Genomic DNA, 72,089 nt, shown 5'->3' with positions numbered 1-72,089 from the left:
TAAGCACCGGCCGCTTTCCATCCATTCCTATAGAGCGAGGGGTTAAGCACGGGCCGCTTCCATTCATTCCTATAGAGTGAGGGGTTAAGCACCGCCGCTTCCATCCATTCCTATAGAGCGAGGGGTTAAGCACGGGCCGCTTCCATTCATGCCTATAGAGCGAGGGGTTAAGCACCGCCGCTTCCATTCATTCCTATAGAGCGAGGGGTTAAGCACCGGGCCGCTTTCATTCATTCCTATAGAGCGAGGGGTTAAGCACCGGCCGCTTCCATTCATTCCTATAGAGCGAGGGGTTAAGCACCGGCCGCTTCCATTCATTCCTATAGAGCCAGGGGTTAAGCATGGGCTGCTTCCATTCATTCCTATAGAGCGAGGGGTTAAGCTTCCATTCATTTCCTATAGAGCGAGGGGTTAAGCACGGGCCGCTTCCATTCATTCCTATAGAGCGAGGGGTTAAGCACCGGCCGCTTCCATTCATTCCTATAGAGCGAGGGGTTAAGCACGGGCCGCTTCCATTCATTCCTATAGAGCGAGGGGTTAAGCACCGGCCGCTTCCATTCATTTCCTATAGAGCGAGGGGGTTAAGCACGGGCCGCTTCCATTCATGCCTATAGAGCGAGGGGTTAAGCACCGGCCGCTTCCATTCATTCCTATAGAGCGAGGGGTTAAGCACCGGGCCGCTTCCATTCATTCCTATAGAGCGAGGGGTTAAGCACCGGCCGCTTCCATTCATTCCTATAGAGCGAGGGGTTAAGCACGGGCCGCTTCCATTCATTCCTATAGAGCGAGGGGTTAAGCACGGGCCGCTTCCATTCATTCCTATAGAGCGAGGGGTTAAGCAACGGGCCGCTTCCATTCATTCCTATAGAGCGAGGGGTTAAGCACCGGCCGCTTCCATTCATTCCTATAGAGCGAGGGGTTAAGCACGGGCCGCTTCCATTCATTTCCTATAGAGCGAGGGGGTTAAGCACCGGCCGCTTTCCATTCATTCCTATAGAGCGAGGGGTTAAGCACCGGCCGCTTCCATTCATTTCCTATAGAGCGAGGGGTTAAGCACGGGCCGCTTCCATTCATTCCTATAGAGCGAGGGGTTAAGCACCGGCCGCTTCCATTCATTCCTATAGAGCGAGGGGTTTAAGCACCGGCCGCTTCCATTCATTCCTATAGAGCGAGGGGTTAAGCACCGGCCGCTTCCATTCATTTCCTATAGAGCGAGGGGTTAAGCACGGGCCGCTTCCATTCATTCCTATAGAGCGAGGGGTTAAGCACCGGCCGCTTCCATTCATTCCTATAGAGCGAGGGGTTAAGCACGGGCCGCTTCCATTCATTCCTATAGAGCGAGGGGTTAAGCACGGGCCGCTTCCATTCATTCCCTATAGAGCGAGGGGTTAAGCACCGGCCGCTTCCATTCATTCCTATAGAGCGAGGGGTTAAGCACCGGCCGCTTCCATTCATTCCTATAGAGCGAGGGGTTAAGCACCGGCCGCTTCCATTCATTCCTATAGAGCGAGGGGTTAAGCACTGGGCCGCTTCCATTCATTCCTATAGAGCGAGGGGTTAAGCACCGGCCGCTTCCATTCATTCCTATAGAGCGAGGGGTTAAGCACCGGCCGCTTCCATTCATTCCTATAGAGCGAGGGGTTAAGCACCGGCCGCTTCCATTCATTCCTATAGAGCGAGGGGTTAAGCACCGGCCGCTTTCCATTCATTCCTATAGAGCGAGGGGTTAAGCACCGGCCGCTTCCATTTCATTCCTATAGAGCGAGGGGTTAAGCACCGGCCGCTTCCATTCATTCCTATAGAGCGAGGGGTTAAGCACCGGCCCGCTTCCATTCATTCCTATAGAGCGAGGGGTTAAGCACCGGCCCGCTTCCATTCATTCCTATAGAGCGAGGGGTTAAGCACGGGCCCGCTTCCATTCATTCCTATAGAGCGAGGGGTTAAGCACGGCCGCTTCCATTCATTCCTATAGAGCGAGGGGTTAAGCACCGGCCGCTTCCATTCATTCCTATAGAGCGAGGGGTTAAGCACCGGCCGCTTCCATTCATTCCTATAGAGCGAGGGGTTAAGCACGGGCCGCTTCCATTCATTCCTATAGAGCGAGGGGTTAAGCACGGGCCGCTTCCATTCATTCCTATAGAGCGAGGGGTTAAGCACGGGCCGCTTCCATTCATTCCTATAGAGCGAGGGGTTAAGCACGGGGCCGCTTCCATTCATTCCTATAGAGCGAGGGGTTAAGCACCGGCCGCTTCCATTCATTCCTATAGAGCGAGGGGTTAAGCACGGGCCGCTTCCATTCATTCCTATAGAGCGAGGGGTTAAGCACCGGCCGCTTCCATTCATTCCTATAGAGCGAGGGGTTAAGCACGGGCCGCTTCCATTCATTCCTATAGAGCGAGGGGTTAAGCACGGGCCGCTTCCATTCATTCCTATAGAGAGAGGGGTTAAGCACGGGCCGCTTCCATTCATTCCTATAGAGCGAGGGGTTAAGCACCGGCCGCTTCCATTCATTCCTATAGAGCGAGGGGTTAAGCACGGGCCGCTTCCATTCATTCCTATAGAGCGAGGGGTTAAGCACCGGCCGCTTCCATTCATTCCTATAGAGCGAGGGGTTAAGCACGGGCCGCTTCCATTCATTCCTATAGAGCGAGGGGTTAAGCACGGGCCGCTTCCATTCATTCCTATAGAGCGAAGGTATTTCGATATTAGATATTCAATTACTATTCGCTCATCTCTATTAGTTTCATTAAATGTCAAGCCAAAGCGAAGAACGGCTCTTACTGAAGCAGATGCCCTTAAGGTGGACGTTGCGTTTCTGCAGGAGGACTTATTTTGTTCCTTTAATTCTTTCCCTTCCTGACTGTTTATTCCACCGCGTGCTCAGCCGCTATCTTCGTCTCCTCGTGCTGCCGCCATATTGGATAGAAGACCTATCACACCATGTAATGTCCATGCCCCAACTCCTCACAACCTGATCTCCTCACTCGGGTCCTCACTACGGTGATTGAACTCCCAGCTCTGACTGTAAAAAATAGTCGCCAATTTTAGTTTGTTCTACTCAGATAAGACGGACGAACCCCTCCGGAGCCCCCTCTGTCACTGGCGGCTCAGGTAGGGCCTTCTCCAGAGAGCGTCCCATACGTGAATATCTCCTCCGCTCCCATCTTAAGGAGGGATCATTCTCCTTTGGCGACAATACCTTGGAAAGTCCATGAAGCCATGATGCGTGGCCATTGTATGGCATTGAGGACACGGCCTGCACTCGCTTGCTGGACCTTCACCCTCAAATTACAATGTGATGATCAGCTCGCGTCTGTCCAGCCAACAAGGACCATTCATTGACTTAAGGGCCCAAATCAGGGACATTTTACTACAAAAGCTAGAGGAATGACTACTGTCCTCTATACGATGATATTATCACCAGCAGCCGCATAGTGACCTGGAGGGGACATCATAGACCCTCAGGAGCACTGATGGTGCGGCCATTGATGGTCCTGCTGAGAGCGCCCACATGACTATTACTCCAGGCTGACCGATCCAGGGGACAGCGCCCCACTGAGAGGGGATCATGTCTTGTTTGATGTCGGGGTCTCCGGTGTCTATGTCCCCCGCAGTCACTGTGTCTTCTCTTCTGCAGATGATCGCTCCATCGCTCCTCTCCAGGAGGCCTTCTCCATCCAGCTCATCTCGCCGGTCAGCTGGGAGGACCATTCCTAATTACCAGGTAGTCCTTTGTACCCTCGAGGGGCCCCGGTCCCTGTCCTCAGCCTCATGTAGTTGTACAGTTATTGTGTCCTCACCGGTGTCCCCCGCTCTGCGTTGCAGGATCGGTCTGGAGGAGTGGGAGCATGTCACCTGTGTGAAGACGGTCAATCTGAAGAGCGAGGAGAGTGTCAGGACTGAAGGGCTACATCGCGGTGGGGACGAGTCTGATGTAGGGGGAGGAGGTGACCTGCCGAGGTCGGGTGAGTGACACCGGCCCTGTCCTCTGGCTCATCGGCCACACTACATGCCGGTAGCAAGGAGACGCCTGTGGAGTCATGGGCCTTGGCTCTCTGCACTGCAAACAAAACAATTTTCATACATTCCCCCGATGAAGAGAAGAAATGCAACAGCCCAGACGTGGTAAAAAGTGGTGTTCGCCCTTATGGTGGCGATGGAGGCCGGAGAGCTGCCTCTGTAGGAAGACACGATGGCAGGTGCAGGGATATAAGTCTCCTTGGCTGAAACAGTGTAACAAAATCTCTCCGGCGCTCTGCTGCTTTTATTATGTATTCAGAATCTTGACAAGATGGAAGCAGTGAACAGGCAGAAGAGCAAATAACCTACGCGTTTCAGGGAACACTCCCCTTAGGGTAAGTTCATGGGCAACACGGTGGTTAGCACTGCAGCCTTGCAGCACTGGAGTCCTGGGTTCGAATCCTGCCAAGGAGTTTGTATGTTCTCCTTATGTTGGCGTGGGTTTCCTCCCAGACTGATAGGGGCTGCAGATTGTGAGCTGTATATGGGACAGTGAGGGGCAATGTCTGTACAGCGCTGCGGAATAGGACGGCGATATATGAGGAAGCAGAATAATAATAATAACCTTGATGACAAGCTTTGCTGATTAGTGATGGCAGAGATGAATATGCCGCGTAGCATTCAGTGACGTTTCGGCCTCTTCCTCAGACGCTACAAATAACTCGATACAAGAATAACTTACACGCAGGCTCTCCAGTACAAAGTGTCAGGACGTGCGGAGTTATGAGGCCATCTCTATATATCCTAATTATACATTGTATTCACAGCCGACGCCCCGGCTGCAGAGCGCAACTTCCTCCTGACATTGTCACCGCGCCCGAATGGCGGAGTTTCCTTACTCTAATTTGCATGTGTGACTATTGGAATATTGAAAAAACTTTATAATATTTCCTATAGGATTGCAGAGACTGGAATATCTCACATTACACTGGAAGGACCAGCGCGGCCTCGATTCTTACTTGTACTGATTTACTTGTAACGTCTGAGGAAGGGGCCGAAAACGTGACTGAATGCTAAGTACAATGATGAAGTTACCTGTATTCTGCTGAGAGTCTCCCAGGGACAATGATGGGGTTACCTGTATTCTGCTGAGAGTCTCCCAGTACAATGATGGGGTTACCTGTATTCTGCTGAGAGTCTCCCAGGACAATGATGGGGTTACCTGTATTCTGCTGAGAGTCTCCCAGTACAATGATGGGGTTACCTGTATTCTGCTGAGAGTCTCCCAGGACAATGATGGGGTTACCTGTATTCTGCTGAGAGTCTCCCAGTACAATGATGGGGTTACCTGTATTCTGCTGAGAGTCTCCCAGTACAATGATGGGGTGATCTGTATTCTGCTGAGAGTCCTCCCATTACAATGATGGGGTTACCTGTATTCTGCTGAGAGTCTCCCAGTACAATGATGGGGTGACCTGTATTCTGCTGAGAGTCTCCCAGGACAATGATGGGGTGACCTGTATTCTGCTGAGAGTCTCCCAGTACAATGATGGGGTGACCTGTATTCTGCTGAGAGTCTCCCAGTACAATGATGGGGAGACCTGTATTCTGCTGAGAGTCTCCCAGTACAATGATGGGGGAGACCTGTATTCTGCTGAGAGTCTCCCAGTACAATGATGGGGTGACCTGTATTCTGCTGAGAGTCTCCCAGTACAATGATGGGGTGACCTGTATTCTGCTGAGAGTCTCCCAGGACAATGATGGGGTGACCTGTATTTCTGCTGAGAGTCTCCCAGTACAATGATGGGGTGACCTGTATTCTGCTGAGAGTCTCCCAGGACAATGATGGGGTTACCTGTATTCTGCTGAGAGTCTCCCAGTACAATGATGGGGTGACCTGTATTCTGCTGAGAGTCTCCCAGTACAATGATGGGGTGACCTGTATTCTGCTGAGAGTCTCCCAGGACAATGATGGGGTGACCTGTATTCTGCTGAGAGTCTCCCAGTACAATGATGGGGTGACCTGTATTCTGCTGAGAGTCTCCCAGTACAATGATGGGGTGACCTGTATTCTGCTGAGAGTCTCCCAGGACAATGATGGGGTTACCTGTATTCTGCTGAGAGTCTCCTAGTACAATGATGGGGTGACCTGTATTCTGCTGAGAGTCTCCCAGTACAATGATGGGGTGACCTGTATTCTGCTGAGAGTCTCCCAGTACAATGATGGGGAGACCTGTATTCTGCTGAGAGTCTCCCAGTACAATGATGGGGAGACCTGTATTCTGCTGAGAGTCTCCAAGTACAATGATAGGGGTTACCTGTATTCTGCTGAGAGACCCCCAGTACAATGATGGGGTGACCTGTATTCTGCTGAGAGTCTCCCAGTACAATAATGGGGAGACCTTTATTCTGCTGAGAGTCTCCCAGTACAATGATGGGGTGACCTGTATTCTGCTGAGAGTCTCCCGGTACAATGATGGGGTGACCTGTATTCTGCTGAGAGTCTCCCGGTACAATGATGGGGTGACCTGTATTCTGCTGAGAGTCTCCCAGTACAATGATGGGGAGACCTGTATTCTGCTGAGAGTCTCCAAGTACAATGATAGGGGTTACCTGTATTCTGCTGAGAGACCCCCAGTACAATGATGGGGTGACCTGTATTCTGCTGAGAGACCCCCAGTACAATGATGGGGTTACCTGTATTCTGCTGAGAGTCTCCCAGTACATTGATGGGGTGATCTGTATTCTGCTGAGAGTCTCCTAGTTCAATGATGGGGTGACCTGTATTCTGCTGAGAGTCTCCCAGTACAATGATGGGGTTACCTGTATTCTGCTGAGAGTCTCCCAGTACAATGATGGGGTGACCTGTATTCTGCTGAGAGTCTCCCAGTACAATGATGGGGTGAACTGTATTCTGCTGAGAGTCTCCCAGTACAATAATGGGGAGACCTGTATTCTGCTGAGAGTCTCCCAGTACAATGATGGGGTGACCTGTATTCTGCTGAGAGTCTCCAAGTACAATGATGGGGAAACCTGTATTCTGCTGAGAGTCTCCCAGTACAATGATGGGGAGACCTGTATTCTGCTGAGAGTCTCCCAGTACAATGATGGGGAGACCTGTATTCTGCTGAGAGTCTCCAAGTACAATGATAGGGGTTACCTGTATTCTGCTGAGAGACCCCCAGTACAATGATGGGGTTACCTGTATTCTGCTGAGAGTCTCCCAGTACAATGATGGGGTGACCTGTATTCTGCTGAGTCTCCCAGTACAATGATGGGGTGACCTGTATTCTGCTGAGAGTCTCCCAGTACAATGATGGGGGTGACTTGTATTCTGCTGATAGTCTCCCAGTACAATGATGGGGTTACCTGTATTCTGCTGAGAGTCTCCCAGTACAATGATGGGGTGACCTGTATTCTGCTGAGAGTCTCCCACGACAATGATGGGGTTACCTGTATTCTGCTGAGAGTCTCCCAGTACATTGATGGGGTGATCTGTATTCTGCTGAGAGTCTCCTAGTTCAATGATGGGGTGACCTGTATTCTGCTGAGAGTCTCCCAGTACAATGATGGGGTTACCTGTATTCTGCTGAGAGTCTCCCAGTACAATGATGGGGTGACCTGTATTCTGCTGAGAGTCTCCCAGTACAATGATGGGGTGACCTGTATTCTGCTGAGAGTCTCCCAGTACAATAATGGGGAGACCTGTATTCTGCTGAGAGTCTCCCAGTACAATGATGGGGTTATCTCTATTCTGCTGAGAGTCTCCCAGGACAATGATGGGGTGACCTGTATTCTGCTGAGAGTCTCCCAGTACAATGATGGGGTGACCTGTATTCTGCTGAGAGTCTCCCAATACAATGATGGAGAGACCTGTATTCTGCTGAGAGTCTCCCAGTACAATGATGGGGAGACCTGTATTCTGCTGAGAGTCTCCCAGTACAATGATGGGGTGACCTGTATTCTGCTGAGAGTCTCCCAGTACAATGATGGGGTGACCTGTATTCTGCTGAGAGTCTCCCAGTACAATGATGGGGTTACCTGTATTCTGCTGAGAGTCTCCCAGTACAATGATGGGGTGACCTGTATTCTGCTGAGAGTCTCCCAGTACAATGATGGGGTGACCTGTATTCTGCTGAGAGTCTCCCAGGACAATGATGGGGTTACCTGTATTCTGCTGAGAGTCTCCCAGTACAATGATGGGGTGACCTGTATTCTGCTGAGAGTCTCCTAGTACAATGATGGGGTGACCTGTATTCTGCTGAGAGTCTCCCATTACAATGATGGGGTTACCTGTATTCTGCTGAGGGTCTCCCAGTACGATGATGGGGTTACCTGTATTCTGCTGAGAGTTTCCCAGGACAATGATGGGGTTACCTGTATTCTGCTGAGAGTCTCCCAGTACAATGATGGGGTGATCTGTATTCTGCTGAGAGTCTCCTAGTACAATGATGGGGTGACCTGTATTCTGCTGAGAGTCTCCCAGTACAATGATGGGGTGACCTGTATTCTGCTGAGAGTCTCCTAGTACAATGATGGGGTTACCTGTATTCTGCTGAGAGTCTCCCAGTACAATGATGGCATTACCTGTATTCTGCTGAGAGTCTCCCAGTACAATGATGGGGTTACCTGTATTCTGCTGAGAGTCTCCCAGTACAATGATGGGGTGACCTGTATTCTGCTGAGAGTCTCCCAGTACAATGATGGGGAGACCTGTATTCTGCTGAGAGTCTCCAAGTACAATGATAGGGGTTACCTGTATTCTGCTGAGAGTCTCCCAGTACAATGATGGGGTGACCTGTATTCTGCTGAGAGTCTCCCAGTACAATGATGGGGTGACCTGTATTCTGCTGAGAGACCCCCAGTACAATGATGGGGTGACCTGTATTCTGCTGAGAGACCCCCAGTACAATGATGGGGTTACCTGTATTCTGCTGAGAGTCTCCCAGTACAATGATGGGGTGACCTGTATTCTGCTGAGAGTCTCCAAGTACAATGATGGGGTGACCTGTATTCTGCTGAGAGTCTCCCAGTACAATGATGGGGGTGACCTGTATTCTGCTGAGAGTCTCCCAGTACAATGATGGGGTGATCTGTATTCTGCTGAGAGTCTCCCATTACAATGATGGGGGTGACCTGTATTCTGCTGAGAGTCTCCCAGTACAATGATGGGGTGACCTGTATTCTGCTGAGACTCTCCCACGACAATGATGGGGTTACCTGTATTCTGCTGAGAGTCTCCCAGTACATTGATGGGGTGATCTGTATTCTGCTGAGAGTATCCAAGTACAATGATAGGGGTTACCTGTATTCTGCTGAGAGACCCCCAGTACAATGATGGGGTGACCTGTATTCTGCTGAGAGACCCCCAGTACAATGATGGGGTTACCTGTATTCTGCTGAGAGTCTCCCAGTACAATGATGGGGTGACCTGTATTCTGCTGAGAGTCTCCAAGTACAATGATGGGGTGACCTGTATTCTGCTGAGAGTCTCCCAGTACAATGATGGGGGTGACCTGTATTCTGCTGAGAGTCTCCCAGTACAATGATGGGGTGATCTGTATTCTGCTGAGAGTCTCCCATTACAATGATGGGGGTGACCTGTATTCTGCTGAGAGTCTCCCAGTACAATGTTGGGGTGACCTGTATTCTGCTGAGACTCTCCCACGACAATGATGGGGTTACCTGTATTCTGCTGAGAGTCTCCCAGTACAATGATGGGGTTACCTGTATTCTGCTGAGAGTCTCCCAGTACAATGATGGGGTTACCTGTATTCTGCTGAGAGTCTCCCAGTACAATGATGGGGTGACCTGTATTCTGCTGAGAGTCTCCCAGTACAATGATGGGGTTACCTGTATTCTGCTGAGAGTCTCCCAGTACAATGATGGGGTGACCTGTATTCTGCTGAGAGTCTCCCAGTACAATGATGGGGTGACCTGTATTCTGCTGAGAGTCTCCCAGTACAATAATGGGGAGACCTGTATTCTGCTGAGAGTCTCCCAGTACAATGATGGGGTGACCTGTATTCTGCTGAGAGTCTCCCAGTACAATGATGGGGAGACCTGTATTCTGCTGAGAGTCTCCCAGTACAATGATGGGGAGACCTGCATTCTGCTGAGAGTCTCCCAGTACAATGATGGGGAGACCTGTATTCTGCTGAGAGTCTCCAAGTACAATGATAGGGGTTACCTGTATTCTGCTGAGAGACCCCCAGTACAATGATGGGGTGACCTGTATTCTGCTGAGAGTCTCCCAGTACAATGATGGGGTGACCTGTATTCTGCTGAGAGTCTCCCAGTACAATGATGGGGTGACCTGTATTCTGCTGAGAGTCTCCCGGTACAATGATGGGGTGACCTGTATTCTGCTGAGAGTCTCCCAGTACAATGATGGGGAGACCTGTATTCTGCTGAGAGTCTCCAAGTACAATGATAGGGGTTACCTGTATTCTGCTGAGAGACCCCCAGTACAATGATGGGGTGACCTGTATTCTGCTGAGAGACCCCCCGTACAATGATGGGGTTACCTGTATTCTGCTGAGAGTCTCCCAGTACAATGATGGGGTGACCTGTATTCTGCTGAGAGTCTCAAAGTACAATGATGGGGTGACCTGTATTCTGCTGAGAGTCTCCCCGTACAATGATGGGGGTGACCTGTATTCTGCTGAGAGTCTCCCAGTACAATGATGGGGTGATCTGTATTCTGCTGAGAGTCTCCCATTACAATGATGGGGGTGACCTGTATTCTGCTGAGAGTCTCCCAGTACAATGATGGGGAGACCTGTATTCTGCTGAGAGTCTCCAAGTACAATGATAGGGGTTACCTGTATTCTGCTGAGAGACCCCCAGTACAATGATGGGGTGACCTGTATTCTGCTGAGAGTCTCCCAGTACAATGATCGGGTGACCTGTATTCTGCTGAGAGTCTCCCAGTACAATGATGGGGTGACCTGTATTCTGCTGAGAGTCTCAAAGTACAATGATGGGGTGACCTGTATTCTGCTGAGAGTCTCCCAGTACAATGATGGGGGTGACCTGTATTCTGCTGAGAGTCTCCCAGTACAATGATGGGGTGATCTGTATTCTGCTGAGAGTCTCCCATTACAATGATGGGGGTGACCTGTATTCTGCTGAGAGTCTCCCAGTACAATGATGGGGTGACCTGTATTCTGCTGAGACTCTCCCACGACAATGATGGGGTTACCTGTATTCTGCTGAGAGTCTCCCAGTACATTGATGGGGTGATCTGTATTCTGCTGAGAGTCTCCTAGTTCAATGATGGGGTGACCTGTATTCTGCTGAGAGTCTCCCAGTACAATGATGGGGCTACCTGTATTCTGCTGAGAGTCTCCCAGTACAATGATGGGGTGACCTGTATTCTGCTGAGAGTCTCCCAGTACAATGATGGGGTGACCTGTATTCTGCTGAGAGTCTCCCAGTACAATAATGGGGAGACCTGTATTCTGCTGAGAGTCTCCCAGTACAATGATGGGGTGACCTGTATTCTGCTGAGAGTCTCCCAGTACAATGATGGGGAGACCTGTATTCTGCTGAGAGTCTCCCAGTACAATGATGGGGAGACCTGTATTCTGCTGAGAGTCTCCCAGTACAATGATGGGGAGACCTGTATTCTGCTGAGAGTCTCCAAGTACAATGATAGGGGTTACCTGTATTCTGCTGAGAGACCCCCAGTACAATGATGGGGTGACCTGTATTCTGCTGAGAGTCTCCCAGTACAATGATGGGGTGACCTGTATTCTGCTGAGAGTCTCCCAGTACAATGATGGGGTGACCTGTATTCTGCTGAGAGTCTCCCGATACAATGATGGGGTGACCTGTATTCTGCTGAGAGTCTCCCAGTACAATGATGGGGAGACCTGTATTCTGCTGAGAGTCTCCAAGTACAATGATAGGGGTTACCTGTATTCTGCTGAGAGACCCCCAGTACAATGATGGGGTGACCTGTGTTCTGCTGAGAGACCCCCAGTACAATGATGGGGTTACCTGTATTCTGCTGAGAGTCTCCCAGTACAATGATGGGGTGACCTGTATTCTGCTGAGAGTCTCCCAGTACAATGATGGGGTGACCTGTATTCTGCTGAGAGTCTCCCAGTACAATGATGGGGGTGACCTGTATTCTGCTGATAGTCTCCCAGTACAATGATGGGGTTACCTGTATTCTGCTGAGAGTCTCCCAGTACAATGATGGGGGTGACCTGTATTCTGCTGAGAGTCTCCCAGTACAATGATGGGGTGACCTGTATTCTGCTGAGAGTCTCCCAGTACATTGATGGGGTGATCTGTATTCTGCTGAGAGTCTCCTAGTTCAATCATGGGGTGACCTGTATTCTGCTGAGAGTCTCCCAGTACAATGATGGGGTTACCTGTATTCTGCTGAGAGTCTCCCAGTACAATGATGGGGTGACCTGTATTCTGCTGAGAGTCTCCCAGTACAATGATGGGGTGACCTGTATTCTGCTGAGAGTCTCCCAGTACAATAATGGGGAGACCTGTATTCTGCTGAGAGTCTCCCAGTACAATGATGGGGTTATCTGTATTCTGCTGAGAGTCTCCCAGGACAATGATGGGGTGACCTGTATTCTGCTGAGAGTCTCCCAGTACAATGATGGGGTGACCTGTATTCTGCTGAGAGTCTCCAAGTACAATGATGGGGTGACCTGTATTCTGCTGAGAGTCTCCCAGTACAATGATGGGGGTGACCTGTATTCTGCTGAGAGTCTCCCAGTACAATGATGGGGTGATCTGTATTCTGCTGAGAGTTTCCCATTACAATGATGGGGGTGACCTGTATTCTGCTGAGAGTCTCCCAGTACAATGATGGGGTGACCTGTATTCTGCTGAGACTCTCCCACGACAATGATGGGGTTACCTGTATTCTGCTGAGAGTCTCCCAGTACATTGATGGGGTGATCTGTATTCTGCTGAGAGTCTCCTAGTTCAATGATGGGGTGACCTGTATTCTGCTGAGAGTCTCCCAGTACAATGATGGGGTTACCTGTATTCTGCTGAGAGTCTCCCAGTACAATGATGGGGTTACCTGTATTCTGCTGAGAGTCTCCCAGTACAATGATGGGGTGACCTGTATTCTGCTGAGAGTCTCCCAGTACAATGATGGGGAGACCTGTATTCTGCTGAGAGTCTCCAAGTACAATGATAGGGGTTACCTGTATTCTGCTGAGAGACCCCCAGTACAATGATGGGGTGACCTGTATTCTGCTGAGAGTCTCCCAGTACAATGATCGGGTGACCTGTATTCTGCTGAGAGTCTCCCAGTACAATGATCGGGTGACCTGTATTCTGCTGAGAGTCTCCCAGTACAATGATGGGGTGACCTGTATTCTGCTGAGAGTCTCAAAGTACAATGATGGGGTGACCTGTATTCTGCTGAGAGTCTCCCAGTACAATGATGGGGGTGACCTGTATTCTGCTGAGAGTCTCCCAGTACAATGATGGGGTGATCTGTATTCTGCTGAGAGTCTCCCATTACAATGATGGGGGTGACCTGTATTCTGCTGAGAGTCTCCCAGTACAATGATGGGGTGACCTGTATTCTGCTGAGACTCTCCCACGACAATGATGGGGTTACCTGTATTCTGCTGAGAGTCTCCCAGTACATTGATGGGGTGATCTGTATTCTGCTGAGAGTCTCCTAGTTCAATGATGGGGTGACCTGTATTCTGCTGAGAGTCTCCCAGTACAATGATGGGGCTACCTGTATTCTGCTGAGAGTCTCCCAGTACAATGATGGGGTGACCTGTATTCTGCTGAGAGTCTCCCAGTACAATGATGGGGTGACCTGTATTCTGCTGAGAGTCTCCCAGTACAATAATGGGGAGACCTGTATTCTGCTGAGAGTCTCCCAGTACAATGATGGGGTGACCTGTATTCTGCTGAGAGTCTCCCAGTACAATGATGGGGAGACCTGTATTCTGCTGAGAGTCTCCCAGTACAATGATGGGGAGACCTGTATTCTGCTGAGAGTCTCCCAGTACAATGATGGGGAGACCTGTATTCTGCTGAGAGTCTCCAAGTACAATGATAGGGGTTACCTGTATTCTGCTGAGAGACCCCCAGTACAATGATGGGGTGACCTGTATTCTGCTGAGAGTCTCCCAGTACAATGATGGGGTGACCTGTATTCTGCTGAGAGTCTCCCAGTACAATGATGGGGTGACCTGTATTCTGCTGAGAGTCTCCCGATACAATGATGGGGTGACCTGTATTCTGCTGAGAGTCTCCCAGTACAATGATGGGGAGACCTGTATTCTGCTGAGAGTCTCCAAGTACAATGATAGGGGTTACCTGTATTCTGCTGAGAGACCCCCAGTACAATGATGGGGTGACCTGTGTTCTGCTGAGAGACCCCCAGTACAATGATGGGGTTACCTGTATTCTGCTGAGAGTCTCCCAGTACAATGATGGGGTGACCTGTATTCTGCTGAGAGTCTCCCAGTACAATGATGGGGTGACCTGTATTCTGCTGAGAGTCTCCCAGTACAATGATGGGGGTGACCTGTATTCTGCTGATAGTCTCCCAGTACAATGATGGGGTTACCTGTATTCTGCTGAGAGTCTCCCAGTACAATGATGGGGGTGACCTGTATTCTGCTGAGAGTCTCCCAGTACAATGATGGGGTGACCTGTATTCTGCTGAGAGTCTCCCAGTACATTGATGGGGTGATCTGTATTCTGCTGAGAGTCTCCTAGTTCAATCATGGGGTGACCTGTATTCTGCTGAGAGTCTCCCAGTACAATGATGGGGTTACCTGTATTCTGCTGAGAGTCTCCCAGTACAATGATGGGGTGACCTGTATTCTGCTGAGAGTCTCCCAGTACAATGATGGGGTGACCTGTATTCTGCTGAGAGTCTCCCAGTACAATAATGGGGAGACCTGTATTCTGCTGAGAGTCTCCCAGTACAATGATGGGGTTATCTGTATTCTGCTGAGAGTCTCCCAGGACAATGATGGGGTGACCTGTATTCTGCTGAGAGTCTCCCAGTACAATGATGGGGTGACCTGTATTCTGCTGAGAGTCTCCAAGTACAATGATGGGGTGACCTGTATTCTGCTGAGAGTCTCCCAGTACAATGATGGTTGTGACCTGTATTCTGCTGAGAGTCTCCCAGTACAATGATGGGGTGATCTGTATTCTGCTGAGAGTTTCCCATTACAATGATGGGGGTGACCTGTATTCTGCTGAGAGTCTCCCAGTACAATGATGGGGTGACCTGTATTCTGCTGAGACTCTCCCACGACAATGATGGGGTTACCTGTATTCTGCTGAGAGTCTCCCAGTACATTGATGGGGTGATCTGTATTCTGCTGAGAGTCTCCTAGTTCAATGATGGGGTGACCTGTATTCTGCTGAGAGTCTCCCAGTACAATGATGGGGTTACCTGTATTCTGCTGAGAGTCTCCCAGTACAATGATGGGGTTACCTGTATTCTGCTGAGAGTCTCCCAGTACAATGATGGGGTGACCTGTATTCTGCTGAGAGTCTCCAAGTACAATGATGTGGTGACCTGTATTCTGCTGAGAGTCTCCCAGTACAATGATGGGGGTGACCTGTATTCTGCTGAGAGTCTCCCAGTACAATGATGGGGTGATCTGTATTCTGCTGAGAGTCTCCCATTACAATGATGGGGGTGACCTGTATTCTGCTGAGAGTCTCCCAGTACAATGATGGGGTGACCTGTATTCTGCTGAGACTCTCCCACGACAATGATGGGGTTACCTGTATTCTGCTGAGAGTCTCCCAGTACATTGATGGGGTGATCTGTATTCTGCTGAGAGTCTCCTAGTTCAATGATGGGGTGACCTGTATTCTGCTGAGAGTCTCCCAGTACAATGATGGGGTTACCTGTATTCTGCTGAGAGTCTCCAGTACAATGATGGGGTGACTTGTATTCTGCTGAGAGTCTCCCAGTACAATGATGGGGTGACCTGTATTCTGCTGAGAGTCTCCCAGTACAATAATGGGGAGACCTGTATTCTGCTGAGAGTCTCCCAGTACAATGATGGGGTGACCTGTATTCTGCTGAGAGTCTCCCAGTACAATGATGGGGAGACCTGTATTCTGCTGAGAGTCTCCCAGTACAATGATGGGGAGACCTGTATTCTGCTGAGAGTCTCCCAGTACAATGATGGGGTGACCTGTATTCTGCTGAGAGTCTCCCGGTACAATGATGGGGTGACCTGTATTCTGCTGAGAGTCTCCCAGTACAATGATGGGGAGACCTGTATTCTGCTGAGAGTCTCCAAGTACAATGATAGGGGTTACCTGTATTCTGCTGAGAGACCCCCAGTACAATGATGGGGTGACCTGTGTTCTGCTGAGAGACCCCCAGTACAATGATGGGGTTACCTGTATTCTGCTGAGAGTCTCCCAGTACAATGATGGGGTGACCTGTATTCTGCTGAGAGTCTCCCAGTACAATGATGGGGTGACCTGTATTCTGCTGAGAGTCTCCCAGTACAATGATGGGGGTGACCTGTATTCTGCTGATAGTCTCCCAGTACAATGATGGGGTTACCTGTATTCTGCTGAGAGTCTCCCAGTACAATGATGGGGGTGACCTGTATTCTGCTGAGAGTCTCCCAGTACAATGATGGGGTGACCTGTATTCTGCTGAGAGTCTCCCAGTACATTGATGGGGTGATCTGTATTCTGCTGAGAGTCTCCTAGTTCAATCATGGGGTGACCTGTATTCTGCTGAGAGTCTCCCAGTACAATGATGGGGTTACCTGTATTCTGCTGAGAGTCTCCCAGTACAATGATGGGGTGACCTGTATTCTGCTGAGAGTCTCCCAGTACAATGATGGGGTGACCTGTATTCTGCTGAGAGTCTCCCAGTACAATAATGGGGAGACCTGTATTCTGCTGAGAGTCTCCCAGTACAATGATGGGGTTATCTGTATTCTGCTGAGAGTCTCCCAGGACAATGATGGGGTGACCTGTATTCTGCTGAGAGTCTCCCAGTACAATGATGGGGTGACCTGTATTCTGCTGAGAGTCTCCAAGTACAATGATGGGGTGACCTGTATTCTGCTGAGAGTCTCCCAGTACAATGATGGGGGTGACCTGTATTCTGCTGAGAGTCTCCCAGTACAATGATGGGGTGATCTGTATTCTGCTGAGAGTTTCCCATTACAATGATGGGGGTGACCTGTATTCTGCTGAGAGTCTCCCAGTACAATGATGGGGTGACCTGTATTCTGCTGAGACTCTCCCACGACAATGATGGGGTTACCTGTATTCTGCTGAGAGTCTCCCAGTACATTGATGGGGTGATCTGTATTCTGCTGAGAGTCTCCTAGTTCAATGATGGGGTGACCTGTATTCTGCTGAGAGTCTCCCAGTACAATGATGGGGTTACCTGTATTCTGCTGAGAGTCTCCCAGTACAATGATGGGGTTACCTGTATTCTGCTGAGAGTCTCCCAGTACAATGATGGGGTGACCTGTATTCTGCTGAGAGTCTCCAAGTACAATGATGTGGTGACCTGTATTCTGCTGAGAGTCTCCCAGTACAATGATGGGGGTGACCTGTATTCTGCTGAGAGTCTCCCAGTACAATGATGGGGTGATCTGTATTCTGCTGAGAGTCTCCCATTACAATGATGGGGGTGACCTGTATTCTGCTGAGAGTCTCCCAGTACAATGATGGGGTGACCTGTATACTGCTGAGACTCTCCCACGACAATGATGGGGTTACCTGTATTCTGCTGAGAGTCTCCCAGTACATTGATGGGGTGATCTGTATTCTGCTGAGAGTCTCCTAGTTCAATGATGGGGTGACCTGTATTCTGCTGAGAGTCTCCCAGTACAATGATGGGGTTACCTGTATTCTGCTGAGAGTCTCCAGTACAATGATGGGGTGACCTTTATTCTGCTGAGAGTCTCCCAGTACAATGATGGGGTGACCTGTATTCTGCTGAGAGTCTCCCAGTACAATAATGGGGAGACCTGTATTCTGCTGAGAGTCTCCCAGTACAATGATGGGGTGACCTGTATTCTGCTGAGAGTCTCCCAGTACAATGATGGGGAGACCTGTATTCTGCTGAGAGTCTCCCAGTACAATGATGGGGAGACCTGTATTCTGCTGAGAGTCTCCCAGTACAATGATGGGGAGACCTGTATTCTGCTGAGAGTCTCCAAGTACAATGATAGGGGTTACCTGTATTCTGCTGAGAGACCCCCAGTACAATGATGGGGTGACCTGTATTCTGCTGAGAGACCCCCCGTACAATGATGGGGTTACCTGTATTCTGCTGAGAGTCTCCCAGTACAATGATGGGGTGACCTGTATTCTGCTGAGAGTCTCAAAGTACAATGATGGGGTGACCTGTATTCTGCTGAGAGTCTCCCAGTACAATGATGGGGTGATCTGTATTCTGCTGAGAGTCTCCCATTACAATGATGGGGGTGACCTGTATTCTGCTGAGAGTCTCCCAGTACAATGATGGGGTGACCTGTATTCTGCTGAGACTCTCCCACGACAATGATGGGGTTACCTGTATTCTGCTGAGAGTCTCCCAGTACATTGATGGGGTGATCTGTATTCTGCTGAGAGTCTCCTAGTTCAATGATGGGGTGACCTGTATTCTGCTGAGAGTCTCCCAGTACAATGATGGGGTTACCTGTATTCTGGTGAGAGTCTCCCAGTACAATGATGGGGTGACCTGTATTCTGCTGAGAGTCTCCCAGTACAATGATGGGGTGACCTGTATTCTGCTGAGAGTCTCCCAGTACAATGATGGGGAGACCTGTATTCTGCTGAGAGTCTCCCAGTACAATGATGGGGAGACCTGTATTCTGCTGAGAGTCTCCAAGTACAATGATAGGGGTTACCTGTATTCTGCTGAGAGACCCCCAGTACAATGATGGGGTGACCTGTATTCTGCTGAGAGTCTCCCAGTACAATGATGGGGTGACCTGTATTCTGCTGAGAGTCTCCCAGTACAATGATGGGGTGACCTGTATTCTGCTGAGAGTCTCCCGGTACAATGATGGGGTGACCTGTATTCTGCTGAGAGTCTCCCAGTACAATGATGGGGAGACCTGTATTCTGCTGAGAGTCTCCAAGTACAATGATAGGGGTTACCTGTATTCTGCTGAGAGACCCCCAGTACAATGATGGGGTTACCTGTATTCTGCTGAGAGTCTCCCAGTACAATGATGGGGTGACCTGTATTCTGCTGAGAGTCTCCCAGTACAATGATGGGGGTGACCTGTATTCTGCTGATAGTCTCCCAGTACAATGATGGGGTTACCTGTATTCTGCTGAGAGTCTCCCAGTACAATGATGGGGGTGACCTGTATTCTGCTGAGAGTCTCCCAGTACAATGATGGGGTGACCTGTATTCTGCTGAGAGTCTCCCAGTACATTGATGGGGTGATCTGTATTCTGCTGAGAGTCTCCTAGTTCAATCATGGGGTGACCTGTATTCTGCTGAGAGTCTCCCAGTACAATGATGGGGTTACCTGTATTCTGCTGAGAGTCTCCCAGTACAATGATGGGGTGACCTGTATTCTGCTGAGAGTCTCCCAGTACAATGATGGGGTGACCTGTATTCTGCTGAGAGTCTCCCAGTACAATGATGGGGTTATCTGTATTCTGCTGAGAGTCTCCCAGGACAATGATGGGGTGACCTGTATTCTGCTGAGAGTCTCCCAGTACAATGATGGGGTGACCTGTATTCTGCTGAGAGTCTCCAAGTACAATGATGGGGTGACCTGTATTCTGCTGAGAGTCTCCCAGTACAATGATGGGGGTGACCTGTATTCTGCTGAGAGTCTCCCAGTACAATGATGGGGTGATCTGTATTCTGCTGAGAGTCTCCCATTACAATGATGGGGGTGACCTGTATTCTGCTGAGAGTCTCCCAGTACAATGATGGGGTGACCTGTATTCTGCTGAGACTCTCCCACGACAATGATGGGGTTACCTGTATTCTGCTGAGAGTCTCCCAGTACATTGATGGGGTGATCTGTATTCTGCTGAGAGTCTCCTAGTTCAATGATGGGGTGACCTGTATTCTGCTGAGAGTCTCCCAGTACAATGATGGGGTTACCTGTATTCTGCTGAGAGTCTCCCAGTACAATGATGGGGTGACCTGTATTCTGCTGAGAGTCTCCCACGACAATGATGGGGTTACCTGTATTCTGCTGAGAGTCTCCCAGCACAATGATGGGGTGACCTGTATTCTGCTGAGAGTCTCTTAGTACAATGATGGGGTGACCTGTATTCTGCTGAGAGTCTCCCATTACAATGATGGGGTTACCTGTATTCTGCTGAGGGTCTCCCAGTACGATGATGGGGTTACCTGTATTCTGCTGAGAGTCTCCCAGGACAATGATGGGGTTACTTGTATTCTGCTGAGAGTCTCCCAGTACAATGATGGGGTGATCTGTATTCTGCTGAGAGTCTCCTAGTACAATGATGGGGTGACCTGTATTCTGCTGAGAGTCTCCCATTACAATGATGGGGTTACCTGTATTCTGCTGAGAGTCTCCCAGTACAATGATGGGGTTACCTGTATTCTGCTGAGAGTCTCCCAGTACAATGATGGGGTTACCTGTATTCTGCTGAGAGTCTCCCAGTACAATGATGAGGTGACCTGTATTCTGCTGAGAGTCTCCCAGTACAATGATGGGGTTACCTGTATTCTGCTGAGAGTCTCCCAGTACAATGATGGGGTGACCTGTATTCTGCTGAGAGTCTCCCAGGACAATGATGGGGTGACCTGTATTCTGCTGAGAGTCTCCCAGTACAATGATGGGGTGACCTGTATTCTGCTGAGAGTCTCCCAGGACAATGATGGGGAGACCTGTATTCTGCTGAGAGTCTCACAGTACAATGATGGGGAGACCTGTATTCTGCTGAGAGTCTCCCAGTACAATGATCGGGTGACCTGTATTCTGCTGAGAGTCTCCCAGTACAATGATGGGGTGACCTGTATTCTGCTGAGAGTCTCCCAGGACAATGATGGGGTTACCTGTATTCTGCTGAGAGTCTCCCAGTACAATGATGGGGTAACCTGTATTCTGCTGAGAGTTTCCTAGTACAATGATGGGGTGACCTGTATTCTGCTGAGAGACTCCCATTACAATGATGGGGTTACCAGTATTCTGCTGAGAGTCTCCCAGTACAATGATGGGGTTACCTGTATTCTGCTGAGAGTCTCCCAGTACAATGATGGGGTGACCTGTATTCTGCTGAGAGTCTCCCAGTACAATGATGGGGTGACGTGTATTCTGCTGAGAGTCTCCCAGGACAATGATGGGGTTACCTGTATTCTGCTGAGAGTCTCCCAGTACAATGATGGGGTGACCTGTATTCTGCTGAGAGTCTCCCATTACAATGATGGGGTTACCTGTATTCTGCTGAGAGTCTCCCAGTACAATGATGGGGTTACCTGTATTCTGCTGAGAGTCTCCCAGTACAATGATGGGGTTACCTTTATTCTGCTGAGAGTCGCCCAGTACAATGATGGGGTTACCAGTATTCTGCTGAGAGTCTCCCAGTACAATGATGGGGTTACCTGTATTCTGCTGAGAGTCTCCCAGTACAATGATGGGGTAACCTGTATTCTGCTGAGAGTCTCCCAGTACAATGATGGGGTGACCTGTATTCTGCTGAGAGTCTCCCAGTACAATGATGGGGAGACCTGTATTCTGCTGAGAGTCTCCCAGTACAATGATGGGGAGACCTGTATTCTGCTGAGAGTCTCCCAGTACAATGATGGGGTTACCTGTATTCTGCTGAGAGTCTCCCAGTACAATGATGGGGTGACCTGTATTCTGCTGAGAGTCTCCCAGTACAATGATGGGGTGACCTGTATTCTGCTGAGAGTCTCCCAGGACAATGATGGGGTGACCTGTATTCTGCTGAGAGTCTCCCAGTACAATGATGGGTTGACCTGTATTCTGCTGAGAGTCTCCCAGTACAATAATGGGGAGACCTGTATTCTGCTGAGAGTCTCCCAGTACAATGATGGGGTTACCTGTATTCTGCTGAGAGTTTCCCAGGACAATGATGGGGTGACCTGTATTCTGCTGAGAGTCTCCCAGTACAATGATGGGGTGACCTGTATTCTGCTGAGAGTCTCCCAGTACAATGATGGGGAGACCTGTATTCTGCTGAGAGTCTCCCAGTACAATGATGGGGTGACCTGTATTCTGCTGAGAGTCTCCCAGTACAATGATGGGGTGACCTGTATTCTGCTGAGAGTCTGCCAGTACAATGATGGGGTGACCTGTATTCTGCTGAGAGTCTCCCAGTACAATGATGGGGTTACCTGTATTCTGCTGAGAGTCTCCCAGTACAATGATGGGGTGACCTGTATTCTGCTGAGAGTCTCCCAGTACAATGATGGGGTGACCTGTATTCTGCTGAGAGTCTCCCAGGACAATGATGGGGTTACCTGTATTCTGCTGAGAGTCTCCCAGTACAATAATGGGGTGACCTGTATTCTGCTGAGAGTCTCCCAGTACAATGATGGGGTGACCTGTCTTCTGCTGAGAGTCTCCTAGTACAATGATGGGGTGACCTGTATTCTGCTGAGAGTCTCCCATTGCAATGATGGGGTTACCTGTATTCTGCTGAGAGTCTCCTAGTACAATGATGGGGTGACCTGAATTCTGCTGAGAGTCTCCCAGTACAATGATGGGGTGACCTGTATTCTGCTGAGAGTCTCCCAGTACAATGATGGGGAGACCTGTACTCTGCTGAGAGTCTCCCAGTACAATGATGGGGTGACCTGTATTCTGCTGAGAGTCTCACAGTACAATGATGGGGTGACCTGTATTCTGCTGAGAGTCTCACAGTACAATGATAGGGTGACCTGTATTCTGCTGAGAGTCTCTCAGTACAATGATGGGGTGACCTGTATTCTGCTGAGAGTCTCCCAGTACAATGATGGGGAGACCTATATTCTGCTGAGAGTCTCCCAGTACAATGATGGGGGTGACCTGTATTCTGCTGAGAGTCTCCCAGTACAATGATGGGGTGACCTGTATTCTGCTGAGAGTCTCACAGTACAATGATAGGGTGACCTGTATTCTGCTGAGAGTCTCCCAAGACAATGATGGGGTTACCTGTATTCTGCTGAGAGTCTCCCAGTACAATGATGGGGTGAACTGTATTCTGCTGAGAGTCTCCTAGTACAATGATGGGGTGATCTGTATTCTGCTGAGAGTCTCCCATTACAATGATGGGGTTACCTGTATTCTGCTGAGAGTCTCCCAGTACAATGATGGGGTTACCTGTATTCTGCTGAGAGTCTCCCAGTACAATGATGGGGTGACCTGTATTCTGCTGAGAGTCTCCCAGTACAATGATGGGGTGACCTGTATTCTGCTGAGAGTCTCCCAGGACAATGATGGGGTTACCTGTATTCTGCTGAGAGACTCCCAGTACAATGATGGGGTGACCTGTATTCTGCTGAGAGTCTCCCAGTACAATGATGGGGTGACCTTTATTCTGCTGAGAGTCTCCCAGTACAATGATGGCGTTACCTGTATTCTGCTGAGAGTCTCACAGTACAATCATGGGGTGACCTGTATTCTGCTGAGAGTCTCCCAGTACAATGATGGGGTGACCTGTATTCTGCTGAGAGTCTCCCAGTACAATGATGGGGGTGACCTGTATTCTGCTGAGAGTCTCCCAGTACAATGATGGGGTTACCTGTATTCTGCTGAGAGACCCCCAGTACAATGAGGGGGCGACCTGTATTCTGCTGAGAGTCTCCCATTACAATGAAGGGGTGACCTGTATTCTGCTGAGAGTCTCCCAGTACAATGATGGGTTGACCTGTATTCTGCTGAGAGTCTCCCAGTACAATGATGGGGGTGACCTGTATTCTGCTGAGAGTCTCCCAAGACAATGATGGGGTTACCTGTATTCTGCTGAGAGTCTCCCAGTACAATGATGGGGTGACCTGTATTCTGCTGAGAGTCTCCCAGTACAATGATGGGGAGACCTGTACTCTGCTGAGAGTCTCCCAGTACAATGATGGGGAGACCTGTACTCTGCTGAGAGACCACCAGTACAATGAGGGGGCGACCTGTATTCTGCTGAGAGACTCCCAGTACAATGATGGGGTGACCTGTCTTCTGCTGAGAGTCTCCTAGTACAATGATGGGGTGACCTGTATTCTGCTGAGAGTCTCCCATTACAATGATGGGGTTACCTGTATTCTGCTGAGAGTCTCCCAGTACAATGATGGGGAGACCTGTATTCTGCTGAGAGTCTCCAAGTACAATGATAGGGGTTACCGGTATACTGCTAAGAGACCCCCAGTACAATGATGGGGTGACCTGTATTCTGCTGAGAGACCCCCAGTACAATGATAGAGTTACCTGTATTCTGCTAAGAGTCTCACAGTACAATTATGGGGTGACCTTCATTCTGCTGAGAGTCTCCCAGTACAATGATGGGGTGACCTGTATTCTGCTGAGAGTCTCCCAGTACAATGATGGGGTGACCTGTATTCTGCTGAGAGTCTCCCAGTACAATGATGGGGTTACCTGTATTCTGCTGAGAGACCACCAGTACAATGAGGGGGCGACCTGTATTCTGCTGAGAGTCTCCCATTACAATGATGGGGTTACCTGTATTCTGCTGAGAGTCTCCCAGTACAATGATGGGGTGACCTGTATTCTGCTGAGAGTCTCCCAGTACAATGATGGGGTGACCTTTATTCTGCTGAGAGTCTCCCAGTACAATGATGGCGTTACCTGTATTCTGCTGAGAGTCTCACAGTACAATCATGGGGTGACCTGTATTCTGCTGAGAGTCTCCCAGTACAATGATGGGGTGACCTGTATTCTGCTGAGAGTCTCCCAGTACAATGATGGGGGTGACCTGTATTCTGCTGAGAGTCTCCCAGTACAATGATGGGGTTACCTGTATTCTGCTGAGAGACCCCCAGTACAATGATGGGGTGACCTGTATTCTGCTGAGAGACCCCCAGTACAATGATGGGGTTACCTGTATTCTGCTGAGAGTCTCCCAGTACAATGATGGGGTGACCTGTATTCTGCTGAGAGTCTCCCAGTACAATGATGGGTGACCTGTATTCTGCTGAGAGTCTCCCAGTACAATGATGGGGTGACCTGTATTCTGCTGAGAGTCTCCCAGTACAATGATGGGGTGACCTGTATTCTGCTGAGAGTCTCCCAGTACAATGATGGGTGACCTGTATTCTGCTGAGAGTCTCCCAGTACAATGATGGGGTTACCTGTATTCTGCTGAGAGTCTCCCAGTACAATGATGGGGTGACCTGTATTCTGCTGAGAGTCTCCCAGTACAATGATGGGTGACCTGTATTCTGCTGAGAGTCTCCCAGTACAATGATGGGGTTACCTGTATTCTGCTGAGAGTCTCCCAGTACAATGATGGGGGTGACCTGTATTCTGCTGAGAGTCTCCCAGTACAATGATGGGGTGACCTGTATTCTGCTGAGAGTCTCCCAGTACATTGATGGGGTGATCTGTATTCTGCTGAGAGTCTCCTAGTTCAATGATGGGGTGACCTGTATTCTGCTGAGAGTCTCCCAGTACAATGATGGGGTGACCTGTATTCTGCTGAGAGTCTCCCACGACAATGATGGGGTTACCTGTATTCTGCTGAGAGTCTCCCAGTACATTGATGGGGTGATCTGTATTCTTCAGAGTCTCCTAGTTCAATGATGGGGTGACCTGTATTCTGCTGAGAGTCTCCCAGTACAATGATGGGGTTACCTGTATTCTGCTGAGAGTCTCCCAGTACAATGATGGGGTGACCTGTATTCTGCTGAGAGTCTCCCAGTACAATGATGGGGTGACCTGTATTCTGCTGAGAGTCTCCCAGTACAATAATGGGGAGACCTGTATTCTGCTGAGAGTCTCCCATTACAATGATGGGGTTATCTGTATTCTGCTGAGAGTCTCCCAGGACAATGATGGGGTGACCTGTATTCTGCTGAGAGTCTCCCAGTACAATGATGGGGTGACCTGTATTCTGCTGAGAGTCTCCCAGTACAATGATGGGGTGACCTGTATTCTGCTGAGAGTCTCCCAGTACAATGATGGGGTGACCTGTATTCTGCTGAGAGTCTCCCAGTACAATGATGGGGAGACCTGTATTCTGCTGAGAGTCTCCCAGTACAATGATGGGGTGACCTGTATTCTGCTGAGAGTCTCCCAGTACAATGATGGGGTGACCTGTATTCTGCTGAGAGTCTCCCAGGACAATGATGGGGTTACCTGTATTCTGCTGAGAGTCTCCTAGTGCAATGATGGGGTGACCTGTATTCTGCTGAGAGTCTCCCAGTACAATGATGGGGTGACCTGTATTCTGCTGAGAGTCTCCCAGGACAATGATGGGGTTACCTGTATTCTGCTGAGAGTCTCCCAGTACAATGATGGGGTGACCTGAATTCTGCTGAGAGTCTCCTAGTACAATGATGGGGTGACCTGTATTCTGCAGAGAGTCTCCCATTACAATGATGGGGTTACCTGTATTCTGCTGAGAGTCTCACAGTACAATGATGGGCAGACCTGTATTCTGCTGAGAGTCTCCCAGTACAATAATCGGGTGACCTGTATTCTGCTGAGAGTCTCCCAGTACAATGATGGGGTGACCTGTATTCTGCTGAGAGTCTCCCAGGACAATGATGGGGTTACCTGTATTCTGCTGAGAGTCTCCCAGTACAATGATGGGGTAACCTGTATTCTGCTGAGAGTCTCCTAGTACAATGATGGGGTGACCTGAATTCTGCTGAGAGACTCCCATTACAATGATGGGGTTACCTGTATTCTGCTGAGAGTCTCCCAGTACAATGATGGGGTTACCTGTATTCTGCTTAGAGTCTCCCAGTACAATGATGGGGTGACCTGTATTCTGCTGAGAGTCTCCCAGTACAATTATGGGGTGACGTGTATTCTGCTGAGAGTCTCCCAGGACAATGATGGGGTTACCTGTATTCTGCTGAGAGTCTCCCAGTACAATGATGGGGTGACCTTTATTCTACTGAGAGTCTCCCATTACAATGATGGGGTTACCTGTATTCTGCTGAGAGTCTCCCAGTACAATGATGGGGTTACCTGTATTCTGCTGAGAGTCTCCCAGTACAATGATGGGGTTACCTGTATTCTGCTGAGAGTCGCCCAGTACAATGATGGGGTTACCTGTATTCTGCTGAGAGTCTCCCAGTACAATGATGGGGTTACCTGTATTCTGCTGAGAGTCTCCCAGTACAATGATGGGGTAACCTGTATTCTGCTGAGAGTCTCCCAGTACAATGATGGGGAGACCTGTATTCTGCTGAAAGTCTCCCAGTACAATGATGGGGAGACCTGTTTTCTGCTGAGAGTCTCCAAGTACAATGATAGGGGTTACCTGTATTCTGCTGAGAGTCTCCCAGTACAATGATGGGGTGACCTGTATTCTGCTGAGAGTCTCCCAGTACAATGATGGGGTGACCTGTATTCTGCTGAGAGTCTCCCAGGACAATGATGGGGGTGACCTGTATTCTGCTGAGAGTCTCCCAGTACAATGATGGGGGTGACCTGTATTCTGCTGAGAGTCTCCCAGTACAATGATGGGGTGACCTGTATTCTGCTGAGAGTCTCCCATTACAATGATGGGGTTACCTGTATTCTGCTGAGAGTCTCCCAGTACAATGATGGGTTGATCTGTATTCTGCTGAGAGTCTCCTAGTACAATGATGGGGTGACCTGTATTCTGCTGAGAGTCTCCCAGTACAATGATGGGGTTACCTGTATTCTGCTGAGAGTCTCCCAGTACAATGATGGGGGTGACCTGTATTCTGCTGAGAGTCTCCCAGTACAATGATGGGGTGACCTGTATTCTGCTGAGAGTCTCCCAGTACAATGATGGGGTGACCTGTATTCTGCTGAGAGTCTCCCAGTACAATAATGGGGAGACCTGAATTCTGCTGAGAGTCTCCCAGTACAATGATGGGGTGACCTGTATTCAGCTGAGAGTCTCCCAGTACAATGATGGGGTTACCTGTATTCTGCTGAGAGTTTCCCAGGACAATGATGGGGTGACCTGTATTCTGCTGAGAGTCTCCCAGTACAATGATGGGGTGACCTGTATTCTGCTGAGAATCTCCCAGTACAATGATGGGGAGACCTGTATTCTGCTGAGAGTCTCCCAGTACAATGATGGGGAGACCTGTATTCTGCTGAGAGTCTCCCAGTACAATGATGGGGTGACCTGTATTCTGCTGAGAGTCTCCCAGTACAATGATGGGGTGACCTGTATTCTGCTGAGAGTCTCCCAGTACAATGATGGGGTTACCTGTATTCTGCTGAAAGTCTCCCAGTACAATGATGGGGTGACCTGTATTCTGCTGAGAGTCTCCCAGTACAATGATGGGGTGACCTGTATTCTGCTGAGAGTCTCCCAGTACAATGATGGGGTGACCTGTATTCTGCTGAGAGTCTCCCAGTACAATGATGGGGTTACCTGTATTCTGCTGAGAGTCTCCCAGTACAATGATGGGGTGACCTGTATTCTGCTGAGAGTCTCCCAGTACAATGATGGGGTGACCTGTATTCTGCTGAGAGTCTCCCAGTACAATGATGGGGTTACCTGTATTCTGCTGAGAGTCTCCCAGTACAATGATGGGGTTACCTGTATTCTGCTGAGAGTCTCCCAGTACAATGATGGGGTGACCTGTATTCTGCTGAGAGTCTCCCAGTACAATGATGGGGTGACCTATATTCTGCTGAGAGCCTCCCAGTACAATGATGGGGTGACCTGTATTCTGCTGAGAGTCTCCCAGTACAATGATGGGGTGATCTGTATTCTGCTGAGAGTCTCCCAGTACAATGATGGGGTGACCTGAATTCTGCTGAGAGTCTCCCAGTACAATGATGGGGTGACCTGTATTCTGCTGAGAGTCTCCCAGGACAATGATGGGGTTACCTGTATTCCGCTGAGAGTCTCCCAGTACAATGATGGGGTGACCTGTCTTCTGCTGAGAGTCTCCTAGTACAATGATGGGGTGACCTGTATTCTGCTGAGAGTCTCCCATTACAATGATGGGGTTACCTGTATTCTGCTGAGAGTCTCCCAGTAAAATGATGGGGAGACCTGTATTCTGCTGAGAGTCTCCAAGTATAATGATAGGGGTTACCTGTATACTGCTAAGAGACCCCCAGTACAATGATGGGGTGACCTGTATTCTGCTGAGAGACCCCCAGTACAATGATGGAGTTACCTGTATTCTGCTAAGAGTCTCACAGTACAATCATGGGGTGACCTGCATTCTGCTGAGAGTCTCCAAGTACAATGATAGGGGTTACCTGTATACTGCTAAGAGACCCCCAGTACAATGATGGGGTGACCTGTATTCTGCTGAGAGACCCCCAGTACAATGATGGAGTTACCTGTATTCTGCTAAGAGTCTCCCAGTACAATGATGGGGTGACCTGTATTCTGCTGAGAGTCTCCCAGGACAATGATGGGGAGACCTGTATTCTGCTGAGAGTCTCCCAGTACAATGATGGGGTGACCTGTATTCTGCTGAGAGTCTCACAGTACAATGATAGGGTGACCTGTATTCTGCTGAGAGTCTCCCAGGACAATGATGGGGTTACGTGTATTCTGCTGAGAGTCTCCCAGTACAATGATGGGGTGAACTGTATTCTGCTGAGAGTCTCCTAGTACAATGATGGGGTAATCTGTATTCTGCTGAGAGTCTCCCATTACAATGATGGGGTTACCTGTATTCTGCTGAGAGTCTCCCAGTACAATGATGGGGTTACCTGTATTCTGCTGAGAGTCTCCCAGTACAATGATGGGGTGACCTGAATTCTGCTGAGAGTCTCCCAGTACAATGATGGGGTGACCTGTATTCTGCTGAGAGTCTCCCAGGACAATGATGGGGTTACCTGTATTCTGCTGAGAGTCTCCCAGTACAATGATGGGGTGACCTGTCTTCTGCTGAGAGTCTCCTAGTACAATGATGGGGTGACCTGTATTCTGCTGAGAGTCTCCCATTACAATGATGGGGTTACCTGTATTCTGCTGAGAGTCTCCCAGTAAAATGATGGGGAGACCTGTATTCTGCTGAGAGTCTCCAAGTACAATGATAGGGGTTACCTGTATACTGCTAAGAGACCCCCAGTACAATGATGGGGTGACCTGTATTCTGCTGAGAGACCCCCAGTACAATGATGGAGTTACCTGTGTTCTGCTAAGAGTCTCACAGTACAATCATGGGGTGACCTGCATTCTGCTGAGAGTCTCCCAGTACAATGATGGGGTGACCTGTATTCTGCTGAGAGTCTCCCAGTACAATGATGGGGGTGACCTGTATTCTGCTGAGAGTCTCCCAGTACAATGATGGGGTGACCTGTATTCTGCTGAGAGTCTCCCATTACAATGATGGGGTTACCTGTATTCTGCTGAGAGTCTCCCAGTAAAATGATGGGGAGACCTGTATTCTGCTGAGAGTCTCCAAGTACAATGATAGGGGTTACCTGTATACTGCTAAGAGACCCCCAGTACAATGATGGGGTGACCTGTATTCTGCTGAGAGTCTCCCAGTACAATGATGGGGTGACCTGTATTCTGCTGAGAGTCTCCAAGTACAATGATAGGGGTTACCTGTATACTGCTAAGAGACCCCCAGTACAATGATGGGGTGACCTGTATTCTGCTGAGAGTCTCCCAGTACAATGATGGGGTGACCTGTATTCTGCTGAGAGTCTCCCAGTACAATGATGGGGTTACCTGTATTCTGCTGAGAGACCCCCAGTACAATGAGGGGGCGACCTGTATTCTGCTGAGAGTCTCCCATTACAATGGTGGGGTTACCTGTATTCTGCTGAGAGTCTCCCAGTACAATGATGGGGTGACCTGTATTCTGCTGAGAGTCTCCCAGTACAATGATGGGGTTACCTGTATTCTGCTGAGAGACCCCCAGTACAATGAGGGGGCGACCTTTATTCTGCTGAGAGTCTCCCATTACAATGGTGGGGTTACCTGTATTCTGCTGAGAGTCTCCCAGTACAATGATGGGGTGACCTGTATTCTGCTGAGAGTCTCCCAGTACAATGATGGGGTGACCTGTATTCTGCTGAGAGTCTCCCAGTACAATGATGGGGTGACCTGTATTCTGCTGAGAGTTTCCCAGTACAATGATGGGCGTGACCTGTATTCTGCTGAGAGTCTCCCAATACAATGATGGGGTGACCTGTATTCTGCTGAGAGTTTCCCAGTACAATGATGGGGTTACCTGTATTCTGCTGAGAGTCTCCCAGTACAATGATGGGGTTACCTGTATTCTGCTGAGAGTCTCCCAGTACAATGATGGGGGTGACCTGTATTCTGCTGAGAGTCTCCCAATACAATGATGGGGGTGACCTGTATTCTGCTGAGAGTCTCCCAGTACAATGATGGGGTTACCTGTATTCTGCTTAGAGTCTCCCAGTACAATGATGGGGAGACCTGTATTCTGCTGAAAGTCTCCCAGTACAATGATGGGGTTACCTGTATTCTGCTGAGAGTCTCCCAGTACAATGATGGGTTACCTGTATTCTGCTTAGAGTCTCCCAGTACAATGATGGGGTTACCTGTATTCTGCTGAAAGTCTCCCAGTACAATGATGGGGTTACCTGTATTCTGCTGAGAGACCCCCAGTACAATGATGGGGTGACCTGTATTCTGCTGAGAGTCTCCCATTACAATGATGGGGTTACCTGTATTCTGCTGAGAGACCCCCAGTACAATGATGGGGTGACCTGTATTCTGCTGAGAGTCTCCCAGTACAATGATGGGGTGACCTGTATTCTGCTGAGAGTCTCCCAGTAAAATGATGGGGTTACCTGTATTCTGCTGAGAGTCTCCCATTACAATGATGGGGTGACCTGTATTCTGCTGAGAGTCTCCCAGTACAATGATGGGGGTTACCTGTATTCTGCTGAGAGACCCCCAGTACAATGATGGGGGTGACCTGTATTCTGCTGAGAGTCTCCCAGTACAATGATGGGGGTTACCTGTATTCTGCTGAGAGTCTCCCAGTACAATGATGGGGTGACCTGTATTCTGCTGAGAGTCTCCCAGTACAATGATGGGGTGACCTGTATTCTGCTGAGAGTCTCCCAGTACAATGATGGGGAGACCAATGCCCTGGCTGGTATAGGGCAGTGGTCCCAATGATATTAGGGTACAGTATCAGTAGCGCCCCCCGTTGCACACCATGAGGAGCTCCCGGCAGCTGAGGTGTCTGGTCCTGGCTCAGCAAAGAGTTAACTGTCCCAGAGCAGTAGAAATTCAGGTTGTGTGTGAGCAGGTGAGAGGGAGGAGGTGACAAGGACAATCCAATCACCGCCCAGGCCAGGAACATGGAGAGGAGCCGGCGGAGATCTCGGCTGTCACTTTGTCACCAGGAGCCGGAGGCAGCAGTCACATCTCCTGCACTGTCAGCAATGCCGCTGTCTGCACCGTGGTTGTGCCTCGCACTAGTGCTCTTGTGTCCAGCTGACACCACACAGGACACCCCATTCCAAAGAGTCCTCAACCTGTTGTCTCCGGGACAGTCTGCTCTCAATGTCAGCGCCGTCACCGATCTTATAAAGCTTCTGGAGAACCGTGTGCAGTGCGGAAATGTGTCGTGTGAAAAGGTGAGAGCGAAAGAACCCGATAGTGAAAGGGACGAGTGCAAAACCTCTGAGCAGCAGTCACTAGTGGCAGGGAGCAAAGGGCAGCGAGCAACGAGGCTGGGGTCATGAGAGAGTCCAGATATAGGGTGAGGGTCCTACAGCAGGACAGTAACTGATATAGGGTGAGGGTCCTACAGCAGGACAGTAACTGATATAGGGTGGGAGTCCGACAGCAGGATAGTGACTGATATAGGGTGAGGGTCCTACAGCAGGACAGTAACTGATATAGGGTGAGGGTCCTACTGCAGGTCGGCGACTGATATAGGGTGAGGGTCCTACAGCAGGACAGTGACTGATATAGGGTGGGAGTCCGACAGCAGGATAGTGACTGATATAGGGTGAGGGTCCTACAGCAGGATAGTGACTGATATAGGGTGAGGGTCCTACAGCAGGACAGTAACTGATATAGGGTGAGGGTCCTACAGCAGGACAGTGACTGATATAGGGTGGGAGTCCGACAGCAGGATAGTGACTGATATAGGGTGAGGGTCCTACAGCAGGATAGTGACTGATATAGGGTGAGGGTCCTACAGCAGGACAGTGACTGATATAGGGTGAGGGTCCTACAGCAGGACAGTAACTGATATAGGGTGAGGGTCCTACAGCAGGACAGTGACTGATATAGGGTGGGAGTCCGACAGCAGGATAGTGACTGATATAGGGTGAGGGTCCTACAGCAGGTCGGTGACTGATATTGGGTGAGGGTCCTACTGCAGGTCGGCGACTGATATAGGGTGAGGGTCCTACAGCAGGTCAGTGACTGATATAGGGTGAGGGTCCTACAGCAGGTCAGTGACTGATATTGGGTGAGGGTCCTACAGCAGGATAGTGACTGATATAGGGTGAGGGTCCTACAGCAGGTCGGTGACTGATATAGGGTGAGGGTCCTTCAGCAGGTCGGTAACTGATATAGGGTGAGGGTACTACTGCAGGTCGGTGACTGATATAGGGTGAGGGTAATACAGCAGGTCGGTGACTGATATAGGGTGAGGGTCCTACTGCAGGACAGTGACTGATATAGGGTGAGAGTCCTACAGCAGGACAGTGACTGATATAGGGTGAGGGTACTACTGCAGGTCGGTGACTGATATAGGGTGAGGGTCCTACAGCAGGATAGTGACTGATATAGGGTGAGGGTCCTACAGCAGGACGGTCACTGATATAGGGTGAGGGTCCTACAGCAGATCAGTGACTGATATAGGGTGAGGGTCCTACAACAGGATAGTGACTGATAGGGTGAGGGTCCTACAGCAGGATAGTGACTGATATTGGGTGAGGGTCCTACAGCAGGATAGTGACTGATAGGGTGAGGGTCCTACAGCAGGATAGTGACTGATATAGGGTGAGGGTCCTACAGCAGGATAGTGACTGATAGGGTGAGGGTCCTACAGCAGGATAGTGACTGATATTGGGTGAGGGTCCTACAGCAGGTCAGTGACTGATATAGGGTGAGGGTCCTACAGCAGGTCGGTCACTGATATAGGGTGAGGGTCCTACAGCAGGATAGTGACTGATATTGGGTGAGGGTCCTACAGCAGGTCAGTGACTGATATAGGGTGAGGGTCCTACAGCAGGTCGGTCACTGATATAGGGTGAGGGTCCTACAGCAGGACAGTGACTGATATAGGGTGAGGGTCCTACAGCAGGTCGGTGACTGATATAGGGTGAGGGTACTACTGCAGGTCGGTGACTGATATAGGGTGAGGGTACTACTGCAGGTCGGTGACTGATATTGGGTGAGGGTCCTACAGCAGGTCAGTGACTGATATAGGGTGAGGGTCCTACAGCAGGTCAGTGACTGATATAGGGTGAGGGTCCTACAGCAGGATAATGACTGATATAGGGTGAGGGTCCTACAGCAGGTCAGTGACTGATATAGGGTGAGGGTCCTACAGCAGGATGATGACTGATATAGGGTGAGGGTCCTACTGCAGGTCGGTGACTGATATAGGGTGAGGGTCCTACAGCAGGATAGTGACTGATATTGGGTGGGGGTCCTACAGCAGGTCAGTGACTGATATAGGGTGAGGGTCCTACAGCAGGATAATGACTGATATAGGGTGAGGGTCCTACTGCAGGTCGGTGACTGATATTGGGTGAAGGTCCTACAGCAGGTCAGTGACTGATATAGGGTGAGGGTCCTACAGCAGGATAGTGACTGATATAGGGTGAGGGTCCTACTGCAGGTCGGTGACTGATATAGGGTGAGGGTCCTACAGCAGGTCGGTGACTGATATAGGGTGAGGGTCCTACAGCAGGTCGGTGACTGATATAGGGTGAGGGTCCTACAGCAGGTCAGTGACTGATTTATAGGGTGAGGGTCCTACAGCAGGTCAGTGACTGATATAGGGTGAGGGTCCTACAGCAGGATAGTGACTGATATAGGGTGAGGGTCCTACTGCAGGTCGGTCACTGATATAGGGTGAGGGTCCTACTGCAGGTCAGTCACTGATATAGGGTGAGGGTCCTACTGCAGGTCGGTCACTGATATAGGGTGAGGGTCCTACTGCAGGTCGGTGACTGATATTGGGTGAGGGTCCTACAGCAGGTCGGTGACTGATATTGGGTGAGGGTCCTACAGCAGGATAGTGACTGATATTGGGTGAGGGTCCTACAGCAGGATAGTGACTGATATAGGGTGAGGGTCCTACTGCAGGTCGGTGACTGATATAGGGTCAGGGTCCTACAGCAGGATAGTGACTGATATAGGGTGAGGGTCCTACAGCAGGTCGGTCACTGGTATAGGGTGAGGGTCCTACAGCAGGTCGGTGACTGATATAGGGTGAGGGTCCTACTGCAGATCGGTCACTGATATAGGGTGAGGGTCCTACAGCAGGTCAGTGACTGATATTGGGTGAGGGTCCTACAGCAGGATAGTGACTGATATAGGGTGAGGGTCCTACAGCAGATCAGTGACTGATATAGGGTGAGGGTCCTACTGCAGGTCGGTGACTGATATTGGGTGAGGGTCCTACAGCAGGTCAGTGACTGATATAGGGTGAGGGTCCTACAGCAGGTCGGTCACTGATATAGGGTGAGGGTCCTACAGCAGGTCGGTGACTGATATAGGGTGAGGGTCCTACTGCAGATCGGTCACTGATATAGGGTGAGGGTCCTACATCAGGTCGGTCACTGGTATAGGGTGAGGGTCCTACAGCAGGTCGGTGACTGATATAGGGTGAGGGTCCTACTGCAGATCGGTCACTGATATAGGGTGAGGGTCCTACAGCATGTCGGTGACTGATATAGGGTGAGGGTCCTACAGCAGGTCGGTCACTGATATAGGGTGAGGGTCCTACAGCAGATCAGTGACTGATATAGGGTGAGGGTCCTACTGCAGGTCGGTGACTGATATAGGGTGAGGGTCCTACAGCAGGTCAGTGACTGATATAGGGTGAGGGTCCTACAGCAGGTCGGTGACTGATATAGGGTGAGGGTCCTACAGCAGGTCAGTGACTGATTTATAGGGTGAGGGTCCTACAGCAGGTCTGTGACTGATATAGGGTGAGGGTCCTACAGCAGGATAGTGACTGATATAGGGTGAGGGTCCTACTGCAGGTCGGTGACTGATATAGGGTGAGGGTCCTACTGCAGGTCAGTCAATGATATAGGGTGAGGGTCCTACTGCAGGTCGGTCACTGATATAGGGTGAGGGTCCTACAGCAGGTCGGTGACTGATATAGGTTGAGGGTCCTACAGCAGGTCGGTGACTGATATAGGGTGAGGATCCTACAGCAGGATAGTGACTGATATAGGGTGAGGGTCCTACAGCAGGTCGGTGACTGATATTGGGTGAGGGTCCTACAGCAGGATAGTGACTGATGTAGGGTGAGGGTCCTACAACAGGATAGTGACTGATATAGGGTGAGGGTCCTACAGCAGGTCGGTGACTGATATTGGGTGAGGGTCCTACTGCAGGTCGGTGACTGATATTGGGTGAGGGTCCTACAGCAGGTCGGTGACTGATATTGGGTGAGGGTCCTACAGCAGGTCGGTGACTGATATAGGGTGAGGGTCCTACAGCAGGATAGTGACTTATATAGGGTGAGGGTCCTACAGCAGGATAGTGACTGATATAGGGTGAGGGTCCTACTGCAGGTTGGTGACTGATATTGGGTGAGGGTCCTACAGCAGGTCGGTGACTGATATAGGGTGAGGGTCCTACAGCAGGTCGGTCACTGATTTTGGGTGAGGGTCCTACAGCAGGTCGGTCACTGATATTGGGTGAGGGTCCTACAGCAGGTCGGTGACTGATATTGGGTGAGGGTCCTACAGCAGGTCAGTGACTGATATTGGGTGAGGGTCCTACAGCAGGTCAGTGACTGATATAGGGTGAGGGTCCTACAGCAGGATAGTGACTGATATAGGGTGAAGGTCCTACTGCAGGTCGGTGACTGATATAGGGTGAGGGTCCTACAGCAGGTCGGTGACTGATACAGGGTGAGGGTCCTACTGCAGGTCGGTGACTGATATTGGGTGAGGGTCCTACAGCAGGTCAGTGACTGATATTGGGTGAGGGTCCTACTGCAGGTCGATGACTGATATAGGGTGAGGGTCCTACAGCAGGTCGGTCACTGATATAGGGTGAGGGTCCTACTGCAGGTCGGTGACTGATATTGGGTGAGGGTCCTACAGCAGGTCAGTGACTGATATAGGGTGAGGGTCCTACTGCAGGTCGATGACTGATATAGGGTGAGGGTCCTACAGCAGGATAGTGACTGATATTGGGTGAGGGTCCTACAGCAGGTCGGTGACTGATATTGGGTGAGGGTCCTACAGCAGGTCGGTGACTGATATTGGGTGAGGGTCCTACAGCAGGTCGGTCACTGATATAGGGTGATGGTCCTACAGCAGGTCGGTCACTGATATAGGGTGATGGTCCTACAGCAGGATAGTGACTGATATAGGGTGAGGGTCCTACAGCAGGTCGGTGACTGATATAGGGTGAGGGTCCTACAACAGGATAGTGACTGATATAGGGTGAGGGTCCTACAGCAGGATAGTGACTGATATAGGGTGAGGGTCCTACTGCAGGTCGGTGACTGATATAGGGTGAGGGTCCTACAGCAGGTCGGTGACTGATATAGGGTGATGGTCCTACAGCAGGTCAGTGACTGATATTGGGTGAGGGTCCTACAGCAGGTCGGTCACTGATATAGGGTGAGGGTCCTACAGCAGGATAGTGACTGATATAGGGTGAGGGTCCTACAGCAGGTCAGTGACTGATATAGGGTGAAGGTCCTACTGCAGGTCGGTGACTGATATAGGGTGAGGGTCCTACAGCAGGTCAGTGACTGATATAGGGTGAGGGTCCTACAGCAGGATAGTGACTGATATAGGGTGAGGGTCCTACTGCAGGTCGGTGACTGATATAGGGTGATGGTCCTACAGCAGGTCAGTGACTGATATTGGGTGAGGGTCCTACAGCAGGTCGGTGACTGATATAGGGTGAGGGTCCTACAGCAGGTCGGTCACTGATATAGGGTGATGGTCCTACAGCAGGTCGGTGACTGATATAGGGTGAGGGTCCTACAGCAGGTCGGTGACTGATATTGGGTGAGGGTCCTACTGCAGGTCGGTGACTGATATTGGGTGAGGGTCCTACAGCAGGTCGGTGACTGATATAGGGTGAGGGTCCTACAGCAGGTCGGTGACTGATATAGGGTGAGGGTCCTACAGCAGGTCCGTGACTGATATTGGGTGAGGGTCCTACAGCAGGTCAGTGACTGATATAGGGTGAGGGTCCTACTGCAGGTCCGTGACTGATATAGGGTGAGGGTCCTACAGCAGGTCAGTGACTGATATAGGGTGAGGGTCCTACAGCAGGTCAGTGACTGATATAGGGTGAGGGTCCTACTGCAGGTCGGTGACTGATATCTTTACCTGACAACACCAGAGAGGGATCGGAGTCACCAACAAATACAAGAACAAGCGGTGGCCATTACTGTGAGGATAGAGATAGCGTCAGTGTGTTGGGCAGGTAGAGGCGGCCATTACTGTGAGGACAGAGATAGCGTCAGTGTGTTGGGCAGGTAGAGGCGGCCATTACTGTGAGGACAGAGATAGCGTCAGTGTGTTAGGCAGGTAGTGGCGGCCATTACTGTGAAGATAGAGATAGCGTCAGTGTGTTGGGCATGGAGGGGCGGCCATTACTGTGAGGATAGAGATAGCGTCAGTGTGTTGGGCAGGTAGAGGCGGCCATTACTGTGAGGACAGAGATAGCGTCAGTGTGTTGGGCAGGTACGGGCAGCCATTACTGTGAGGACAGAGATAGCGTCAGTGTGTTGGGCAGGTAGAGGCGGCCATTACTGTGAGGATAGAGATAGTGTCAGTGTGTTAGGCAGGTACGGTCGGCCATTACTGTGAGGACAGAGATAGCGTCAGTGTGTTGGGCAGGTAGAGGCGGCCATTACTGTGAGGATAGAGATAGTGTCAGTGTGTTGGGCAGGTAGAGGCGGCCATTACTGTGAGGATAGAGATAGCGTCAGTGTGTTGGGCAGGTACGGGCAGCCATTACTGTGAGGATAGAGATAGTGTCAGTGTGTTGGGCAGGTAGAGGCGGCCATTACTGTGAGGATAGAGATAGCGTCAGTGTGTTAGGCAGGTACGGTCGGCCATTACTGTGAGGACAGAGATAGCATCAGTGTGTTGGGCAGGTACGGTCGGCCATTACTGTGAGGATAGAGATAGCGTCAGTGTGTTAGGCAGGTACGGGCGGCCATTACTGTGAGGACAGAGATAGCGTCAGTGTGTCAGGCAGGTACAGGCAGCCATTACTGTGAGGACAGAGATAGCGTCAGTGTGTTGGGCAGCTAGAGGCGGCCATTACTGTTAGGACAGAGATAGCGTCAGTGTGTTGGGCAGGTAGAGGTGGCCATTACTGTGAGGACAGAGATAGCGTCAGTGTGTTAGGCAGGTACGGGCGGCCATTACTGTGAGGACAGAGATAGCGTCAGTGTGTTAGGCAGGTAGTGGCGGCCATTACTGTGAGGACAGAGATAGCGTCAGTGTGTTGGGCAGCTAGAGGCGGCCATTACTGTTAGGACAGAGATAGCGTCAGTGTGTTGGGCAGGTAGAGGTGGCCATTACTGTGAGGACAGAGATAGCGTCAGTGTGTTGGGCAGGTAGAGGCGGCCATTACTGTTAGGACAGAGATAGCGTCAGTGTGTTGGGCAGGTAGAGGTGGCCATTACTGTGAGGATTGAGATAGCGTCAGTGTGTTAGGCAGGTAGAGGCGGCCATTACTGTGAGGACAGAGATAGCGTCAGTGTTTTAGGCAGGTAGAGGCGGCCATTACTGTGAGGACAGAGATAGCGTCAGTGTGTTGGGCATGGAGGGGCGGCCATTACTGTGAGGATAGAGATAGCGTCAGTGTGTTGGGCAGGTAGAGGCGGCCATTACTGTGAGGATAGAGATAGCGTCAGTGTGTTAGACAGGTAGAGGCGGCCATTACTGTGAGGACAGAGATAGCGTCAGCGTGTTGGGCAGGTACGGGCGGCCATTACTGTGAGGACAGAGATAGCGTCAGTGTGTTAGGCAGGTAGAGGCGGCCATTACTGTGAGGACAGAGATAGCATCAGTGTGTTGGGCAGGTAGAGGTGGCCATTACTGTTAGGACAGAGATAGTGTCAGTGTGTTGGGCAGGTAGAGGCGGCCATTACTGTGAGGACAGAGATAGCGTCAGTGTGTCAGGCAGGTAGAGGCAGCCATTACTGTGAGGACAGAGATAGCGTCAGTGTGTTGGGCATGGAGGGGAGGCCATTACTGTGAGGACAGAGATAGCGTCAGTGTGTTGGGCAGGTAGAGGCGGCCATTACTGTGAGGACAGAGATAGCGTCAGTGTGTTGGGCAGGTACGGGCGGCCATTACTGTGAGGACAGAGATAGCGTCAGTGTGTTGGGTAGGTACGGGCGGCCATTACTGTGAGGACAGAGATAGCGTCAGTGTGTTGGGCAGGTAGAGGCGGCCATTACTGTGAGGACAGAGATAGCGTCAGTGTGTCAGGCAGGTAGAGGCGGCCATTACTGTGAGGACAGAGATAGCGTCAGTGTGTTGGGCAGGTAGAGGCGGCCATTACTGTGAGGACAGAGATAGCGTCAGTGTGTTGGGCAGGTACGGGCGGCCATTACTGTGAGGACAGAGATAGCGTCAGTGTGTTGGGCAGGTAGAGGCGGCCATTACTGTGAGGACAGAGATAGCGTCAGTGTGTTGGGCATGGAGGGGCGGCCATTACTGTGAGGACAGAGATAGCGTCAGTGTGTTGGGCAGGTAGAGGCGGCCATTACTGTGAGGATAGAGATAGCGTCAGTGTGTTGGGCAGGTAGAGGCGGCCATTACTGTGAGGACAGAGATAGCGTCAGTGTGTTGGGCAGGTAGAGGCGGCCATTACTGTGAGGACAGAGATAGCGTCAGTGTGTTGGGCAGGTAGAGGCGGCCATTACTGTGAGGACAGAGATAGCGTCAGTGTGTTAGGCAGGTAGTGGCGGCCATTACTGTGAAGATAGAGATAGCGTCAGTGTGTTGGGCAGGTAGAGGCGGCCATTACTGTGAGGACAGAGATAGCGTCAGTGTGTTGGGCAGGTAGAGGCGGCCATTACTGTGAGGACAGAGATAGCGTCAGTGTGTTGGGCAGGTAGAGGCGGCCATTACTGTGAAGATAGAGATAGCGTCAGTGTGTTGGGCAGGTAGAGGCGGCCATTACTGTGAGGACAGAGATAGCGTCAGTGTGTTGGGCATGGAGGGGCGGCCATTACTGTGAGGATAGAGATAGCGTCAGTGTGTTGGGCAGGTAGAGGCGGCCATTACTGTGAGGACAGAGATAGCGTCAGTGTGTTGGGCAGGTAGAGGCGGCCATTACTGTGAGGATAGAGATAGTGTCAGTGTGTTAGGCAGGTACGGTCGGCCATTACTGTGAGGACAGAGATAGCGTCAGTGTGTTGGGCAGGTAGAGGCGGCCATTACTGTGAGGATAGAGATAGTGTCAGTGTGTTGGGCAGGTAGAGGCGGCCATTACTGTGAGGATAGAGATAGCGTCAGTGTGTTAGGCAGGTACGGTCGGCCATTACTGTGAGGACAGAGATAGCATCAGTGTGTTGGGCAGGTACGGTCGGCCATTACTGTGAGGATAGAGATAGCGTCAGTGTGTTAGGCAGGTACGGGCGGCCATTACTGTGAGGACAGAGATAGCGTCAGTGTGTCAGGCAGGTAGTGGCGGCCATTACTGTGAGGACAGAGATAGCGTCAGTGTGTTGGGCAGGTAGAGGCGGCCATTACTGTTAGGACAGAGATAGCGTCAGTGTGTTGGGCAGGTAGAGGTGGCCATTACTGTGAGGATTGAGATAGCGTCAGTGTGTTAGGCAGGTATAGGTGGCCATTCATGTGAGGACAGAGATAGCGTCAGTGTTTTAGGCAGGTAGAGGCGGCCATTACTGTGAGGACAGAGATAGCGTCAGTGTGTTGGGCATGGAGGGGCGGCCATTACTGTGAGGATAGAGATAGCGTCAGTGTGTTGGGCAGGTAGAGGCGGCCATTACTGTGAGGATAGAGATAGCGTCAGTGTGTTAGACAGGTAGAGGCGGCCATTACTGTGAGGACAGAGATAGCGTCAGCGTGTTGGGCAGGTACGGGCGGCCATTACTGTGAGGACAGAGATAGCGTCAGTGTGTTAGGCAGGTAGAGGCGGCCATTACTGTGAGGACAGAGATAGCATCAGTGTGTTGGGCAGGTAGAGGTGGCCATTACTGTTAGGACAGAGATAGTGTCAGTGTGTTGGGCAGGTAGAGGCGGCCATTACTGTGAGGACAGAGATAGCGTCAGTGTGTCAGGCAGGTAGAGGCAGCCATTACTGTGAGGACAGAGATAGCGTCAGTGTGTTAGGCAGGTACGGTCGGCCATTACTGTGAGGACAGAGATAGCATCAGTGTGTTGGGCAGGTACGGTCGGCCATTACTGTGAGGATAGAGATAGCGTCAGTGTGTTAGGCAGGTACGGGCGGCCATTACTGTGAGGACAGAGATAGCGTCAGTGTGTCAGGCAGGTAGTGGCGGCCATTACTGTGAGGACAGAGATAGCGTCAGTGTGTTGGGCAGGTAGAGGCGGCCATTACTGTTAGGACAGAGATAGCGTCAGTGTGTTGGGCAGGTAGAGGTGGCCATTACTGTGAGGATTGAGATAGCGTCAGTGTGTTAGGCAGGTATAGGTGGCCATTCATGTGAGGACAGAGATAGCGTCAGTGTTTTAGGCAGGTAGAGGCGGCCATTACTGTGAGGACAGAGATAGCGTCAGTGTGTTGGGCATGGAGGGGCGGCCATTACTGTGAGGATAGAGATAGCGTCAGTGTGTTGGGCAGGTAGAGGCGGCCATTACTGTGAGGATAGAGATAGCGTCAGTGTGTTAGACAGGTAGAGGCGGCCATTACTGTGAGGACAGAGATAGCGTCAGCGTGTTGGGCAGGTACGGGCGGCCATTACTGTGAGGACAGAGATAGCGTCAGTGTGTTAGGCAGGTAGAGGCGGCCATTACTGTGAGGACAGAGATAGCATCAGTGTGTTGGGCAGGTAGAGGTGGCCATTACTGTTAGGACAGAGATAGTGTCAGTGTGTTGGGCAGGTAGAGGCGGCCATTACTGTGAGGACAGAGATAGCGTCAGTGTGTCAGGCAGGTAGAGGCAGCCATTACTGTGAGGACAGAGATAGCGTCAGTGTGTTGGGCATGGAGGGGAGGCCATTACTGTGAGGACAGAGATAGCGTCAGTGTGTTGGGCAGGTAGAGGCGGCCATTACTGTGAGGACAGAGATAGCGTCAGTGTGTTGGGCAGGTACGGGCGGCCATTACTGTGAGGACAGAAATAGCGTCAGTGTGTTGGGCAGGTACGGGCGGCCATTACTGTGAGGACAGAGATAGCGTCAGTGTGTTGGGCAGGTACGGGCGGCCATTACTGTGAGGACAGAGATAGCGTCAGTGTGTTGGGTAGGTACGGGCGGCCATTACTGTGAGGACAGAGATAGCGTCAGTGTGTTGGGCAGGTAGAGGCGGCCATTACTGTGAGGACAGAGATAGCGTCAGTGTGTCAGGCAGGTAGAGGCGGCCATTACTGTGAGGACAGAGATAGCGTCAGTGTGTTGGGCAGGTAGAGGCGGCCATTACTGTGAGGACAGAGATAGCGTCAGTGTGTTAGACAGGTAGAGGCGGCCATTACTGTGAGGATAGAGATAGCGTCAGTGTGTTGGGCATGGAGGGGCGGCCATTACTGTGAGGATAGAGATAGCGTCAGTGTGTTGGGCAGGTAGAGGCGGCCATTACTGTGAGGACAGAGATAGCGTCAGTGTGTCTGGCAGGTACGGGCAGCCATTACTGTGAGGACAGAGATAGCGTCAGTGTGTTGGGCAGGTAGAGGCGGCCATTACTGTGAGGATAGAGATAGCGTCAGTGTGTTGGGCAGGTACGGGCGACCATTACTGTGAGGACAGAGATAGCGTCAGTGTGTTGGGCAGGTAGAGGCGGCCATTACTGTGAGGATAGAGATAGCGTCAGTGTGTTGGGCAGGTAGAGGCGGCCATTACTGTGAGGACAGAGATAGCGTCAGTGTGTTGGGCAGGTACGGGCGGCCATTACTGTGAGGATAGAGATAGCGTCAGTGTGTTGGGCATGGAGGGGCGTCCATTACTGTGAGGATAGAGATAGCGTCAGTGTGTTGGGCATGGAGGGGCGGCCATTACTGTGAGGATAGAGATAGCGTCAGTGTGTTGGGCAGGTAGAGGCGGCCATTACTGTGAGGATAGAGATAGCGTCAGTGTGTTGGGCAGGTAGAGGCGGCCATTACTGTGAGGACAGAGATAGCGTCAGTGTGTCTGGCAGGTACGGGCAGCCATTACTGTGAGGACAGAGATAGCGTCAGTGTGTTGGGCAGGTAGAGGCGGCCATTACTGTGAGGATAGAGATAGCGTCAGTGTGTTAGACAGGTAGAGGCGGCCATTACTGTGAGGATAGAGATAGCGTCAGTGTGTTGGGCATGGAGGGGCGGCCATTACTGTGAGGACAGAGATAGCGTCAGTGTGTTGGGCAGGTACGGGCGGCCATTACTGTGAGGATAGAGATAGCGTCAGTGTGTTGGGCAGGTAGAGGCGGCCATTACTGTGAGGACAGAGATAGCGTCAGTGTGTCTGGCAGGTACGGGCAGCCATTACTGTGAGGACAGAGATAGCGTCAGTGTGTTGGGCAGGTAGAGGCGGCCATTACTGTGAGGATAGAGATAGCGTCAGTGTGTTAGACAGGTAGAGGCGGCCATTACTGTGAGGACAGAGATAGCGTCAGTGTGTCTGGCAGGTACGGGCAGTCATTACTGTGAGGACAGAGATAGCGTCAGTGTGTTGGGCAGGTACGGGCGGCCATTACTGTGAGGACAGAGATAGCGTCAGTGTGTTGGGCAGGTACGGGCAGCCATTACTGTGAGGACAGAGATAGCGTCAGTGTGTCTGGCAGGTACGGGCAGCCATTACTGTGAGGACAGAGATAGCGTCAGTGTGTTGGGCAGGTACGGGCGGCCATTACTGTGAGGACAGAGATAGCGTCAGTGTGTTGGGCAGGTGTTGAGGACGTTATTACAGATAGGTTTCCTGTTGATGATTGGATGGGGTCAGTATTTGGACTGTGATGAGGACGGAGAGAACATGAGTGACATTCATGGCTGTGTTGCTGCTGGTTGTACTAGGGGACCTGTAGCCATGGGACACTGACAGTGAGAAGCCAGGACATCCAGTCTGAGAGAAGTGTCAGGATGAAGATGGTGCGTTGGCCAAGACCTGAGAACAGGAACAGGGTGATGAGGACATTAGAGGAAGAAGAGGGTGGTGGGAAGATCCTCCCACGTCCTCCAGAATAATGGCCGCACTCCAAGCTCTGACCACAGGAGGACATCATGGTTCTGCACTTGCCTTTGGACAGTTGTCTCCATCTTATCTCTGACCTCCAGCCTTGTAATCTCGAGTTCTAATAATACCACACATGATATAAATACCGTACTATAAGGTCAGAAGTTTCCCCTTTCTGAAGAATTTGGGGTCTGGGTCTTCTGTATGAAGCTTTCTTTACCATGAGGTCTTCTATAAAGGTCTTCTCTCCGCAGTGTCTGACTCCGTCAATCCTCTTTAATTCTCTGGAGAAATCACCAGAATCCCAGCTCGATGCCCAGGGCTACGCGACTCTATCGGGAGGTTTGCTGAGCTACATCTTCAACCCTTCATCCACCTGTGCAGCCATCAAAGAGGGACAATGGCTGAAAAGCCTCCTGCCCGAAAACGGTCAGGCGATAGAGACAACGCTCTATGTGATAGCAACCATGCTGACCCACTACAAGCCAGCAAAGGACCAGGTAATGGACCAAGAGGGCAAACGGAGAAGATAAGTGGTGGAGGAAGGGAATGTGGAGGAGACAAGGGCAGGAGGAAGAGAATGTGGAGGAGACAAGGGCAGGAGGAAGGGAATGTGGAGGAGACAAGGGCAGGAGGAAGGGAATGTGGAGAAGACAAGGGCGGGAGGAAGGGAATGTGGAGGAGACAAGGGCAGGAGGAAGGGAATGTGGAGGAGACAAGGGCAGGAGGAATGGAATGTGGAGGAGACAAGGGCAGGAGGAAGGGAATGTGAAGAAGACAAGGGCAGGAGGAAGGGAATGTGGAGGAGACAAGGGCAGGAGGAAGGGAATGTGGAGGAGACAAGGGCAGGAGGAAGGGAATGTGAAGAAGACAAGGGCAGGAGGAAGGGAATGTGGAGGAGACAAGGGCAGGAGGAAGGGAATGTGAAGAAGACAAGGGCAGGAGGAAGGGAATGTGGAGAAGACAAGGGCAGGAGGAAGGGAATGTGGAGGAGACAAGGGCAGGAGGAAGAGAATGTGGAGGAGACAAGGGCAGGAGGAAGAGAATGTGGAGAAGACAAGGGCAGGAGGAAGAGAATGTGGAGAAGACAAGGGCAGGAGGAAGGGAATGTGAAGAAGACAAGGGCAGGGGGAAGGGAATGTGGAGGAGACAAGGGCAGGAGGAAGGGAATGTGGAGGAGACAAGGGCAGGAGGAAGGGAATGTGGAGGAGACAAGGGCAGGAGGAAGGGAATGTGAAGAAGACAAGGGCAGGGGGAAGGGAATGTGGAGGAGACAAGGGCAGGAGGAAGGGAATGTGGAGGAGACAAGGGCAGGAGGAAGAGAATGTGGAGGAGACAAGGGCGGGAGGAAGGGAATGTGGAGGAGACAAGGGCAGGAGGAAAGAAATGTGGAGAAGACAAGGGCAGGAGGAAGGGAATGTGGAGAAGACAAGGGCAGGAGGAAGGGAATGTGGAGGAGACAAGGGCAGGAGGAAGGGAATGTGGAGAAGACAAGGGCAGGAGGAAGGGAATGTGGAGGAGACAAGGGCAGGAGGAAGGGAATGTGGAGAAGACAAGGGCAGGAGGAAGGGAATGTGGAGGAGACAAGGGCAGGAGGAAGGGAATGTGAAGAAGACAAGGGCAGGAGGAAGGGAATGTGGAGAAGACAAGGGCAGGAGGAAGGGAATGTGGAAGAGACAAGGGCAGGAGGAAGAGAATGTGGAGGAGACAAGGGCAGGAGGAAGAGAATGTGGAGAAGACAAGGGCAGGAGGAAGAGAATGTGGAGAAGACAAGGGCAGGAGGAAGGGAATGTGAAGAAGACAAGGGCAGGGGGAAGGGAATGTGGAGGAGACAAGGGCAGGAGGAAGGGAATGTGGAGGAGACAAGGGCAGGAGGAAGGGAATGTGGAGGAGACAAGGGCAGGAGGAAGGGAATGTGAAGAAGACAAGGGCAGGGGGAAGGGAATGTGGAGGAGACAAGGGCAGGAGGAAGGGAATGTGGAGGAGACAAGGGCAGGAGGAAGAGAATGTGGAGGAGACAAGGGCGGGAGGAAGGGAATGTGGAGGAGACAAGGGCAGGAGGAAGGAAATGTGGAGAAGACAAGGGCAGGAGGAAGGGAATGTGGAGGAGACAAGGGCAGGAGGAAGAGAATGTGGAGAAGACAAGGGCGGGAGGAAGGGAATGTGGAGGAGACAAGGGCAGGAGGAAGAGAATGTGGAGAAGACAAGGGCGGGAGGAAGGGAATGTGGAGGAGACAAGGGCAGGAGGAAGAGAATGTGGAGGAGACAAGGGCGGGAGGAAGGGAATGTGGAGGAGACAAGGGCAGGAGGAAGGAAATGTGGAGAAGACAAGGGCAGGAGGAAGGGAATGTGGAGAAGACAAGGGCAGGAGGAAGGGAATGTGGAGGAGACAAGGGCAGGAGGAAGAGAATGTGGAGAAGACAAGGGCGGGAGGAAAGGAATGTGGAGGAGACAAGGGCGGGAGGAAGGGAATGTGGAGAAGACAAGGGCAGGAGGAAGGGAATGTGGAGGAGACAAGGGCAGGAGGAAGGGAATGTGGAGGAGACAAGGGCAGGAGGAAGGGAATGTGAAGGAGACAAGGGCAGGAGGAAGGGAATGTGGAGGAGACAAGGGCAGGAGGAAGAGAATGTGGAGGAGACAAGGGCAGGAGGAAGAGAATGTGGAGAAGACAAGGGCGGGAGGAAGGGAATGTGGAGGAGACAAGGGCAGGAGGAAGGGAATGTGGAGACGACAAGGGCAGGAGGAAGGGAATGTGGATGAGACAAGGGCAGGAGGAAGGGAATGTGGAGGAGACAAGGGCAGGAGGAAGAGAATGTGGAGGAGACAAGGGCAGGAGGAAGAGAATGTGGAGAAGACAAGGGCGGGAGGAAGGGAATGTGGAGGAGACAAGGGCAGGAGGAAGAGAATGTGGAGGAGACAAGGGCGGGAGGAAGGGAATGTGGAGGAGACAAGGGCAGGAGGAAGGAAATGTGGAGAAGACAAGGGCAGGAGGAAGGGAATGTGGAGAAGACAAGGGCAGGAGGAAGGGAATGTGGAGGAGACAAGGGCAGGAGGAAGAGAATGTGGAGAAGACAAGGGCGGGAGGAAAGGAATGTGGAGGAGACAAGGGCAGGAGGAAGGAAATGTGGAGAAGACAAGGGCAGGAGGAAGGGAATGTGGAGAAGACAAGGGCGGGAGGAAGGGAATGTGGAGGAGACAAGGGCAGGAGGAAGGGAATGTGGAGGAGACAAGGGCAGGAGGAAGGGAATGTGAAGGAGACAAGGGCAGGAGGAAGGGAATGTGGAGAAGACAAGGGCAGGAGGAAGGGAATGTGGAGGAGACAAGGGCAGGAGGAAGAGAATGTGGAGGAGACAAGGGCAGGAGGAAGAGAATGTGGAGAAGACAAGGGCGGGAGGAAGGGAATGTGGAGGAGACAAGGGCAGGAGGAAGGGAATGTGGAGACGACAAGGGCAGGAGGAAGGGAATGTGGATGAGACAAGGGCGGGAGGAAGGGAATGTGGAGGAGACAAGGGCGGGAGGAAGGGAATGTGGGGAGGACAAGGGCAGGAGGAAGGGAATGTGGAGAAGACATGGGCGGGAGGAAGGGAATGTGGAGGAGACAAGGGCAGGAGGAAGGGAATGTGGAGGTGACAAGGGCAGGAGGAAGGGAATGTGGAGGAGACAACGGCGGGATAAAGGGAATGTGGAGGTGACAAGGGCAGGAGGAAGGGAATGTGGAGACAAGGGCAGGAGGAAGGGAATGTGGAGGAGACAAGGGCGGGAGGAAGGGAATGTGGAGGAGACAAAGGGCAGGAGGAAGGGAATGTGGAGGAGACAAGGGCAGGAGGAAGGGAATGTGGGGGAGACAAGGGTGGGATAAAGGGAATGTGGAGGAGACAAGGGCAGGAGGAAGGGAATGTGGGGGAGACAAGGGTAGGATAAAGGGAATGTGGAGGAGACAAGGGCAGGAGGAAGGAAATGTGGAGAAGAAAAGGGTGGGAGGAAGGGAATGTGGAGGAGACAAGGGGGGAGGAAGGGAATGTGAAGAAGACAAGGGCGGGAGGAAGGGAATATGGAGGTGACAAGGGCAGGAGGAAGGAAATGTGGAGGAGACAAGGGCAGGAGGAAGGGAATGTGGAGAAGACAAGGGCGGGATAAAAGGAATGTGGAGAAGACATGGGCGGGATAAAGGGAATGTGGAGAAGACAAGGGCAGGAGGAATGGAATGTGGAGGAGACAAGGGTGGGATAAAGGGAATGTGGAGAAGACATGGGTGGGATAAAGGGAATGTGGGGAAGACAAGGGCGGGATAAAGGGAATGTGGAGGAGACAAGGGCGGGATAAAGGGAATGTGGAGAAGAGAAGGGCAGGATAAGGGGAATCTGGAAAAGAGAAGAGCGGGATAAAGGGAATGTGGAGGAGACAAGGGCGGGATAAAGGGAATGTGGAGGAGACAAGGGCAGGAGGAAGGGAATGTGGAGGAGACAAGGGCGGGATAAAGGGAATGTGGAGAAGAGAAGAGCAGGATAAGGGGAATGTGGAGAAGAGAAGAGCGGGATAAAGGGAATGTGGAGGAGACAAGGGCGGGATAAAGGGAATGTGGAGAAGAGAAGGGCAGGATAAGGGGAATGTGGAGAAGAGAAGAGCGGGATAAAGGGAATGTGGAGGAGACAAGGGGGGAGGAAGGGAATGTGAAGAAGACAAGGGCGGGAGGAAGGGAATGTGGAGAAGATAAGGGCGGGATAAAAGGAATGTGGAGAAGACATGGGCGGGATAAAGGGAATGTGGAGAAGACAAGGGCAGGAGGAAGGGAATGTGGAGGAGACAAGGGCGGGATAAAGGGAATGTGGAGAAGACATGGGTGGGATAAAGGGAATGAGGGGAAGTCAAGGGCGGGATAAAGGGAATGTGGAGGAGACAAGGGCGGGATAAAGGGAATGTGGAGGAGACAAGGGCGGGATAAAGGGAATGTGGAGGAGACAAGGGCAGGAGGAAGGAAATGTGGAGAAGACAAGGGCGGGATAAAGGGAATGTGGAGAAGACAAGGGCAGGAGGAAGGGAATGTGGAGGAGACAAGGGCAGGATAAAGGGAATGTGGAGAAGAGAAGGGCAGGATAAGGGGAATGTGGAGAAGAGAAGAGCGGGATAAAGGGAATGTGGAGGAGACAAGGGCGGGATAAAGGGAATGTGGAGGAGACAAGGGCGGGATAAAGGGAATGTGGAGAAGACAAGGGCAGGAGGAAGGGAATGTGGAGGAGACAAGGGCGGGAGGAAGGGAATGTGGAGAAGACAAGGGCAGGAGGAAGGGAATGAGGGGAAGACAGGAGCGGGATAAAGGGAATGTGGAGGAGACAAGGGCGGGATAAAGGGAATGAGGGGAAGACAAGGGCGGGATAAAGGGAATGTGGAGTAGACAAGGGTGGGATGAAGGGAATGTGGAGAAGACAAGGGCAGGAGGAAGGGAATGAGGGGAAGACAAGGGCGGGAGGAAGGGAATGTGGAGAAGACAAGGGCGGGATAAAAGGAATGAGGGGAAGACAAGGGCAGGAGGAAGGGAATGTGGAGAAGACAAGGGCGGGATAAAGGGAATGAGGGGAAGACAAGGGCAAGATAAAGGGAATGAGGGGAAGACAAGGGCAAGATAAAGGGAATGTGGAAGAGACAAGGGCGGGATAAAGGGAATGAGGGGAAGACAAGGGCAGGAGGAAGGGAATGTGGAGAAGACAAGGGCGGGATAAAGGGAATGTGGAGTAGACAAGGGTGGGATGAAGGGAATGTGGAGGAGACAAGGGCAGGAGGAAGGGAATGTGGAGGAGACAAGGGTGGGATGACGGGAATGTGGAGGAGACAAGGGTGGGATGAAGGGAATGTGGAGACATGGGCGGGAGGAAGGGAATGTGGAGAAGACAAGGGCAGGAGGAAGGGAATGAGGGGAAGACAAGGGCGGGAGGAAGGGAATGTGGAGAAGACAAGGGCGGGATAAAGGGAATGAGGGGAAGACAAGGGCACGATAAAGGGAATGTGGAAGAGACAAGGGCGGGATAAAGGGAATGGGGGGAAGACAAGGGAAGGAGGAAGGGAATGTGGAGAAGACAAGTGCGGGATAAAGGGAATTTGGAGGAGACAAGGGCGGGATAAAGGGAATGTGGAGAAGACAAGGGCAGGAGGAAGGGAATGTGGAGGAGACAAGGGCAGGAGGAAGGAAATGTGGAGAAGAAAAGGGCGGGAGGAAGGGAATGTGGAGGAGACAAGGGGGGAGGAAGGGAATGTGAAGAAGACAAGGGCGGGAGGAAGGGAATGTGGAGAAGATAAGGGCGGGATAAAAGGAATGTGGAGAAGACATGGGCGGGATAAAGGGAATGTGGAGAAGACAAGGGCAGGAGGAAGGGAATGTGAAGGAGACAAGGGCGGGATAAAGGGAATGTGGAGAAGACATGGGTGGGATAAAGGGAATGAGGGGAAGACAAGTGCGGGATAAAGGGAATGTGGAGGAGACAAGGGCGGGATAAAGGGAATGTGGAGAAGACAAGGGCAGGAGGAAGGGAATGTGGAGGAGACAAGGGCAGGAGGAAGGAAATGTGGAGAAGAAAAGGGCGGGAGGAAGGGAATGTGGAGGAGACAAGGGGGGAGGAAGGGAATGTGAAGAAGACAAGGGCGGGAGGAAGGGAATGTGGAGAAGATAAGGGCGGGATAAAAGGAATGTGGAGAAGACATGGGCGGGATAAAGGGAATGTGGAGAAGACAAGGGCAGGAGGAAGGGAATGTGGAGGAGACAAGGGCGGGATAAAGGGAATGTGGAGAAGACATGGGTGGGATAAAGGGAATGAGGGGAAGTCAAGGGCGGGATAAAGGGAATGTGGAGGAGACAAGGGCGGGATAAAGGGAATGTGGAGGAGACAAGGGCGGGATAAAGGGAATGTGGAGGAGACAAGGGCAGGAGGAAGGAAATGTGGAGAAGACAAGGGCGGGATAAAGGGAATGTGGAGAAGACAAGGGCAGGAGGAAGGGAATGTGGAGGAGACAAGGGCAGGATAAAGGGAATGTGGAGAAGAGAAGGGCAGGATAAGGGGAATGTGGAGAAGAGAAGAGCGGGATAAAGGGAATGTGGAGGAGACAAGGGCGGGATAAAGGGAATGTGGAGGAGACAAGGGCGGGATAAAGGGAATGTGGAGAAGACAAGGGCAGGAGGAAGGGAATGTGGAGGAGACAAGGGCGGGAGGAAGGGAATGTGGAGAAGACAAGGGCAGGAGGAAGGGAATGAGGGGAAGACAGGAGCGGGATAAAGGGAATGTGGAGGAGACAAGGGCGGGATAAAGGGAATGAGGGGAAGACAAGGGCGGGATAAAGGGAATGTGGAGTAGACAAGAGTGGGATGAAGGGAATGTGGAGAAGACAAGGGCAGGAGGAAGGGAATGAGGGGAAGACAAGGGCGGGAGGAAGGGAATGTGGAGAAGACAAGGGCGGGATAAAAGGAATGGGGGGAAGACAAGGGAAGGAGGAAGGGAATGTGGAGAAGACAAGTGCGGGATAAAGGGAATTTGGAGGAGACAAGGGCGGGATAAAGGGAATGTGGAGAAGACAAGGGCAGGAGGAAGGGAATGTGGAGGAGACAAGGGCAGGAGGAAGGAAATGTGGAGAAGAAAAGGGCGGGAGGAAGGGAATGTGGAGGAGACAAGGGGGGAGGAAGGGAATGTGAAGAAGACAAGGGCGGGAGGAAGGGAATGTGGAGAAGATAAGGGCGGGATAAAAGGAATGTGGAGAAGACATGGGCGGGATAAAGGGAATGTGGAGAAGACAAGGGCAGGAGGAAGGGAATGTGGAGGAGACAAGGGCGGGATAAAGGGAATGTGGAGAAGACATGGGTGGGATAAAGGGAATGAGGGGAAGACAAGTGCGGGATAAAGGGAATGTGGAGGAGACAAGGGCGGGATAAAGGGAATGTGGAGAAGACAAGGGCAGGAGGAAGGGAATGTGGAGGAGACAAGGGCAGGAGGAAGGAAATGTGGAGAAGAAAATGGCGGGAGGAAGGGAATGTGGAGGAGACAAGGGGGGAGGAAGGGAATGTGAAGAAGACAAGGGCGGGAGGAAGGGAATGTGGAGAAGATAAGGGCGGGATAAAAGGAATGTGGAGAAGACATGGGCGGGATAAAGGGAATGTGGAGAAGACAAGGGCAGGAGGAAGGGAATGTGGAGGAGACAAGGGCGGGATAAAGGGAATGTGGAGAAGACATGGGTGGGATAAAGGGAATGAGGGGAAGTCAAGGGCGGGATAAAGGGAATGTGGAGGAGACAAGGGCGGGATAAAGGGAATGTGGAGGAGACAAGGGCGGGATAAAGGGAATGTGGAGGAGACAAGGGCAGGAGGAAGGAAATGTGGAGAAGACAAGGGCGGGATAAAGGGAATGTGGAGAAGACAAGGGCAGGAGGAAGGGAATGTGGAGGAGACAAGGGCAGGATAAAGGGAATGTGGAGAAGAGAAGGGCAGGATAAGGGGAATGTGGAGAAGAGAAGAGCGGGATAAAGGGAATGTGGAGGAGACAAGGGCGGGATAAAGGGAATGTGGAGGAGACAAGGGCGGGATAAAGGGAATGTGGAGAAGACAAGGGCAGGAGGAAGGGAATGTGGAGGAGACAAGGGCGGGAGGAAGGGAATGTGGAGAAGACAAGGGCAGGAGGAAGGGAATTAGGGGAAGACAGGAGCGGGATAAAGGGAATGTGGAGGAGACAAGGGCGGGATAAAGGGAATGAGGGGAAGACAAGGGCGGGATAAAGGGAATGTGGAGTAGACAAGAGTGGGATGAAGGGAATGTGGAGAAGACAAGGGCAGGAGGAAGGGAATGAGGGGAAGACAAGGGCGGGAGGAAGGGAATGTGGAGAAGACAAGGGCGGGATAAAAGGAATGAGGGGAAGACAAGGGCAGGAGGAAGGGAATGTGGAGAAGACAAGGGCGGGATAAAGGGAATGAGGGGAAGACAAGGGCAAGATAAAGGGAATGAGGGGAAGACAAGGGCAAGATAAAGGGAATGTGGAAGAGACAAGGGCGGGATAAAGGGAATGAGGGGAAGACAAGGGCAGGAGGAAGGGAATGTGGAGAAGACAAGGGCGGGATAAAGGGAATGAGGGGAAGACAAGGGCGGGATAAAGGGAATGTGGAGTAGACAAGGGTGGGATGAAGGGAATGTGGAGGAGACAAGGGCAGGAGGAAGGGAATGTGGAGGAGACAAGGGTGGGATGACGGGAATGTGGAGGAGACAAGGGTGGGATGAAGGAAATGTGGAGACATGGGTGGGAGGAAGGGAATGTGGAGAAGACAAGGGCAGGAGGAAGGGAATGAGGGGAAGACAAGGGCGGGAGGAAGGGAATGTGGAGAAGACAAGGGCGGGATAAAGGGAATGAGGGGAAGACAAGGGCACGATAAAGGGAATGTGGAAGAGACAAGGGCGGGATAAAGGGAGTGGGGGGAAGACAAGGGAAGGAGGAAGGGAATGTGGAGAAGACAAGTGCGGGATAAAGGGAATGAGGGGAAGACAAGGGCAGGAGGAAGGGAATGTGGAGAAGACAAGGGCAGGATAAAGGGAATGTGGAGGAGACAAGGGTGGGAGGAAGGGAATGTGGAGGAGACAAGGGCAGGATAAAGGGAATGTGGAAGAGACAAGGGTGGGAGGAAGGGATGTGGGGAATAATCAGTGCAATGACCTGTGAGCTCATTCGTTTTAGCAGAAGAGGCCACCTCTGTGGTAATGGGGTCACCTGAGTATCTTCAGAGCTATGACACACGTACTGATCCATGGAATAGGTAACAAGTGAGCAGCGTAGCGATCCGTGACTCCACACCAACATGGGGGCAAATACAGAGACTGTCTCATCTTCATCGTCTCTCATTCTGTGACCCCGTTTCGGGGCTGCTCTGCCGAGCTCCTCCATGATCTTCTGGATTTCTTAGTGGGCTTCAATTTGTTTTTAGGTTGGAGAATGTGTGAGTGCAGATGAGATCCTGAACATGACGTCCAATCCTGACCAGGTCACCCCCATGATTGAGGAAGCCTTGTTAGCTGTGGCTCTAGAGGGCGCCTGTCTCACCGTCCTGCCACCCCCCAAATACTTCATCAACTACATCTACAAGTCATATGGTGAAAACGGCCTGAACATTACAGGTAAGCGAAGGACACCCCAATATCACCAGAGTACCCCCATGTAACAGATACACCCCAATATCACCAGAATACCCCCATGTAACAGATACACCCCAATATCACCAGAGTACCCCTATGTAACAGGTATACCTCAATATCACCAGAGTACCCTCATATAACATTTACACCCCAATATCACCAGAGTACCCCCATATAACATATACACCCCAATATCACCAGAGTACCCTTATATAACAGATATACCCCAATATCACCAGAGTACCCCATATAACAGATACACCCCAATATCACCAGAGTACCCCCATGTAACAGATACACCCCAATATCACCAGAGTACCCCTATGTAACAGGTATACCCCAATATCACCAGAGTACCCCCATATAACAGATACACCCAATATCACCAGAGTACCCCCATATAACAGATACACCCCAATATCACCAGAGTACCCCCATATAACAGATACACCCCAATATCACCAGAGTACCCCATATAACAGATACACCCCAATATCACCAGAGTACCCCCATATAACAGATACACCCCAATATCACCAGAGTACCCCCATATAACAGATACACCCCAATATCACCAGAGAACCCCCATACAACAGATACACCCCAATATCACCAGAGTATCCCCATATAACAGATACACCCCAATATCACCAGAGTACCCCCATATAACAGATACACCCCAATATCACCAGAGTACCCCCATATAACAGATACACCCCAATATCACCAGAGTACCCCCATTTAACAGATACACCCCAATATCACCAGAGTACCCCCATTTAACAGATACACCCCAATATCACCAGAGTACCCCTATGTAACAGGTATACCCCAATATCACCAGAGTACCCCCATGTAACAGATACACCCCAATATCACCAGAGTACCCCTATATAACAGGTATACCCCAATATCACCAGAGTACCCCCATGTAACAGATACACCCCAATATCACCAGAGTACCCCTATGTAACAGGTATACCCCAATATCACCAGAGTACCCCCATATAACAGATACACCCCAATATCACCAGAGTACCCCCATGTAACAGATACACCCCAATATCACCAGAGTACCCCCATATAACAGATACACCCCAATATCACCAGAGTACCCCCATGTAACAGATACACCCCAATATCACCAGAGTACCCCCATATAACAGATATCATCCTCATCACTCCATCATTATAGTTGCTGCTCTATCGCTCCCTTACATCTTCCCGTCTGTCTCCTCGCTATTCCGGTAATAGATTCTTCTGCAGGAGATTTCTTCTACTTTTCATGAAGTCCGTTCTCCTCTTCATGTTCTTCTCCTTGCAGGACTCAGCGACCTCATGAAAAAGCTGAAACTGCTGAATGACGATGACCACGACCACGATGATGACCATGACCACGACCATGATGGTGACCATGACCACGATGATGACCATGACCATGATGATGAGCATGAGCACGACCATGATGATGAGCATGACCACGATGATCATGTCCATAATGAAGATCTCAGCAATCAGACAAATAGAAATCAGAGACGCCGGCGCAGCGTGCAACCAAGTGCCATTCACATCCATCACTGGGACCAGGTGCGTCTACAGACTGTCCCAACCTGACCTCTATGACATGGACACAGGGAAGAAAGGTGTAAAGAAGAACCCTGCTGACACATACAGGAGAACTCCACATATTACCCATATCTCTTACACCCCAGTGTACCTGCCAGTAGTGCGCAGTATATATATATATATATATACAGTGGGGTAGTCTTACTGGGAGATGCTAGTCCATACTGTGGTATCGTTGCAGTAGCTGAGGGGTCATTTTCGTGTTTTTTGCGCCCGCAGACTTGCTTCAGCCCTGAGGACATTCTGACCATTCACGGCCTGAATGTGAGAGACGCCATTTCTCCAGAGAAGTTGCGAGACATCAGCAGCAGTCTCCTCCAGCAGCAGCTTCTTGGGATCTGTCCAGATGACCACCATCATGAGACTGTCGAGGGACAGCTGAGCGTCGCTGAGAGTAAGAATCCTGATGGTCTCAGATAAAGCAGGGGCGTGTACTTGATTAAGCAGGGGTGGAGCTTAGCCCTGAAAACCATGTGGCTTTGTAGTGTGACAGGGAGGCTACTAGTGGATTTCATAGATAGGAGGATGTTTTATGGGATGAAGGGTGGATGTCACATGGAGGTGAGATGACAGACTGTCTCCTAGACTCCATACATCTATAGCATAGAGTGTCAGTGATGGGAGCGAGAGTGTCAGAGATGGGAGCAAGAGTGTCATGGATGGGAGCGAGAGTGTCAGAGATGGGAGCGAGAGTGTCAGTGATGGGAGCGAGAGTGTCAGAGATGGGAGCGAGAGTGTCAGAGATGGGAGCGAGAGTGTCAGTGATGGGAGCGAGAGTGTCAGAGATGGGAGCGAGAGTGTCAGAGATGGGAGCGAGAGTGTCAGAGATGGGAGCAAGAGTGTCAGTGATGGAAGTGGGAATATCAGAGATGGGAGTGGGAATATCAGAGATGGGAGCGAGAGTGTCAGTGATGGGAGCGAGAGTGTCAGAGATGGGAGCGAGAGTGTCAGTGATGGAAGTGGGAATATCAGAGATGGGAGTGGGAATATCAGAGATGGGAGCGAGAGTGTCAGTGACGGGAGCGAGAGTGTCAGAGATGGGAGTGAGAGTGTCAGAGATGGAAGTGAGAGTGTCAGTGATGGAAGTGGGAATATCAGAGATGGGAGTGGGAATATCAGAGATGGGAGCGAGAGTGTCAGAGATGGGAGCGAGAGTGTCAGTGATGGAAGTGGGAATGTCAGAGATGGGAGTGAGAGTGTCAGAGATGGAAGTGAGAGTGTCAGAGATGGTACTGGTAATGTCAGTGATGGCAGTGAGAGTGTCAGTGATGGGAGCGAGAGTGTCAGAGATGGGAGCAAGAGTGTCAGTGATGGAAGTGAGAGTGTCAGAGATGGGAGCGAGAGTGTCAGAGATGGGAGCAAGAGTGTCAGTGATGGCAGTGAGAGTGTCAGTGATGGGAGCGAGAGTGTCAGAGATGGGAGCAAGAGTGTCAGTGATGGCAGTGAGAGTGTCAGTGATGGGAGCGAGAGTGTCAGAGATGGTACTGGTAATGTCAGTGATGGCAGTGAGAGTGTCAGTGATGGGAGCGAGAGTGTCAGAGATGGGAGCAAGAGTGTCAGTGATGGAAGTGAGAGTGTCAGAGATGGGAGCGAGAGTGTCAGTGATGGGAGTGAGAGTGTCAGTGATGGGAGCGAGAGTGTCAGAGATGGGAGCAAGAGTGTCAGTGATGGGAGTGAGAGTGTCACAGATGGAAGTGGGAATGTCAGAGATGGGAGTGGGAATGTCAGAGATGGAAGTGAGAGTGTCAGTGATGGGAGTGAGAGTGTCAGTGATGGGAGCGAGAGTGTCAGTGATGGGAGCGAGAGTCTCAGAGATGGGAGCGAGAGTGTCAGAGATGGAAGTGAGAGTGTCAGAGATGGAAGTGAGAGTGTCAGTGATGGCAGCGAGAGTGTCAGAGATGGGAGTGAGAGTGTCAGAGATGGGAGCAAGAGTGTCAGTGATGGGAGCGAGAGTGTCAGTGATGGGAGCGAGAGTGTCAGTGATGGGAGTGAGAGTGTCAGAGATGGGAGTGAGAGTGTCAGTGATCAGAGAGGAACCAACATGATGAGATTTCCATCTTTGGAAATCTCACTTTTTTCATTCCCTGAAAGCAGGAAGAGTCACAGTCTATAGAAATCTACAGAAGCTTCTAGAGCTCTTCTATTTTATTGATGTAAGTCAGAGCTCCCTTTTAAGTGTGACTGTTAACCCATTGACCTCTGTCTGCTGCAGAATACATCTATGGCACTATCGCTAACCTGATCGTGTGCCTATGCGCTGTCTTTGGCATTGTGGTCCTGCTGTGTACGACCTGCACGGCTGTCTATCAGTATGTCATTCAGTTCTTTGTCAGCCTGGCGGTGGGCTCCCTGACTGGAGATGCAATCCTGCACCTTATCCCTCAGGTAATAGACAATACTGCCCCTGGTGGCAGGAGGGATACATTGCACAGACAGGTTGAAGAAACTTTTGGTTGCTCAACCCTAACTTTTTCTCCTCTACAGTTCCTAGGACTCCATTCACACAGCGACACAAAGGACCATGCTCACAATCATGAAGAAGAAGACCACACATATACCTGGAAATTGCTGGCGGCCTTAGGTGGTCTTTATGCCTTCTTCCTTCTGGAGAAGATCTTTGGGTTACTGATGAATCATGAGGTAAATAAGATGATTGTAACGTTGGAACATCAGGGAGGAGAAATAGGATCTGCAAGATCAATACGGGGTGTGGGAAATTGTGGCCCATAAACCAGACTGGACTAGAGACGTTGACTGGCATCTAAACCTTGACTGTAGTGGAGCTATTAGCTGGACTAGGAACCATGGCTGGAGTAGATACCATGACTAAACTAGAGATCGTGGCTGGCCTGGGAACCATGGCTGGAGTATAGACCATAACTAGACTAGAGATTGTGGCTGGACTGGGAACCATGGCTGGAGTAGAGACCATAACTAGACTAGAGATTGTGGCTGGACTGGGAACCATGGCTGGAGTAGAGACCATAACTAGACTAGAGATCGTGGCTGGACTGGGAACCATGGCTGGAGTAGAGACCATGACTAAACTAGAGATTATGGCTGGGCTGGGAACCATCGCTGGAGTAGAGACCATAACTAGACTAGAGATCATGGCTGGAGTAGAGACCATAACTAGACTAGAGATCGTGGCTGGCCTGGGAACCATGGCTGGAGTAGAAACCATGACTAGACTAGAGATCATGGCTGGAGTAGAGACCATGACTAGACTAGAGATTGTGGCTGGGCTGGGAACCATGGCTGGAGTAGAGACCATGACTAGAGATCATGGCTGGAGTAGAGACCATGACTAAACTAAAGATTGTGGCTGGGCTGGGAACCATGGCTGGAGTAGAGACCATGACTAGACTAGAGATCATGGCGGGAGTAGAGACCATGACTAGACTAGAGATCATGGCTGGAGTAGAGGCCATGACTAGACTAGAGATCATGGCTGGAGTAGAGACCATAACTAGACTAGAGATCGTGGCTGGCCTGGGAACCATGGCTGGAGTAGAAACCATGACTAGACTAGAGATCATGGCTGGAGTAGAGACCATGACTAGACTAGAGATTGTGGCTGGGCGGGGAACCATGGCTGGAGTAGAGACCATGACTAGACTAGAGATCATGGCTGGAGTAGAGACCATAACTAGACTAGAGATCGTGGCTGGACTGGGAACCATGGCTGGAGTAGAGACCATGACTAGACTAGAGATCATGGCTGGAGTAGAGACCATAACTAGACTAGAGATTGTGGCTGGACTGGGAACCATGGCTGGAGTAGAGACCATGACTAGACTAGAGATCATGGCTGGAGTAGAGACCATGACTAAACTAGAGATTGTGGCTGGGCTGGGAACCATGGCTGGAGTAGAGACCATGACTAGACTAGAGATCATGGCTGGAGTAGAGACCATGACTAAACTAGAGATTGTGACTGGGCTGTGAACCATGGCTGGAGTAGAGACCATGACTAGACTAGAGATCGTGGCTGGACTGGGAACCATGGCTGGAGTAGAGATCGTGGCTGGCCTGGGAACCATGGCCGGAGTAGAGACCGTAACTAGACTAGAGATCGTGGCTGGACTGGGAACCATGGCTGGAGTAGAGACCAAGACTAGACTAGAGATCATGGCTGGAGTAGAGACCATGACTAGACTAGAGATCGTGGCTGGCCTGGGAATCATGGCTGGAGTAGAGACCATGACTAGACTAGAGATTGAAGCTTGGCTGGGAACCATGGCTGGAGTAGAGACCATGACTAAACTAGAGATTATGGCTGGGCTGGGAACCATCGCTGGAGTAGAGACCATAACTAGACTAGAGATCATGGCTGGAGTAGAGACCATGACTAAACTAAAGATTGTGGCTGGGCTGGGAACCATGGCTGGAGTAGAGACCATGACTAGACTAGAGATCATGGCGGGAGTAGAGAATATGATTAGACTAGAGATCATGGCTGGAGTAGAGGCCATGACTAGACTAGAGATCATGGCTGGAGTAGAGACCATGACTAAACTAGAGATTGTGGCTGGGCGGGGAACCATGGCTGGAGTAGAGACCATGACTAGACTAGAGATCATGGCTGGAGTAGAGACCATAACTAGAATAGAGATTGTGGCTGGACTGGGAACCATGGCTGGAGTAGAGACCATGACTAGACTAGAGATCATGGCTGGAGTAGAGGCCATGACTAGACTAGAGATCATGGCTGGAGTAGAGACCATGACTAGACTAGAGATTGTGGCTGGGCTGGGAACCATGGCTGGAGTAGAGACCATGACTAGACTAGAGATCATGGCTGGAGTAGAGACCATGACTAAACTAGAGATTGTGGCTGGGCTGGGAACCATGGCTGGAGTAGAGACCATGACTAGACTAGAGATCATGGCTGGAGTAGAGACCATGACTAAACTAGAGATTGTGACTGGGCTGGGAACCATGGCTGGAGTAGAGACCATGACTAGACTAGAGATCGTGGCTGGACTGGGAACCATGGCTGGAGTAGAGATCATGGCTGGCCTGGGAACCATGGCCGGAGTAGAGACCGTAACTAGACTAGAGATCGTGGCTGGACTGGGAACCATGGCTGGAGTAGAGACCAAGACTAGACTAGAGATCATGGCTGGAGTAGAGACCATGACTAGACTAGAGATCGTGGCTGGCCTGGGAACCATGGCCGGAGTAGAGACCGTAGCTAGACTAGAGATCATGGCTGGACTGGGAACCATGGTTGGAGTAGAGACCAAGGCTAGACTAGAGATCGTGGCTGGACTGGAGTCATCCTCTGGAGAAGACTGGAGACTGTTAATAGAGTAGAAACCTTTGATAGAAGAAGATCTATTACTGGCCTGGACACTATTGCTATAGTAAAGTCTCTGAATTGCAGACCTCTCCTGGAAGAACCAATTGATCATCTTGAAGGACCTGGAATGTAAGTTCAGATAATGGATTAGAGAAGTGACACCGACTGAGGTGATCATAGAAAACAGTAACCACTAACCTCGGTCTGACTAAGGGCCACAGACCACACAATGAGCAGATGAAGAGCTGGAGCCTGACAACTTGTATTGTTGGTTTCTGATTGTTAGGACGATGATAATGATGAAGGTCATGGACACTGTGACCACGGCATGTCCCTACAGAATTTCCATGAGGAACAGAAGAAGAGGAAGCAACAGAAGCAGTCCATGTCCCAGTCAGACCTGGTAAGAACATGAGAAAAGTATGAGCAATATATACCATACATACCATATCTACAATACATACAATATGTACAATATATACAATACATACAATATATACAATATATACAATACATACAATATATACCATACATACCATATCTACAATACATACAATATACAATATATAAAATACATACAATATATACAATATATACAGTACATACAATATATGTAATAAATACAATATATACAATATTTACCATACATACAATATACAAAAATCTTGCTAGTCTTCAGTAGCTGATCCCTTTTTTAATGGCTAACTAATATTGATGACAGATTACAACGTTTCGAAGCTCCTGGCTTCTATTCAGGTATATCTACAAACACTTTCTGAAAGCTGCATATTTATGGGACACATAGGAATAGAATTCTAGGAGGGAGGGGGGAAGAAGGTTATTAGTTATTGGTACTTTCAAGTAAACAATTCATGAGTTTGCAATGTTCTTACCAGTTCAGAGAATGTGTTTTATGGCTGTCTCAGTTCAGTCATTTCTGTAGGATGCCATGAACCCATGTGACAGATTCATCCCTTTCTGCAATGTTTGAAGCAGGGTCATAAACTTGTACTCATAAATCCATCTCTCTTTCCTGGATTTAAAAAAGACCACCTTCTAACATCCATATTTCCAGACCCCCCTCTCCTGTGCTACAGACAGCCACCAAACCTCAGGAATATGGTGATTGTCAGCAGCTCACTGTCACCTCCAACTAACAAAGGAACATTTCCATGCGGACAGAAAAGGTGCAAAACCTGCCCGCACATACTGACCCCTGACAGGACAGAGATACCAAACTCTAACAGGGAATATGAAATCCCAGGAACGTTCACCTGTAACACACCGCATGTAGTGTATGTAATAATGTGCACCAAGTGTCCCACTGATAATCTGTATGTTGGAGAGACCGGACAACAGCTTAGAATGCGTAAGAATTCACATTGCCATACAATTAGAGAACGAAGAATGGACCTTCCCGTGCCAAAACATTTCTGCAATGAGGATCATAATATCAGCAATGACATGAAAATTTTGGTTTTAAGAGGGAATTTTAAATCAAAGAAAGAACAATGGATTTATGAGTACAAGCTGTTTGATACTCTCCAGAAAGGGATGAATCTGTCACATGGGTTCATGGCATCCTACAGAAATCACTGAACCGAGAAAACCATAACAGACATTCTCTGAACTGATAAGAACATTACAAACTGATGAATTGTTTACTTGTATATACCAATAACCCTCTACCACCCCTTCCTCCTAGAATTCAATTCCTGAGTGTCCCTCTGTACATAAATATGCTCCTTCAGAAATTGTTTGTAGATATACCTGAAGAAGAAGCCGAGAGCCTCGAAACATTGTAATCTGTCATCAGTATTAGTTAGCCATTAAAAAAGGGATCAACTACTGAAGACTAGCAAGTTTTTTGTTTTTATATTTCCTACCCACTGGCTAACACGGTACAAAAAAACCCAAAAATTTTACTTATACAATACACAATACATACAATATCTACAATATATACCATATATACCATATATACAATACATACAACATATACAATACATACATGTACAACATATACAATACATACAACATATCCAATATACAATACATACAATACATATAGTACATACAACATATCCAATATACAATACATACAATATCTACAATACATACAACATATACAAAATATATCTTCTATATATCTTCTCTGAGTATGAGGATGAGATTGTGGAGTATAAGGCTCAGTCATCTTCTTGGAGTATGAGGGGTGAGATTGTGGAGTATAAGGCTCAGTCATCTTCTCGGAGTATGAGATTGTGGAGTATAAGGCTCTGTCATCTTCTCAGAGTATGAGATTGTGGAGTATAAGGCTCAGTCATCTTCTTGGATTATTAGGATGAGATTGTGGAGTATACGGCTCAGTCATCTTCTCGGAGTATGAGGATGAGATTGTGGAGTATAAGGCTCAGTCATCTTCTCGGAGTATGAGATTGTGGAGTATAAGGCTCAGTCATCTTCTTGGATTATTAGGATGAGATTGTGGAGTATAAGGCTCAGTCATCTTCTTGGATTATTAGGATGAGATTGTGAAGTATACGGCTCAGTCATCTTCTCGGAGTATGAGATTGTGGAGTATAAGGCTCAGTCATCTTCTTGGATTATTAGGATGAGATTGTGGAGTATAAGGCTCAGTCATCTTCTTGGATTATTAGGATGAGATTGTGGAGTATACGGCTCAGTCATCTTCTCGGAGTATGAGATTGTGGAGTATAAGGCTCAGTCATCTTCTTGGAGTATGAGATTGTAGAGTATAAGGCTCAGTCATCTTCTCGGAGTATGACGATGAGATTGTGAAGTATACGGCTCAGTCATCTTCTCGGAGTATGAGATTGTGGAGTATAAGGCTCAGTCATCTTCTCGTTTATCTCTAATCATGGGGAAGGGTTGAATAAGTTTCTGCACTGCAGCAAGTTTCCAGGCAGGACTTACCCCCTCGTCTTATAGGTCTCTTGGTCGGGCCAACTGCAGTATCAGGCTCATGTCACTATACAGTGTCTTCCCTGTGCTATCAACTTGAAGTTTTTGATTGTCCTGAATCTACTCTTGGGGCTTCCCAACATGTTTCCTTAGAGTTCCTCACATGTGTGCGTTCCTCAGAGGGTCAGCGCTACATCATAGCCATCGGTGTCCTGTCCCAGTTTGTCACTCTTTTGGTTCTGGGTCCAGTAAGGGGAGCGATTCTCATTGTTTTTCTACTTCTAGGTCAGTCCAGATGTTGAGACTCAGAGCATCAGACCTCCAGTGAGGAGTCGGGGTAAGTCCCATCACATCTAGCAGATGTCTTGTCCCATCACCACCTTCTCTTATTTTCACATGTTCCCTGCAGAGCTGCGGATGATCCCATACATGATCACTATAGGAGATGCTATCCACAATTTCGCAGATGGTTTGGCCATGGGAGCAGCGTTCTCAACATCATGGAAGACTGGCCTGGCCACAACTCTCGCCGTCTTCTGTCATGAATTGCCACATGAGTTGGGTGAGCTCCTCCTCCTTCAGGGTGACACAGACAGTCACAGCCCCACCTACTGTAGGGTGACATTAGCCATTAGCATCATTTACCCAAATAACAGGTTTGTGCTCCCCACCTCGGTAGAGGGCGCTCTTCTGGGCCTTATTGCTGTCTCTGGTGGTTCATCCTTACACTTATTCTGGTAATTATTGGAATTAGAGTCATATAAAAAACAGCATGAAAGGGCCAATACCCAAAACCGATCCTCAGCATCATAACCGATCCTCAGCACCATAACCCATCCTCAGCACCATAACCCATCCTCAGCACCATAACCCATCCTCAGTACCATAATCCATCCTCAGCACCATAACCCATCCTCAGCACCATAACCCATCCTCAGCACCATAACCCATCCTCAGCACCATAACCCATCCTAAGCACCATAACCCATCCTCAGCACCATAACCCATCCTCAGCTCCATAACCCATCCTCAGCTCCATAACCCATCCTCAGCACCATAACCCATCCTCAGCACCATAACCCATCCTCAGCACCATAATCCATCCTCAGCACCATAACCCATCCTCAGCTCCATAACCCATCCTCAGCACCATAACCCATCCTCAGCACCATAATCCATCCTCAGCACCATAACCCATCCTCAGCTCCATAACCCATCCTCAGCACCATAACCCATCCTCAGCACCATAACCCATCCTAAGCACCATAACCCATCCTCAGCACCATAACCCATCCTCAGCTCCATAACCCATCCTCAGCTCCATAACCCATCCTCAGCGTCATAACCGATCCTCAGCACCATAACCGATCCTCAGCGCCATATCTGATCCTCAGCGCCATAACCCATCCTCAGCACCATAACCCATCCTCAGCTCCATAACCCATCCTCAGCTCCATAACCCATCCTCAGCACCATAACCCATCCTCAGCACCATAACCCATCCTCAGCACCATAATCCATCCTCAGCACCATAACCCATCCTCAGCTCCATAACCCATCCTCAGCACCATAACCCATCCTCAGCACCATAATCCATCCTCAGCACCATAACCCATCCTCAGCTCCATAACCCATCCTCAGCACCATAACCCATCCTCAGCACCATAACCCATCCTAAGCACCATAACCCATCCTCAGCACCATAACCCATCCTCAGCTCCATAACCCATCCTCAGCTCCATAACCCATCCTCAGCGTCATAACCGATCCTCAGCACCATAACCCATCCTCAGCGCCATATCTGATCCTCAGCGCCATAACCCATCCTCAGCACCATAACCCATCCTCAGCACCATAACCCATCCTCAGCGCCATAACCCATCCTCAGCGCCATAACCCATCCTCAGCGTCATAACCGATCCTCAGCACCATAACCGATCCTCAGCGCCATATCTGATCCTCAGCGCCATAACCCATCCTCAGCACCATAACCAATCCTCAGCACCATAACCCATCCTCAGCGCCATAACCCATCCTCAGCGTCATAACCGATCCTCAGCACCATAACCGATCCTCAGCGCCATATCTGATCCTCAGCGCCATAACCCATCCTCAGCACCATAACCCATCCTCAGCACCATAACCCATCCTCAGCGCCATAACTCATCCTCAGCACCATAACCCATCCTCAGCACCATAACCCATCCTCAGCACCATAACCGAACCTCAGCACCATAACCCATCCTCAGCACCATAACCCATCCTCAGCACCATAACCCATCCTCAGCAACATAACCGAACCTCAGCACCATAACCCATCCTCAGCACCATAACTCATCCTCAGCACCATAACCCATCCTCAGCACCATAACCCATCCTCAGCACCATAACCCATCCTCAGCACCATAACCCATCCTCAGCAACATAACCCATCCTCAGCACCATAACCCATCCTAAGCACCATAACCCATCCTCAGCACCATAACCCATCCTCAGCACCATAACCCATCCTAAACACCATAACCCATCCTCAGCACCATAACCCATCCTCAGCGCCATAACTCATCCTCAGCACCATAACTCATCCTCAGCACCATAACCGAACCTCAGCACCATAACCCATCCTCAGCACCATAACCCATCCTCAGCGCCATAACTCATCCTCAGCACCATAACTCATCCTCAGCACCATAACCCATCCTCAGCACCATAACCCATCCTAAGCACCATAACTCATCCTCAGCACCATAACCGAACCTCAGCACCATAACCCATCCTCAGCACCATAACCCATCCTCAGCACCATAACTGAACCTCAGCACCATAACCCATCCTCAGCACCATTACTCATTAACCCATCCTCAGCGCCATTGCTCATCCTCAGCACCATAACCCATCCTCAGCACCATAACCCATCCTCAGCACCATAACCCATCCTCAGCACCATAACCCATCCTCAGCGCCATAACCCACCCTCAGCACCATAACCCATCCTCAGCGCCATAACCCATCCTCAGCACTATAACCAATCCTCAGCGCCATAACTCATCCTCAGCGCCATAAACCATCCTCAGCACCATAACCCATCCTCAGCGCCATAACCCACCCTCAGCACCATAACCCATCCTCAGCGCCATAACCCATCCTCAGCGCCATAAACCATCCTCAGCACCATAACCTTTCCTCAGCGCCATAAACCATCCTCAGCACCATAAACCATCCTCAGCACCATAAACCATCCTCAGCACCATAACCAATCCTCAGCACCATAACCCATCCTCAGCGCCATAACCCATCCTCAGCACCATAACCCATCCTCAGCACCATAACTAATCCTCAGCTCCATAACCGATCCTCAGCTCCATAACCCATCCTCTGCACCATAAACCATCCTCAGCACCATAATCCATCCTCAGCACCATAACCTATCCTCAGCGCCATAAACCATCCTCAGCACCATAACCCATCCTCAGCGCCATAACCCATCCTCAGTGCCATAACCCATTCTCATAACCCATAACTGATCCTCAGCACCATAACTCATCCTCAGCACCATAACCCGCCATAACCCATCCTCAGCTCCATAACTGATCCGCAGCACCATAACCGATCCTCCTCAGCGCCGTAACTGATCCTCAGCGCCATAACCGATCCTCAGCACAATAACCCATCCTCTGCACCATAAACCATCCTCAGCGCCATAAACCATCCTCAGCACCATAACCCATCCTCAGCGCCATAACCCATCCTCAATGCCATAAGCCATCCTCAGCACCATAACCCATCCTCAGCGCCATAACTCATCCTCAGCGCCATAAACCATCCTCAGCGCCATAACCCATCCTCAGCATGATAACCGATCCTCAGCGCCATAACTCATCCTCAGCGCCATAAACCATCCTCAGCGCCATAACCCATCCTCAGCATGATAACCGATCCTCAGCACCATAACAACCCTCTTCATGCCACCCTGAACATTTACTACTTGAGATGTGATTGGCTGGGAGTCTCATACGTATTCCTCTTATTCCTCCTCCTCCGAGGTGAAGAGGCTTTCATACTTATAGTGCTGACCTCTTGTCCTTCCAATGGTTGCCGACATTATTTGTTGCTTGGGTGTGACTTCCAATGGCTCCACTTCATGACATTGTTCTGTCTTCTCCTCAGGTGACTTTGCAGCTCTTCTTCATGCCGGTATTAGGGTCCGCATGGCTCTTCTCCTTAATTTCGGCAGTGCACTTACCTCATTCATAGGTTTATATATTGCACTCTCAATCGCCACAGAGGACGCCGTTCAGCAATGGATATTTACAGTGGCTACTGGACTCTTTCTTTATGTGGCTCTGGTGGACATGGTAAGGACCACAAACTTGGACAATGTTGGCACCAATATGTCTCCATCACTCACTTTTATCTTCTTCCTCTTCTTCCTCAGCTGCCAGCAATGATGAATGTGAAGGACAGCAGACCGTGGCTTATCTTCATCCTCCACAACTTAGGTCTTCTCATTGGATGGGCCATCCTTCTCGTCTTATCCATCTATGAGGAGCACATTGCTGTATGAGGCTCATCATGACCCTGCCACCAATCTAATCACCCCAAGAAGAGTGTATGCCTCCTCAGATACCTGTAAAATGTTCATCACTTCTTCACATCATCCTTACAGGGCCAGGAGACCATTACTGACTACTACAAGCCTCACTGTGGTGACAGAGGACGATGGCTCCTCACACTCTAAACTCTAGAGGAGAGGTTGTCTTACAAGTTTCCACCTAAAATGAAGAGAATCCTCAGTAGATGTATACTGGGACCCAAGGAGTTACAAGTAGAATGCCACTTCACTTTAGACTGCTACTCTACTTGTTGTATGTGGGAGAGAGGATGGTCTCTGCTGACCGCGCACCCCCAGACCTGGTACCTGAACAGTAGTTGGAACTTGTCATGGTCTTCTGTCTGGTACCAGCTGCCATGTTGGGGTCTCTCTAGCCATGGCTTTCGATCTGGGACTAGGCATCTTGTTGGGGTCCCTCTAGCGAGCCATCCATCCATCCATGGTTATCTGTCTGGCAACAGGAGCCATGTTGGGGGACCTCTAGCCACGGCTTTCGATCTGGGACTAGGCATCTTATATGGGTCCCTTCAGACTCTCTTTAGGTCCTACTGGCCGTGTCCTTCAGGCACCTGTTGAGGAGAAGTCGCCTCCCTTACCGTCGTTCACACTGCAGAATGTTTTATTTTTATATACGATGTAAATGGTGAGAGCGGGATGTTGCGGTGTAGCACGAGGAGGGGGTTCACCAGTCCGGTACCGGCCACCCCCAGACCTCAATAAATGAGTGAGAAGAAGAATCACTGGTGTAATTCTCTGAGTATTGGGGGTCACTCTCTAGGTCTCCATCTTCTGGGGGCGAAAATATGAAGAATATCACAAGTTCACGCTCCAGCCCCTCCGATCCAGCAACTGGCCAATCACAATGGTGTAATAGCCAACAGACCACTAGAAAATGGAGCAGATACATGGTGGAAGCCAGAGGCGCAACTAGCAAAGACTGGAACCAGAGAAACATTTCCACTTGCCCCGCCCCCCATCATAGCTCATCTGTTCCTGGCCCCCACATAGTATAATGCCGTATTTACACTCACTATAATATTCCACTGTGGCCCCTGCACAAATATTATCCCCCATAGTGGCCCCTGCACACAGTATTATCCCCCCATAGTGGCCCCTGCACACAGTGTAATGTCCCATAGTGGCCCCTGCACACAGTATTATGTCCCATAGTGGCCCCTGCACACAGTATTATCCCCCCATAGTGGCCCCTGCACACAGTATTATCCCCCATAGTGGCCCCTGCACACAGTATTATGTCCCATAGTGGCCCCTGCACACAGTATTATGTCCCATAGTGGCCCCTGCACACAGTATTATGTCCCATAGTGGCCCCTGCACACAGTATTATCCCCCCATAGTGGCCCCTGCACACAGTATTATCCCCCATAGTGGCCCCTGCACACAGTATTATGTCCCATAGTGGCCCCTGCACACAGTATTATGTCCCATAGTGGCCCCTGCACACAGTATTATGTCCCATAGTGGCCCCTGCACACAGTATTATGTCCCATAGTGGCCCCTGCACACAGTATTATGTCCCATAGTGGCCCTTGCACACAGTATTATGTCCCATAGTGGCCCCTGCACACAGTATTATGTCCCATAGTGGCCCCTGCACACAGTATTATGTCCCATAGTGTCCCCTCCACACAGTATTATGTCCCATAGTGGCCCTTGCACACAGTATTATCCCCCATAGTGACCCCTGCACAAGTATTATCCCCCATAGTGGCCCCTGCACACAGTATTATGTCCCATAGTGGCCCCTGCACACAGTATTATCCCCCATAGTGGCCCCTGCACACAGTATTATCCCCCATAGTGGCCCCTGCACACAGTATTATCCCCCATAGTGGCCCCTGCACACAGTATTATGTCCCATAGTGACCCCTGTACACAGTATTATGTCCCATAGTGGCCCCTGCACACAGTATTA

General features: G+C 50.5%; 1 protein-coding gene across 1 annotated transcript; it reads left to right on the top strand.

Annotated features, from left to right (window-relative positions):
* The first annotated feature begins 32,403 nt into the window (after positions 1-32,403).
* On the top strand, positions 32,404-70,827 carry SLC39A4 (solute carrier family 39 member 4). Its single transcript, XM_075261848.1, has 12 exons — positions 32,404-32,627; positions 45,790-46,035; positions 55,478-55,667; positions 57,010-57,272; positions 57,531-57,705; positions 59,524-59,696; positions 59,796-59,951; positions 62,903-63,019; positions 65,827-65,878; positions 65,951-66,103; positions 69,709-69,896; positions 69,977-70,827. Exons 1-12 carry the CDS (start codon positions 32,433-32,435, stop codon positions 70,103-70,105), a joined length of 2,037 nt encoding a protein of 678 aa, XP_075117949.1. The 5' UTR covers positions 32,404-32,432; the 3' UTR covers positions 70,106-70,827.
* Positions 70,828-72,089: the final 1,262 nt, after the last annotated feature.

Source organism: Leptodactylus fuscus, unplaced genomic scaffold (assembly GCF_031893055.1).
Source record: "Leptodactylus fuscus isolate aLepFus1 unplaced genomic scaffold, aLepFus1.hap2 HAP2_SCAFFOLD_483, whole genome shotgun sequence".
Taxonomy (NCBI): domain Eukaryota; kingdom Metazoa; phylum Chordata; class Amphibia; order Anura; family Leptodactylidae; genus Leptodactylus; species Leptodactylus fuscus.
The sequence above is the reverse complement of the archived record's forward strand: the minus strand, read 5'-3'. Positions and strand labels throughout refer to the sequence as shown.

Bases quoted from the DNA above. Each gene is read 5' to 3' on its own strand.
- SLC39A4 (XM_075261848.1), top strand. From the start codon at position 32,433: ATGCCGCTGTCTGCACCGTGGTTGTGCCTCGCACTAGTGCTCTTGTGT. The intron at 57,273-57,530 runs GTGCGTCTACAG...TTGCGCCCGCAG, and splicing joins ACATCCATCACTGGGACCAG to ACTTGCTTCAGCCCTGAGGA. The intron at 59,952-62,902 runs GTAAATAAGATG...TCTGATTGTTAG, and splicing joins GGTTACTGATGAATCATGAG to GACGATGATAATGATGAAGG.